Below are 56,492 nucleotides of genomic sequence, written 5' to 3'. Positions count from 1 at the left end.
GCAAGCCCCAAGAGCATGATATAGTCGAATTGATGCATATTTTTTTAAGGTGTGTTTTTTAAAAATGTCCATTTTTTTTTACAAAATTTGAAGATGAAGGAAAAATGCTCATTGTTTGCTTATATGTCGATGATCTTATATTCATTAGTAATGATAATGCCATGTTTGAAAATTTTAAGGAGTCCATAACGGTTGAGTTTGATATGTATGCATTATTTTCTTGGTATTGAAGTATTTCAATCTACTGATAGGATTTTTATTTCCCAAAAAATATGTTCGAGAAGTTTTGTGAAGATTTAAGATGGAAAAATGCAATTATACAAGTACTCCCATAGAGTTTGTTTTGAAGCTAACCAAATATTTTGAAGAAAAAAAGATTGACAACATACTTTACAACCAAATTGTTGGAAGCTTAATGTATTTGATAGTAACAAGGCAAGATATTATGTATTATGTTAGTCTCATAAGCAGATACATAGAGAATCCTACATAATTCCAAGAGGATTTTACGATACTTGCAAGGAACACGAGAACTTGGTCTCCATTATAAGAAAGGAGAACAATCAGATTTGATGGCTTTTTATGATAAAGATTATGCAAGAGATCAAGACGGTAGAAAAAACACTTCAAGATATGTTTTTCTCCTAGGTTCGACAGCTGTTACATGGTCTTCGTAGAAGCAATCAATCGCTACTTTATCAATAATTGAATCTGAATTTGTTGCAGCAACTTTATGCGCATGTCAAGCTATTTGGTCGAAAAAAATTCTTGAAGAGCTTAAATTCAAGAATCACGAGCCTATTGCAATTTGCTGTGATAATAATTTAGCAAAAACTGTCAAATAATATTGTTCCTGCATGGAAGAAGCATGCACATTGATGTAAAATATCATTCTTTAAGAGACATCACAAAGAATGAAACAATTGATCTAATTTATTGCAGAAGCGAATACCAAGTAGCTAACATGTTTACCAAGTCCCTCAAACTGCCTGCATTTTAGAAACTAAGAGAGCTGCTTGGTATTAACACACTACAGAAGAGGTTTGAGGGAGGGTGCTCTTGTTAAACCGATGTTCACCTTATCAATTTAAGGGAGAAATTGTTGAAATTGTAAAAAACTTGTTTAAAGTCATCTGCCTAGTCAAATAAAGTCTGTTAGTCAGAGTTGATTAGTAATAAAGTATTACGAGAAATATTTATCTTTGCATATTTGTTATTTAGTGATCAAGTATTGTTTCTGTTTTTATGGTTATTTTCGTTGGTGTATCTGTCTATAAAAAGCTCGTTGATCAATAAATACGATATATAGCAGAAAATAGAACTCTTCTCTTTGTTTGAATTATATTTTACTCCATCAATTTCTTAATTTTTCTGTTGGTGGATTGTAACAACCATGGTCCATAGACTGATTCAACATGAGGTTCAACTTGTACACATGCACCACTACTGACCATGAGCCCTAGCTCATATACATGCATCGTCACTCATAAATTATCTTATAACTGGAAAGTGGTTTTTTTCGCTTTTGCAACACTTTAACTCATGACTTCCAAACTTAAGTACCTAGATTCCTAGCTGGAGATCCTGAGTTCGAGTGTTGGAAGAGACGAAAGAAGTCACTTCTAAATGGTACCAACACATCAGGAATATAGGTATGTCCTGCATTCGAGTGTTGAAAGAGACGGAAAAAACCACCTTCCAAGGATATGATATTATATGAGTGACGATGCATGAGTATGAGTTATGAGCTGGACTAACTTATGACTCATGATCAGTAGTCGTGCATGGATATAGGTTGAGATTCATGTTGAGTCATTGTTAATAGTTTTTTTTTATAATGTTGTATGACACATAGTTACTCCAATAAATTATACGACACAACCAATTGTGATTATCAAAATAACGATTTAGAGTTACGCCACCAGCTTTACAAACCACAAGATATACATGTTTGCCATTAAAATTTTCATTTACACCTTTAAAATTCATACAAGGGAGTATGGCTTATAAATCCTACATTTCATATAAAAAGGGGTGGAAAACAACATTACAATTTACTACATTCCTCGACAAAATCTCATTCTCCATAAGAATTCAAAGTGAGAACGGATTCTGAGGTGTATAAACTATAGGAATCTTAGACATGGAGGTGTTACCGTTTAGGATGTTGGGTGCCACAGAATCTTCTGCTATCACAGGATTCACCTGTACGACCTTCTCTGGAACAACCTTATTCCCATCAACCTTAGCCAACACCTCAAAATGCATCATTACAGACTTAGGCTTAGTTCTCCATTCTGGGAATCCATCAAACGAGAATTCATTCCCGTCTTTTATCTTCTTCTCAACTCCAAAACTTATCTTTACAAAAGTTTGGGCAGATACATCAGCCTTCAAAAGCTTAAAGGCACCCTCCTTGTTAGCTTTGGGGCCCAAAACAGAAGAGAGCAGCGCTTCGAAACCAAGCAAGTTCGAGTTCGAGCCACTAATGGATGTGACAGGCCACAATGTGCTAAACTGGTCAGGTGTGAGAAGAGCGGTTGCTTCTCCTTTGAGATCAATGCCTGATACAGAGTGCATTTTGTAAGCATATTTATTTCGAGAGCGCACTTTCAGATGTTGCAACTTGTAAAATTGGTTAAAATATTGGATATCTAGCAGCCAAAAAATATTTCCCATCTTGTGCCTCATTTTCCCTTTCTAAAATGTTTGCTAACTATTATATCTAAATATAGGCGCGGTTGGTTCCACTTTAGTTAAGAAAATCACCTTCAATAATAACTACTTCATAAAGTTGAGTCTTCTACATCCAAACTCACCCATATTGTTTGATTCCATGAAGTTTCTCTTTGATGCTGAGGAAAGCTCAACTAGACCAGGGGCAAGGCGCTTAAGCTTGAGTTTGTTGGTGGAAGACGACGATGAAGAAGGGGACGTGAGCGATGTCGGGCCAACAATTCGAAGGGAAACGAGAGGACCATTGGGGGAAGAAGCAGCATGTCGCAGATGCTTTGCCAGAGTCAAAAGGCCCCAAGCAAAAGCATTATTTGTTCGATTCAATGGAAGTGGAAGCTCGAGAGGATTCCGCAGGCTTACTGATCTAGCACCCGTTACAGTGACCACCGCACCATCTGCCAGGATGACTTTCTTTAGCACACCAGCATCCACATCATGCTGCATAAAATTTTAACCAAAAAGATCACAGTGAAGTCGGTATAATGAAGAGGAAAAGAAACGTTGAATTGCCAGAGATATCCATAAATGTGACAGATATAAACAATATTCAATCAACAACTTAATGACTAAAGCTCATATTTGAAAAAAAGTTAAATCTAGAATAGGAAAAACGGAAATTCGAGTGTTCATGATGTCATCGAGTTGAAAAATCGATTCCTCTAGCCACAAATGCTTCAGTATTATAGGCTCATACACCATAGTCCTACATGATAAAACACAATGCACGTTTGCTCAAAGCTGAGTGATCAAATTTCATAGAAGCAACGTTTGTCAATCCCCAAAAACATGAACTTACAGGCAAAGAAATTCTCATGTCCTTGGCATCCTGAATCCAGAGCTCCATTGGACCCGCCAATTGAAAAGGAGCAAGAACTGGCATCTGATCATCCAATCGCCGCCTGTCCACGAGCCTATTTTCGTACCCGGGCTTTCTCGGATCTTCCATTTGAAAAATGGGCAGATCCACGTATTCCCAACGCTTCACATCCTCCAACAGTTGAAAGGGTAAAACTTGATTATCTATCTCGACGTCGAATTCATATGCTACTGACTTCCCCACCAAAGCGTCCCTCAAATCGAAACGTGATATCTTAATTTCGTCGGATTGGAACCCTAATCCCTTCACGACGGTTTCCTTCAAATCCTATACCAAACAACAAAATTAAATAAATAACAACTCAATGGGATTCCGATGAGAGGAGGAAATTTCGATCAAATTAACGAAAATTCAGAAGTTTCCTACCTTAATAGCCTTAGGATACACAGCATCGAAATCTTGGGTGGTAACCGAGGCAGCAGATGACGAGACTCGAATTAAAATCAAAACCAAACAAAACGATGCAGCAAGATACGGCGATCGAAACCGCGATTCCATGGAAAACTTAGAATGTAATAATATCAAAAAATTGTCTTCCTCTCCTTTGCACAAATTCTACCGTGGATCAAATAAGAGCAGAGGAATTGTGGGATTTGCTCTTCTTCAACCGACCCACGTTTAGCATTAAGCCAATGGCTATAAGTTTTATAGTGAGAAATTTTGTTATTACTAATTACTCTGAAATGCGATGCGTGTGTATCGTCTTTTTTTATCATTATAGATAGTTTATCATTATCGATAGATTAAATTGAAATTTGACAAATTATCGAGAGATTAAATTGATATTTAAATTGTTGAAAATAAAAATAAAAATAAAAGTGTGTGTTGAAATTTTAAAAAAAAACAAACAAAAGTGTAAGGGTAAAATTGGAAAAAAAGTTGGTGTCTTTCATAGGTGGTTACTATGATGTCCTCAATTTTAATAAAATAGAATAGATTTAACGAGATATGTCACATTTTTATAAATGGAAATTTGTATTGAATTTTCTATGATTTAAAAATTATTATATAAATTTAGTAGTATATATAGTATTACTCTTATACATTATGTATATTTTATACAACATTTATGTTAATATCGATGAAGTGACACTTATATATTAGATGTAAAATAAAAAAAAATTACACATCTAATAAGTAATTAACATGTCATCGGTGTTTCAAATAAGGGTATCAACACTGGAGGGTTTATATTTTTGTAAGACAAAAACTTGTGTGAGACGGTCTCACGGGTCATATTCTGTGAGACGGATCTCTTATTTGGGTTATCCATGAAAAAATATTACTTTTTATTGTGAATATCGGTAAGGTTAACACGTCTCACAGATAAAAATTCGTGAGACCGTCTCACAAGAGACCTACTCTTTTTATAAACAGCCTGCTGTAAACCCCATTCTTACAACCGGTTGCAGGGGTGGGGCTTTTAACATTTTTAATAAACCAATCCCAACATCTTGGGGTTTTTAACATTCGTCCTACCCAATACTCTCAAAATTTCTCAAATATTCAATATGTACCACAACGTACCCATAATTTTCACATTCCTCCAAAATTTTCAATTATTCTGAAAAATGTTCATCGAGCTCCATATATTATCCTCATGAATATTTTTCGATGACAGACAATCAATTTTTCATGGGGCCTCCTCCTCCTCCTCATGAATTTCATAATCCAGAAGCATCCACATTCCATTCACACGAATCAAGAAGGGCCAGTTTAGAGGCTGTTGGCACCGAGAAGGAGTCTGCAACGCCATCTTCGGTACTGGAGTCTCAATTATTTCAGTCAAATTCGTCTCCATTTGATCTCGATAACATTACTCTCGATAGGAATACAGAGACGTGCTAAGAAGAAGATGATCAAAAGAAGAAGAAGACTACTCGGTCACTAGAAGAAGACCAGGTGCTTGATCACTGTAAGCACCAATCCAGTGATTGGAAATGCACAAAAAGAGGAAGCTTTCTGGAAACGTATTACAGAAGAGTACAATGAACATCGGTCTGGAGTTCAGCAGATAGACAATTGAAGCAGGTAAAATCACATTTCTTTAACTTGCAAAGGTTGGTGAGTGAGTTTAGTGGAATCTAAAATAAGTGGCACAACAACCATGCAAACGGTTGGAGTGATGATGATGTACTAACCGAGGCACATGAAGAGTGGCTGGGTAATAAAAAGAACAAGCATTTCAATTACGAACACGTTTGGAGATTTCTCAGAGAATGTGAGAAATACTCTCTACAATCAAGAGACCCATCACTTCAGAAAAAAGATGAGGACATCTGAATCATGAGCACCCACACCATCTTCTAATCCGGACACTGAGTGTTGATGTGGATGCATGACTACGAAGTCCGCACTCGTATGTGTTGAGATACTTGATTCTTTCACAAGCTTAAGTCTTCACGTAAGCTATCAAGAAACACCAACAAACACTCACTCACCGAAATATGAACTGCACAATTATATATTTCAGTAAAGAAAGAGACGCAAGAATTATAGTGGTTCGGCTTGAAATGCCTACATCCACTTTAGAACTCGGAGCAAAGTTTTATTGATGAACAGAAAAGATCAATACAAGATTTTTCAGAACTAACTGATGAACTCAGACGAAGAAGAAGAAGAATAGTTCCAACTGAATTCTCAGCTGTTATTAATAGCCCAAACTAATAACCGGCCCACTAATCAAATTAGCCCAGCCCATTAGATTTATATCCTACTAAGCCTATCTCTTCTACTCCTTAACCCACAAACTCAGCTTGTTCTTCCTTCATCATTCGACTATGGAATATACTGATCAAAACTCAACAGTACGATTGGCCAAATGACAGCTAAGAAGAAGGGTAAAACCAAATTTACAATATTGAAAGAGATGAAAGAAAATATTGAGAAAATTTAGAGAGTATACTCACTTTAATTTGGATAAACTATAGGGTTTCAATGCTGCTAATGAAAACAAGAAATCTGAAGCCTTCCAACATGAGTGTGTTATACTTATATGATAGATACCACATAAATGAACGAGGAACAACTTCATGCGCATCTCAATGCTTGTGAAATGATTAAAAAAATGGAGTATGTTGTATATCTAGATTTGTATTTGTAGCTGTATTTGAATTTGTGCATGTGTTTGTAGTAGTATTTGTACTTGTATTTTCTAATTTTTGTATTTTGTTTTTAATTTAACTATTTTATGTATTGTTATTTTCTCAATTTATGTAATTTAATTTTCATAAAATTCGCTTTCAAATTATCGAACTAGCCGGTACATAATAATTTTTACAATTTTTTACTTCATTTTTTGTCAAATTATTAATTTCATAAAAATTAATGTAATAAAATATTATTGAAATTTTATTTGTGAGTTTGAGATTTTTATTTTTTGTCGTAAATTTTTACTTTTAACACGTACAAAAGTTGTTGAAGAGGTTTATGATAATAGGGAGATTTTTTTTTCAGAAAATGAGTTTTTAACTTTTGATGTCACATACATGACATAGCACACCATAAGCCTCTTGTAGAAATTTACTGGAAACTTTAAATATATATATATATATAGATGAATAATAAATTTTGAGAAATGAAATGAGAGAAGTATCTGGAACATTGGCGGTGATGACGTGGAGGTGACGGACCAATAGGAATTCAGGAAATGATGCGTCAGTTGCATTTTGATTGGAGGGGAAGAACCAAATAAAGGTCGCCTGGACGCGTACAATTCGGTCTAGCTTTACACCTCGAAACGGCGTCGTATGAAAGTAGATTTCGAAAAATCGAAATCGGATTGTTTGGCGTCGCCCGGACTCGAACCGGAGACCTTCAGTGTGTTAGACTGACGTGATAACCAACTACACCACGACACCCTGTGGTGGTTATTTTCATATATAATTATAAATAAAATAACATTTATTGAGTGAAACTAACTATATTTCGATTATTGATTTTATTTATTCTCATAAAAAATTTGTAGTTAAATAATCGATATCGTTTGTTTAATGCATGTGCATGTTACGAGATATATTTTTAACCTCACAGTTAAAATTTAATATGATTTAGATGAGAAAAACTAAAATTGGTATCAACACATAGTTCACTACTACAATTTGTTTAACGAAAGATAAAAGAAAATGTCACAATTTGACTCGTGAGACTCTTTCACAGAAGTTTTTATGATAATAAAATAACAACACATATATTTTTACGATTTTCTTCTTCAATCAACGTGGAATCATCCTAAATTACGAGCAAACGAAGTCAAATTCATAATCTACAGACTACAATGGATCTCAACCTAGGCTGCAGGTTTTTGCCTCCCAAGTTTTGATAGTTTTTTTTTATGTTCTTTCAAATCTAGGTTACGAAAATTAATGATAAATATAATTTAAATGAATTAGAACTTGTAGATGACGAGTTTAACATAGTTTTTGGGACTTTTTCAGCTGAGGGAAAGTCCATCCATCCCTAAACGATTTGAAATTGTTGGTAAGTTGGTTTCATTTCTTGTTGTTTCACATGCTTTTATATGTTTTGAACTGAAATTGAAAGGTAACTCGAAAGAATTATAAGTTATATGTAAATATAGTATGCATGGGTTTTTTAACCGTTTACTGCAAATTTTCTAATAGTTTAATAAAATAAAATAAGAAAAAATGAGTTTGTCAAAGTAATGTGTCATACAATTTTTTTTTAAATGCAAGTCACGCCATCTCATATGGCGTGACTTGCTTAATATTTTTTTTTAAAAGTAAGTCACGCCAATTGAATAGGCGTGACTTGCATTTATCTTTTTTTAAAAAAAATAATAATAATACAAGTGACTTGTTTTAATTATTTCAATGTTGCACGCCTCAGCACATGCATAAAAAATTGCAACAACATAGCTTTAATAATTTCGAATTCATTATAATATCATATATTTTTCTCTATAAATTGAATACTTCATTTTCTCACTTCATTCATCCCTTTCATATTTTTCATCGATAAGTTCTCGTAAATGTTTGAATTTATTTTTTCACTTCCTGCAAATTTTATTAATTTTTTTTTTCACAGGTACATTTTTGTCCAACTCATATTAAGATATGTATACTAACATAAATTATTTATTTTAAATATTAAATATATAAATGAAATTATTATTTATGTTAGACTAATTTTGTCGTGTTTTTTAATTTTTTTTTTACAATTTTAATTATTACGTGATTTTTTAGTTATTACTAATTTTGTAAAGAAATTTCAAAATCATTTATTATGATAAATTTTCATTATCATTATTTTTTTTAAATGTTAAAAAAATTATGTTATATGCTATTTTTTCAGTTATTATTATTGTTTTATTGTTTTATAATAATTATATAATTGTATAGTACGATAATAATAATTTTAAATTTATTTGTTTATGTATATATTTGTTTCACATTTAATGTAAAGTATTATTTTCAAAATAAAAAATAAAAACCACATAATTTTTTGTTTAAAAATAAAATATCACGTTTTATAATTTATTCGAAAAAATACACTATCCCATATAATTATGAGAAACAATAAAAAATTTTAACGGTTTATTGTATTAATTGTAATAATTTGGTGATGAAATGAAAAATGTATCACGTCAAATGAGTTGGCTTCACTTTTTTTTTAAAAAAAAAAAAAAGGAAGTCACACCTACTTGTTAGGCGTGACTTCCATTATTATTTTTTCCAAAAAATAATAATAATTTGTATTATTTTTTTTATAAAAATAATGTATGTGTTAAATAAATTGCATTATTCAAAACTTGTTATTTGATTTTTAATCGAGATATGTATATAAATTTTTATTATTAAAAGAATTTTGTATTTCTAAAACTCATAGATTATGAATATATTATTTTTAATTTACTTATTATTTTAAATTTTTTGAAAATTGGTTTACTTATAGTTAATGTTTATATATTATAATTATTTTGTTAATTGATTTTGTAGTTATTATTTTTAGAGAATATTGTGCTAGATAATGATATATTATTCTTGTTATTAATTATAGGATGTTATTACATGTCAGACCTGTTGATGATATTGTTCTTTATCAGCAACAAACACATATATCTAGTTTTATTACACCTAACAACTTGGATAATACTCTAAAAGTACGTAAATCAAATAATTTAATTTGGAAATTGTGGAAAAGTGATTTAATACACCATCATGTTCGGTTATGTCTGCATGAAATGGATTTTTACGGCATCCTCTGCTGCGGTGATTTTGTTTACGATAATCATTTGATAACTGCTATTGTCGAAAGATGACGCCGAGAAACTCATACTTTCCACCTTCGAGTTGGCGAGTCAACAATCACACTACAAGATGTTGCGATAATTTGGGGGCTTAATGTTGACGGTGGCCCTGTAATGCCCGAGATTTGAATTATCGTAATCCAGAATGATTTGTTGATAATCGAGGTAATTATAGACGGACCACTTCGAGACCAGAATTGGAAAGGCAAGAGTTGGACATAGGTGAGCTACAGTAGGTATCGCGCACAGGCGCGGCAGAAATGCGCGCAAGGCCATGGCCGAGGCAGAGAACCTCGCGCATATGCGCGAGAAGAGGGCGCGCATATGCGCGGGCTGGTGGACTGGAATTATCCGGAGGCCGTAGGTCTCGCGCATATTCGTGAGACGAAGACGCGCATATGCGCGAGCAGACGAGAAGCTATTGCGCAGAGACAGTAGGTCTCGCGCATATGCGCCGATGAGGGTCGCGCATATGCGCGAGACGTGTTTTACAAAGGGCGAGCCACCTAACCTTTACATGCAACGTGTGAATATATATATACATACCAGCCTTCATTCCACCGAGAAGAAATCGAGAAAGGTCAGGGGAAAACGAGAAAAATCCTTACGCCCATTTAGATTTGTGATTGTGAAAGATCCGTCCGTCAGAATTTCAATCCGACTTCGGTACTGTGTTCTTATCGGCGTAGGCTACAACTGGACGTAAATTTTGCTACGTTCTGATATGTTTTGAAATTATGATATTGTCAGAATCGGATATGATTCCTATATGATGTTCTTGACATGTTAGACATCGTATAATCAAAACTGGATTGAGGAACAGATACCATATGAAATTGTTATGAATTTTGGAGTCGATTTGATATCAGAATTGAATTGTTATCGATTATGAGGTGTTGGGATTGAGATCTGATTGATATGGTATTGCTGGGTATATTGAGATTTTGACGTTGTGCTGTTGAAACAGAATTTGATTGAATTCTGATTATATCCAGTATTGATTGAGTGGTGTATTGATACCGTACCCTCGATATTGTTATTGCCAGATTGATATTGACAGGCTTTGAATCAGAGACTTCGACATAGTCAGAGTAACAGAGTGAAAGGTATAAATTAATGTTGAGTTGGGATTGCACAACTCGAGTGAGGTTTGACTCGAGTTTCCCTAAATCACATACTTTAGTTTATTGCATTGATATTTGCAATTTATGAGAATTGATGTGTGTGATCTATTGATTCATAGACAATGTATGTATTGAGTTATAGGCTGATTCGCCTAGTCTTTGGCTGATTCGCCTATTCTTCGGCTGATTCGCTGAGTCCTTGGGCTGATTCGCTTATTCTATTGGCTGATTCGCTTATTCTGTTGGCTGATTCGCCCAGATACTGGATATATGCATTATATCGATGCCGTTTAGGGTTGATTCATTCCTATCGACTGAGATTCGATATATTTGTCAATATCCAGACCCCGGGATCCCTAGATTAGGAATGAGTCGAGTCTGAGATGACGCGTCGATTGAGTTGAGTCTGAGATGACTAGTTGATTTACAGTTTTATATCATTCATGTTTGGTGATTTGCTACATGTTAATGATAGTTGTTATATGCTTTGATATATGTTTTTATATGATTGCATGTATACATTGTTTATACTGGGATGTATTTCTCACCGGAGTTATCCGGCTGTTGTCTTGTTTTGTATGTGTTCATGACAACAGGTGAGGCAGGACCTGGAGCAGGAAGAGGATGAGAGATTCAGGATTAGCGTGGAGATCCGGACTTAGAGTAGAGTGGTTTAGTACTGGATATAGTAACTAAACTTTAGTTGAAATAAATAAATGGTGTACAGGATTTGTACCATTAGATGTATATGCGTATTAGAATTGTTTACCTTACGTTTCCGCACTTGTATATCTTGTATATTAAAAAAAAAAAATTTATGTCCCACATTACTTAGTTGTTATATTTGATCCTAATAACAATTAAGTGTTGAATTAGGTTCGGGTCCCCACAGGCCCTATCATCGGGACTGATAAATCCCGCAAGTTTACTGTATGGCAGGGTTGCTGTTATGATCGGTTAGGTTTTGTACTACTACAGACAGGCTTCAGATCAAATAGTTTAAAGTTGACTACTTTATACTTACATTGTACACAAACGGTAATTGATGAAAATAGTACAGACATAGAAGTCGCACAATACTCCCGATGTGTTGCGCTGATGGTTATTGGTGGTTGTATGCTACCTGATTCTGAAGGTTGTGCGGCCAAATTGTTGTATTTACATTTTTTGCAAGATTTGCATAAGGTTCGTAGTTATAGTTGGACAAGCGTTGTACTTGCAAATGATATATAAGCAAATTTTCAAACAAAAAACACGCCATGTTAGTACTGATCGGTGATACATCACATCACTTTAACACGCAAATTTTAATTAAATTTTTTGTAAGGTCTTCTTTGTAAAAGAAAAGAAATATGCATGCATTATTGACTGTAGTGGGTAGTCAGTTTTTCACATGCACTACAAGAAAAACGCCCAACAACAACGCATATACAACAACGGTTTTTGTGAAAAACCGTTGTCGTATAGTCTTTAACAACGATTTTAGTGAAAACCGTTGTCGTAGGTAAGTTTTGACAACGGTTTTACAGAACCGTTGTCTTTTAGGGGGTAAAAGACAACGGTTTTCATAAAACCGTTGTCTTTTAGCGTTTTTTTAAGGCAAAAGACAACGGTTTTATTAACCGTTGTCTTTTGCCGTGTTTTTTTTATCAATCGACAACGGTTTTCATAAACCGTTGTTGATTGGCGTATTTTTCGGACAAACGACAACAGATTTAAAAAACTGTTGTTGAATTTAGCGACGGTAATTTAGCGACAGTTATAATAAGACCGTCGCATGTTTAAGTTTAGCGACGGTTTCTTTTACACCGTCGCTAAATTAACGACGGTTTTATTAACCCCGTCGCTAAATGTAGCGACTGATTTATACAAACCCGTCGCTAATTTTAAATTAGCGACCGTTTAGAGAAAACTGTCGCTAAAATTACCGACAGTTTTCAAATTTGCGACAGTTAAATGAAATAACCGTGGCGAATGGCGACGGTTTAGACAAACACCGTCGCCAATTCTCTATAAATTCTCGGTCCATTTTCCCAACATCACTTTACAACACTTAAAATTTTTCTCTTACACGATTTTAGTTTCGATTTTGGGTAAATTTTTTCGCTTTAAATTTTAAATTTTTCTGTGTTAGTTAAAATCATGAATATTGTTAGCATATTCAGATGAATATTGTTAGTATAGTCAAATTATAAGCATTTTTTTTAGATTTATTAAAAGTAATTTTTTTTATTTTAATGAAAATAATAGCGACGGACGTCATTAAGAAACTGTCGCTAAAATTAGCGACGGACTTCATGGTAATCCGTCGCTAATTTTAGCGACCGTTTATAAAACTATCACTAATTGGCGACGGTGTGTTTAAAGTCCGTTCATGAAATCCGTCGCTAATTTTAGCGATCGTTTATAAAACTATTACTAATTGGCGACGGTGTGTTTAAAGTCCGCTGCTAATATTAGCGACGGATAACAAAAAACCGTCGCTAATGCATTAGCGACGGTGTATTAAAACCGTCGCTAATTGAGCTACAACAACGGATAAAAACCGTTTTCGTTGAACGGACTTTCAACAACACCCTCAGTTACAACAGTTTTTAAAGGCCTACGACAACGGATAATCCGTTGTCGTTTAGCGTTTTTCTTGTAGTGATGACAGAGTTTCTCCACCACGAGCGTCCAACAATTATTTTTAAAAAAAAATTAAGCAAGTCATGCCTATTCAATTGGTGTGACTTACTTTAAAAAAAATTAGTAAGTAAGTCACGTCATATGAGATAGCGTTACTTGCTTTTTTTAAAAAAAATATTAAGCAAGTCATGCCATATGAGATGGCATGACTTGCATTTAAAAAAAAATTGTAAGTCGCGTCTCTTCAAGAGGCTTGACACTCACAAACCCATTTTTTCTTACTTTATTTTATTAAGCTATTATAAAATTTGCTGTAAACGGTTAAAAGGCCCTAATATGCATATTCTTACAAAAATGGACTTATATGATATATGGAGTTTATTTTCTTTAGAATATAATCTGAAATGTTTGAACACTGGGAATCTAAATTGATTTACTGATTTCTCAAATAACCATTGCTGCATGCCTGACTGATTAAGAAATAAAGTGAGTATCGAAGATCTATGTTATAGTCTGCTACATTGAACTTTATGCAAACTAGTGGAAAAATTTACTAAAAACTTGTATCTAGCTTTATCAGAGATTAATTCTCGCGAATCAAAAAGCCAAGGTTCCAGTGGATGGCTCGAACATATAATTCTAATTCAATGGAGCGCGAACTCAATATAAATATCTGCATGTTTCAGAAGCTTCTTGCATGAGAAATCATTTAATCCTGACATCTCAGAGGCATGTAGAAATATTGATTTTGAACCGGGTATAGTTAATAAGATCATCATCAACCACTTCTACCGCGAAGGTCAATTTGATATCGTAGACTGCTTACTAAAAGAAGCCCGTGGGCGGTGAAGACGAACCAATTTCCCTGAGGTTGCAATTTCAAGATGTTAGGACCAATAGAATCCGGATATCTCCACACTGGTATGATATTGTCCACTTTGGGTTTTAACCCTCATGGTTTTGCTTTTGGAACCACCCAAATGGCCTCATACCAATGGAGATATCATTCCATCTTTATTAACCCATGATCTTTCTCCAGACCTTCCAATGTGGGACTTTGGTTGCATCCCAACACTCCTCCCCTCAAACGAAGTTCCACTATTATTCTCATGGTTCGAGCCTCCTTTTTTGAGATTACCTCTCTTACGAAATACAGCTTTACATCAATGTGTTTAGTCCTTTCATGATGTCACAATACACCTTAGCTACTAAAGTCTCTTGTGGCCTTAATTCTGCAACCATCCCGCTTATCCACTTGTTAAAACCAATGGAATCCGGATATCTCCACACCGGTATGATATTGTCCACTTTGAGTTTTAACCCTCATGGTTTTGCTTTTGGAACCACCCAAAAGGCCTCATACCAATGGAGATATCATTCCAACTTTATTAACCCATGATCTTTCTCTAGATCTTCTAATGTGGGACTTTGGTTGCATCCCGACACAAGAAATGCAAGAAATTCTGGAGGCAGTGAAGTTTTGAAATTTTGAGCCTGCTCTCAATTGGGTCGCTGCAAACAGTTAGAAACGTTGTGAATATGGTTTTGATCTTGAGATAAACTTCACAAGCTGCAGTTTGTTGACATTTTACAAAATCAAGGCCGGGCCGAGGCTCTCAAATACGCCAGAATGCACCTTGCTCCTCTAGCTTCTCTCGTCACATGACAGATACAAAAGCTATTGTGTAGCCTGCTGTGGGGAGCTAAGCTTGAAAATTCTCCATATGCTGATTTGGTTGCCCCAATCCGTTGGAAAAAGCTGACTACGAGATTATATAGACTTTCTGCAATTTAGCTGGACAATCCTTTCAGAACCCTTGGAAAGTTTCTTTGGAAGCTGGGTTAGAATGGCTGCCTACACTCTTAAAATTGGCAACCTTAATGTCCTCAAAGAAACAGGAGTGGCAAAGATATGAAACAGTTACCCGTAGCAGTCGAGTTGGGGAATAATTTCGACTTCACTCTGTTTTTGTGTTCGCCGTTAGTCGAGACCAGGGTAGTGCTACACAAGCAGTCCATCCACAAACTCTCGAAAGAAAATTCTCGGGGTTTCAAGTGTCCATATTGTCCTGAAAATGCTTCAGTACCACAACGCAGGCAACTGAATTTCTGATATGGTAGGTGTAAGAAAAACGTGACACATATTAAAAAAAGTAGCGTGTACAAATTGATATTGACGACGGCCAAGAAAATTTAGATGCGTACACGATTTTTCTTCTGAATTTCGGCTCCCGATACACTCATCGATGGTATGAGAAGCACCTATAAATAGAGCGATTGAGGTCCCTAAGCACACACCTCATAAGAAAAACTTACACCATCTATTGAGAGGGTGGAGTGCTTAGAAGGCATCAACCGAGAAGAAAATCAGATAAATCAAAATTTTCAATGGCTGGAGGTAAGACTCGATTTAAGCTTCCGCATATTGTTTTTCATGTTCATGTATACGTAAAAAACATGATTTTGAGAAAAATTCTAGCATTTGGTATCAGAGCAGTGATACCTCTGTCTTGAAAATATTTGTTTTCAGATCAAGAACTCTAAGAATTTTTTTTGAAGTTTTAAGTAAGAAATTTGAAACTTGAAGTTCGAACATAAATAATAAATTTACCTGAAAATTTTTTCGGAGAATTTTCTTCTTGATCGGAGTTTTAAGTTTTGAAATAAAAATTTTTGGGAGCAAAATATTTTCGGAGAAGATGCTACTGGGTTTTTCTGAAAATGGAGGATGAAGAAGACGAAAGTTTGCAAAATGAAAGATTGCAAATTGATGATTGAGGCAATTGAATTCGGTGTGAAATACGAATTATTCAGACAAAGTATTAAATTGAATGGAACCCACACCAATTTATATAATGCAAAGTTATGTCGGTAATGCATATTATTTTTATTTTTATTTTTTTTAAAAATATTTAAATATGGGACCCATATGTTTGTAATAATTTAGTTTTATTATTATTATTGTTTTTTAAAATAATAATAATAATAATAAATAAATAAATAAACAATGATTAATGTGTTATTAAGTTATATGTATAATTAGGTATACGTATAGCATTTGGTCAAATAATTTGTACACATTAAAATAATTCTAAAATTCGACGTAATTTCTAATACATGTTTATAAATTATTTTTGCATGTTAGATAATGTCAAATATTATGGATAAGTGTTTGATGTGTATTCTTGAAATTTAAAATGCAAATAATATTGAAAAATAATTGGTACATCAATATTCACATTGTGTTCATATTAAATTATATTAAGTTGTTTATAATTTGAAATGAACATATCAAGTAAGATGTGAATATAATATTATAAAATAAAATATTTAAGATGTTCACAAATGAATAAATAATCATCACTTTATCACTACTCTGATAAAAGAGAATAACTGATGAGTAGCCCACATTTTCACGTAAATGTGATCCTCACTTTATTACTACTCTGATTGAAGAGAAAAAGTGATGGGGAACGTATTTGTTCATATTAAGTAAAAATGTGAATATAAAGTTATTTTGGCTTATAAAGATTCACATAAATATGTGGATAATTAAAGTGAATAATAATTATAAGGTGACATGAGAAAACATGATCCGGGGAGTTCTTCATAGATCGATTTAAACTGCCTTGACTAGCCACTGGTCTCCCTGAGGAATGTTGCTCTGACTAGGAGTTAGGTATTTAAAGGGCCTTAGCACTACCTATCTTTCCTGAGAGCACTCTTGGAAAATGTTGATTATGTTACTAAATAATTATTATATAAAGTATTAAAGTACAGTCAAAATTTTGTCCAGTGAACCGTATAATTTTAAATAATTGAGGAATAGCCACAACATCCTTAATTATGAAAAATTATGCATTAAGTGGATTTGGATCACATAATGGACATCAATTGTGATTAATTATATAAACATAATAAATTTTACCCCACATGGATTTTTATTATATTTATATAACTAATTAGGTTAAAATATCAAATTATATTTTTCTTAATTTACCCACAGGAGTTAAGAAAAATATATTTTGATAGTTTTATCATAAAATTACAAGAAAAATCTTATTGAATTAAAATTTTAGCCCACAGACAAATTTTATGTCACTAGATTTTTATAAATTACATTGGTAAAACTTTATATTGTCTCAAAATTTTAAGCATATGATATTTTGTGCAGTTATGCAACCTGCGAGTTTTTCTGATATAAAATGTGACATTCCCGAATTAAAGGGCGATAACTATAAAATATGGAAAGAAAGAATTCTTCTTCAATTAGGGTGGATGGATATTGATTATGCTATACGGAAAGACGAACCATGTGCTATTACTGAAAACAGCATTCCGGATGATGTTGATCTTTATGAAAAATGGGAGCGATCTAATCGACTCAGTGTAATGTTCATAAAGACCAAAATCTCTGCTGGTATGCGTGGTTCTGTTGACCAGCATAATAATGTTAAAGAATTACTGAAGGATATTGATGAACAATTTCAGTCTTCAGATAAGGCAATTGCGAGCACCTTAATTATGGAATTCTTTTCATTAAGGCTCACCAGTGTGAAAGGTGTGCGAGAGCACATAATGAAAATGCGGGACATAGCGGCTCGGCTCAAAACACTTGAAGTAGAAATAGGACTTGGTTCTTTTATGTAATTTTGTTGTAAGAACAAATTTAATGAAACTATGATGTGATATTTTCTCATATTTATTGTGCACACATTTATTAATTCGAGAAATATAAATAAAGTTGGACCTCGAATAAACATAGGGTTTATTCATTAAGTTATTTGAGAGATATAATACATTGTAATACATGGAAGATAATAATCGTTTTAGATGACCTATCGCCATGATTCATGTATTCTGTTTTCTCTTATGATAAATGAGATATATGTGTCAAGTGGGAGAATGTAAGAAAAACGTGACGCATATTAAAAGAAGTAGCGTGTACAAATTGATATTGGCGACGACCAAGAAAATTTAGATGCGTACACGATTCTTCTTCTGAATCTCGGCTCTCGATACACTCATCGATGGTATGAGAAACGCCTATAAATAGAGCGATTGAGATCACTAAGCACACACCTCATAAGAAAATTTTACACCATCTATTGAGAGGGTGGAGTGCTTAGAAGGCATCAACCAAGAAAAAAATCAGAGAAATCAAAATTTTCAATGGCTGAAGGTAACACTCGATTTAAGCTTCCGCATATTGTTTTTTATGTTCATGTATACGTAAAAAAACATGATTTTGAGAAAAATTCTAACAGTAGGATCTTGATTTTGTTCTGGTAGAATCATATACATTTAACGTTATGTAGATACTGTTTTACCCTTTGTTTTTTTTAATCTTTTTGAGAGGCTACTGGTTTCCAAACACTACAAGAAAAATGATTTTCCGCAGCACTTCATCAACAGCGTGCATTAAAAGCACGCTGCGAATACTACTTTCCACGGCGTGCACCCATACGTGCGCTGTTAATAGTGTTGCACTTGAAAGAAATAACGGCGTGCAGTAAAAGCACGCTGCAGATAGTATTATTAACGGCGTGCAATAAAAGCACGCTGCGGATAATCTATGCAATTTTTGCAGCGCACAATAAAAGCACGCCGTAAATAGTATTATTAACAGCGTGCATGTTTATGCGCGCTGTTAAAAGTAAATCATTTTTTTTAAAAAAAATTGTGTTTAGACATTGACGGCGTACATTAATTGCACGCCGTCAATAGTATTATTCACGGCATGCATATTATTAACACGCTGCGGAAAATGGGTTCGAATTTTTAAATTAGCCACGGTTTTACTAAAACCGTCGCTAATTTAATATTTGCGACGGTTTATGCACACCGTCGCAGATCTACGATCGACGACGGTTTATTTTTTACTGTCGCTTATAGCGACGGATTTTTTAAACCGTCGCTAATGGCGTAAATCAGCGACAGTTTAATAAACAACCGTCGCTATGTGCGACAGTTCTATTTACACTGTCGCTAATAGCGACGGTTTAAAGGACAACTGTCGCTAATAGTCGCAAATTATCTATAAATATCCGATTTCCATTTCATTTTCCTCCACACTACTTTACAACACTTTAAATTTTCTCTCTTATATGATTTTGGTTTCGATTTAAGTACGTTTTTTTGTTTCAATTTTGATTAATTTTGCAAGTGTTAGTTATCAAAGTTGTATTATAGTTTTTTTTTTAAATTTATTAAACTATAGTAAATTTTTTTTTATTTTTACTAAAACTTTAGCGACGGGTTTTGAACCGTCGCTAATTGTAGCGACGGTGTTGTGACCGTCGCTAAATTTAAATACCGTCGCTAAATGTGCGACGGTTAAAATACTGTCGCGAATGTAGCGACGGCTTCTTCGGTTATATACCGTCGCTAAGTAGCGACGGTTTTACTTAGAAAACCGTCGCTAAGTTTTATATGTTCAAAGAATATTAACGGCGTACATTGCACGCCGCGGATAGTTTTATTAACGGCGTACATATGCACGCCGTGAATAATAGTATTAACAGCGTGCACATGTACGCCGCAGATAATCTTGAACTTTCAACAGCTTGCAACTTTGCAGCATAAAATGTGCGTTGCGGAAAGCCCATATGCGCGCTGCGGAAAGCCATTTTTGTTGTAGTGAAATGTATGTGATATTTTTTAGCTCGATAAGATTTCTACTCAGATATTTGGTCTCCATGGTAGAACTATTTTGTGAGTTCACATAATTTAACTAATTATATATGGACAAATTATCTAATAAAATACCCAATAAGATAATCTAATTGATTATGAGTTTCTAAAGTATTAAATAAATTGGTATGATCCACCTTATGTGTAGAAACATATCATAATTAACTCTTCTATTATGAGTCGAAGACTGCTAAGATCATATAAGATTATGGGCCTCGAGGCAATCACATGATTTATATATTTATTTTTACAAAATCTCCAAACAAATGGTATGAGAATCAATTTCATGTTGAATTATGAGACTTTTTTTTATATATTGTTTGATCTGAAATTCAATTTGATTTTCGTGAATAATTCAAATCTAAATTGAGAAATAAAAATCTGAAATTATTTTTGAATTTAAAAAAATCGAAATTCCCAATTCATTCAAAATCATTTTTTGGTCAAACCCTAGTTTTTAAATCTACACGCATAAGGAACCAAATACTGAAATTGTAGGCATGAGATGGACCATGACATCTGCGCGACTCTACGACGCAGGTGGACACCCGAACCGTCGGAGAAATGTCCTGATCGTGACTCTCTTTGCTCGATTTCTGTCCATTTTATGAAGAATTCGATCGAATTCTGGTTGGATTGGTTGTCGGAGATGTTAAGGTACTGGTCTGCTAAGACACGTGATGGTGGAGAATTCTTCATAGCGTTAGAATTAGGTTTTGGTTTTTGAGTTTGGGATTTTGTTTGGATTTAAAAGCATGTTTGGTTTGTGTAATTTTTTAAACTAGATTTTGAAATTCAGAATTTTGAAGTTTTATTAAATTTTGACTACCTCTATTTGAATTGTGAAATTAAATTTGACTAATTCAAAATTTCATTGTATGAAATAATATTAATATGAAATTATTCATTTTTTTATCGCTTTTGTTTATTTCGATAAAATATTTATGGATAAATAATTATAATGTAGAAATATTTTATTTCTTGCATATTCAGTCTATATATTGTATTTGTCCAATTAAAATAAATTAAATTTTTTGGTGAAATTTTTTGAGGTAAATTAAATTTTCTTGTACATCAAATTTTGTTAATTTTAAATTACATGTTATTAAAGTGATTTTGACATATGTGGGTATTGTTAAAGTTCAAAATAAATTATATTTCAATTTATGCAAAAAATAGTCGGCCTAAAGGAAGGCTATTTTTGACCAAATTGCAAACACAATAGATGTTTTAAAAATGCATCTAGATCTATGCGGAAAATAATCTGTCCATAAGAAGATTATTTTCTGGCTAGATTTTAAATATAATATATCTTCTTCAAGTGCATTTATATTTATGCGAAAAATAGTCGACCAAAAAAAAGACTATTTTTTGGTCAGATGGCAGACACAATAAGTGATTAAAAGTGTATTTATGTCTATGTATAAAATAATCGGCACAAATGAAGATTATTTTTGGCCAAATTATAAGTACATAATTATATGATCTTACAGAATTTTAAAACTATACGGAAAATAATATTGTCATATTATAGAAACATTATATGATATTAAATTGTTTTACATTTATGCGAAAAATTATCATCCCAAATGAAGATCATTTGCTGACCAAATTTATTTGGCATTAAATATGTCATAATTTTTTTATCTATCCATATATGCAATTGTCGGTCCAAAGAAAGACATATTGTTAGTCGGATTTATTATCAATATTCAATAACCATGATATTTAAGTACACCACTTACAAATTGTTATTATGTTCAAAGACTAAATATCAATGTATTGTTGTGTTAGATATTTATTTTATGGGCTCACCATTTGCATGCATATATTTTTTAATGATTTATTTAATTTAAATATATGCATGAACTATAATTTGTTGTGAGTTTTTGTTCTATTTTGTTAAGCATCTTCTATATCATCTAATTTGAATAACATTTCAGTACTTAATGGTTCAAACTTCAAGAAATGGAAAGAACATGTTATGATAGTGCTCGACTGCATGGATTTGGACTATGCGCTAAGAGAAGATCGCTCCACACCTTTGACCAGTACAAGCACTCCTGATCAAAATGGTTCTTTGGAAAAATAGGAGCGATCAAATCATATGAATCTGATGATTATAAACCATTTCATTCCAAATACTATAAAAGGTGCAATTCCTAAAGAAAAAGATGTCAAAAAATTTCTTTACTCAAATATACATAGTCTAGATCTCTTTTATTCTCTCATCTGAGGTAAGAATGCGATGGTCAATTCTCCGTTGCGTTGAAAAATTCATAACTATAACGTTATATCAATCAAAAGATTATGAAATACGTTTACTGTTATTTATATTTTATAATAATTTGACATGAATTTTTGATATATTATTTTGAATTCTATATTATTGTACATATTAAGTTAATAAAAAAATATTTCTTTTCATATATGAAAGTACACGCATAACACGTCTTTAAAATATTATATATTATTTATTTCAGTTACCGAGTTGAGGGGGAAACATCTCGGATATGACATAAATTAAGCTCCCATTGGCGATGGTCTCTCACTTGATAAAAAAAAGTAAATGCAAATTGACACCTTAGGTGCAAAGTAAGACCGACCCATTTCCAATCGTTCTTACTTGCCACACGCACACATTTCCACTTGGCTCGGCGACTTATTATTGTTATTATATAGATACATATATATACACACATTACGACTTCTTTCTAGAGCTTTCTTGTCACATCTATGCCTATATATATATGCACATTAGAATCCTTTCCTAATTAACATTGATACGATAATTTTGATAATCTTTTTATTTCTTCCATTGTAAGAAAACAAGAAAAGATTTGATTTTGATCGGGATTACCATTATCAAACTGCAATCTATCTATCCATGGGAAAGAAGATGAAGGGCCAACCGATGTATGGTTATCCATACCCTGCTCAAGGTATATTTTCAATCCACCCTTTCGATTGTTGCTTCTTGATTGATTTCTTGGTGTTTTGGGCTCTGTTTTATGCAAGACAAGATTACATTTTTATACCTTTAGGTTGTAGTGATAATTGATCAAATACTAATGTGGTGTTGGCAGCTAAATTTGGCTCCTTTTAATTGTAGCACGATTGGCTATATACGACAAAAAAATACTAAATTTGCTGATTAGAAATATAATAAAACACTTTTTGTGAAGATCTCGTGCATTATTTTGTGTGTTTATACATAGAAATGCAAATATTCATCTTTGTGATGTTTCTTGGGATAGAAATCATACAAGTGGTGTGTTAAAACAGGTCGTTATCATGGACAACCGATGATGGCACCGCAGTACGCAGCTGCGCCGCCGAGGCGGAAGATGGGATTTTTGCAAGGCTGGTAAGTTGATTGAAATTTTTTGGGTTGATTTTTTGTATTTTTTTTATAAAATATAGTTATTACTATTTTAAAATAAATTTTTGGTGAAATAATATAATCTCTTATTTTATTTTTAAAAATATGTTCATCACATTTATTTATTCATATTGCAGCCTCGCGGCGTTATGTTGCTGTTGCTGCGTGGAGGAGTGCTGTGACATCTTAAGCTCTTGTTGAGGATCCAAAGACCAGAATTTTTCTTATATTATTATTATTTTATTATTATAAGATAGATAAATAAATAAATTTTAGAATTCTTATGTATTTCTTCTTTCTTTTTTCTAGAATTGATGATGGGTTTCTCACTTTTGTTTGTATGATCGGTAGTTCAATAAAAAAAAAAAAATTTATAGACCAAGTTAAAATAATTACAAAAATATTTGCTTATTAAGAGATAATTTTTTAAAGCACTTAATTTTAGTTTGGTAGATATGTAGATTAATACTTATATCATAAAGCCAATAATTACATTATATGATTATTACATGATATTTTCAACAATATTATCAAATTTACTTGTGACCTTACATAATTAAAACAATATATGAGACTAGATATGTAATAAAACAAATATAATGGGAATCAACATAAATATATTAATTTCTATTGTTGTTCTATTTTATCATCGTTATTTTAACATTATTATTTATATCGAAAGAAAGATAATTGATTATGCATGTATGAACTCAATCTTTATAATATTGTGTCTAATATTAATTTCCAGACGCGAGTCATAAATCTGTCTTAATTTTCAGCCCAAGCCCAAGCCCAAGCCCAAGCCCAAGACACTTGAATGATAAATAAAACTAAATATAAGAAAACACAAATATCCAAAAGTGTTGTGTATCAGCAGCCAGATACACACAAATCCAAGCCAAAAAGGTTCACCAGGAGAAAACAAATAATCAAAATTTATGGCCCTTAACAGAACAAAGATGCCAAAGTAGGCACCATCACATCCCTACGACAGGTACCTAAACAAGGGACGATCAATCCACGGCCGTCTCTTAAATATCTTTTTCAGAAAGTTGGGATTCATTTGTGTGATCTTTTGCTCTCAAGAGCTATCCCAATAAGCATACGTTTATCGAATTATTGGAGCCCGAAAAATGAATCCGAGAAATAGCAAGAATACAGTTTTCTCCACCGCCAAGATACCATTTTTATTGCTGTTCTCGTTTTTTTAGAGCAAGAAACACGTCGCCAAGTTGGGATTCGCAGGAAACATGACCGTCTGGTTCCAAAGCTTTGAGGAAACTAGAGGACAGATTACAAGTAGTTAAAATCTGGAAGACCTTGCCACAGAATCTTCGCACATCAGCTCGTCTTGACTGCTTTTCGGGCATGTTGGTTACCATATGGTTGATCAAACTGCACAGTTTTGGAAGATGGCTTTTCAACATCTTTTTTGTGGATTCTGCTCCATCTTCATCAGCATTGGAAGAATGGAGTGACTTTAATATCTCGGACACCAAATCCAGGGCTTCAACTTGACGAAATTGTGATTTGGCACTACCACATCTCTCCAAAAGGAACCCAAACAGGTGTCGACCAATCCATGGCCGTCTTTTAAATATTTCTTTCAGAAACTCCGGCTTCATTTGTGATTTTTTGCTATCAAAGTAGGCCACTAAAGCATTCTTGAATATATCACCAACTTTTTGCAATTCAGACTCTGAGAAGTTTCTGGCATCGATTATTTTTAGCATCCAAAATGTCGAACTTTGAGCAAGTGAGTTGATCATTTTATACCGATTCCAGGAAGCAGATTGCTTCTTCTTTGATGGGTTCGAAGCAGATTTTTTCCTCTTGAATGGCTTTGCCGCCAATTTCAAGTACTTCTCCAAAAGTGATTCAAGCACCGCAAGCTGCACTGTCTCACCTCTGGGATAGTCCTTGGCTTTAAAAATTTTCTTCTGTATAATTCCCCAGATGCGCTGACCAAGCTGCTCGCTACCTTCTGTTGTTTGTGGATTAATGAATGCTTGAGCCAGGTTTGAGAAAATTTTCAATACCTCTGTTTTACCTGTGGCATAAAAGGTGAAGTATGTCAATATCTTTACGCCACAACCATTCATGTAAATACAAGTTACGGGATAAAAAATATAACGGATGTAGATCAAAGGATACGTTGGATCAGCCCAATGATATCTATTATCCATATCTTATACGACAGCTCTTCAGGATAAATCAAAGTTAAAACAAAGAGATCGATCAAATCCAGATAACTATTTCTGTATAATCGAATAACCAACCAATGAATTATAAAATAAATAGAAAAAAGTCTTAGTAAGAAGAATGGTAAGTCCAAACCAAGCAAACGCAAAGTTTTAATAATGATGTATAATTAAGCTTGCCTGGATTTTCGTGTAGATAAATCTCCAGCAAAGACAGAACTCTAAGCTTAAAAAGCACCAGCTGAGAATGGGCTGTTTCACCTCCAGCTTGGTTTTTCCGTTCCTTAAATATTCTTGCAAGATAAATATCCATCCCGAACATTGCATCATCGTCCATCCCATCATCTGAATCATCATCAGAAGCCTCGGGAAGTTCAATGGGAATGGTCTCCATCCCTACCACTGCCTCAGAATCGTCAGTCTGTTCATCAGTGTCTACAGTTTCGGCTGTCTCAGCTTCATCAGATTCCATCGCATCTTCAACACCAAGAAGTTCTTCATCTGAGTCATCATCATCATCATGATCATCCGTATTCTGATGTCTAGCAGGTTTTAAATCTTTTTTGATGACCCTCAACATCCTCAGTAACCCATCATCCGTGACCTCACTAGAAAAGTATTTGAAAACCTGTGAAGTGATAACAAATTATTATTCCATAAATAACAAAAGCAACAAGGCTAGGCTGAATATCCTTGTGCCAATTTATTCAAGGCCGAGCAACAGAAAAAATAAAACATCATATAATGAAGATAGAAGGTCCGCAAAAAGTTCATTTCTCAGAAAAGCTCAGGTCAATGCGTTCCTTATATACTGAATTCAAAGATTATTCAAGGAATATGATAGCATAATTATCAGGCAATGCTGTACCTCTTCACCATGTCTATCGGTTCACTTCAACCAACTTCACATGTAGACTACGAAGTATCATTAAAAGAAACATGTGATGGTTTGGACAAGTAATTCATTGTCATGTCAATCATTTTATCGTTTACCGCAAATGCTACAACTATATGATAACTCTACATACATTGAACATATTTATCGACAGTAAAACAAGTGGAGCATCATATAAGCACACATGAAGCGCATTCCACAAAAATTATTATTAATCAGCATTTATGCTTGAATAATTAAATAAATGAGCTAAAAAAGGTTTGGAAAAGAAAAATGGCTGCAGGTAGGCAGGGGCTGAAACGTGACAGACAATATAACAGTATTAATAAAAAAATAGATAAATTCACTGAATAATACTGCTCCACCTAAACAATATTGACACATTATCTCACGTGTGATAAGAATTTAGACCGATAGTTTCCAAGAAAATTAAAGGGAAACAAGGAGAATAACTTGAAACTTTCACCAACTAAGCAGTAAGAAGGTGTCAAATGACATGGTTTCTGCTGCTGCTACTCACCTGTTCAATAGCAGATCGCAAAGGAGCTGATGACTGTGGCAATAGAGAAAGCATTGTATCAACAACAACATTCATTAACTCGGGAGCATTATCCCCATCTGACTCGTCCTCACTGGAGGACCCTAAAAGATCCGAAGAGCCAAAAGCTTTCTTACAACACATGACAAGTTCAAAGGCCGCTTCGAAGAATTCCCCAGGATGGAGTAGGATTTGAAGCAGCAGTTGTATAAGCAAATATCTCAGAGCATGCAATTTATTTGCATCCATGCCAAGACCACAATTTCGCTCCTACAACAGTGGAATATGTGAACAACCATAAATGTGATGAATAGTGTCACCAATCCATTCAAACATCATGCGAGCAATCAAAATGAGGATTCAACAGAATCAAAACCCACTTCAGTGGAGTGCTGGGAAAGTATTCAAAATTCCATTTCTGATCATAAATAATAAATAAAATAGATAAAGAAAAGGGTTTGATAAGTTGGAAGAACTCAAATCACACATCCCAAAAAGAAGGAAAAGGAAAAAATAAAGTTAATGGAAAGAGAAATTACAGATCCCAACACAATATTACAAAATCTACAAGTTCAAGTAAAAACAAAATGTTGAAGTGAAGTCATCCTCTTGAATATCATGCTATCATGTGAAACAATATGAATTATTAAGGGGACAGAGTACCTGTCTTGATAGTTGGCTCTCCATGGCCTGCAGTTTTTTGAAAGCTTTTTCATCATCAATATTCATGATCCTTGACAGAGAAACTGAAGGGATGTTGCATAGTATACTAAGAAACCGCATAAAGTAAGATCCAAGATCATTTGTATCAACACTATTTGCCACAGAATGAGGTCCCTCCCCTTTCTGAGCATTAGCGAGCAACAATTGTACCTGCTCAACACATATCTGGCACAAAGTATTAGGAATCGCAGATTTGGGCCACCTAAACTTTTCTTGTAGCTCAAACGATGTTACTTCAGTGCCAAGTGATGATGAAAATAGACCCTGAACAGCCAAAAACTTCAGTACTTCTTTTTGTACACGGAACTTTGCATCTTGATCTAGCTTCAAATGCTTTGAAACAGTAGGAAGGGACTCCACAATCCAACTTTTCAGAAATTCAGAAGTTCCTAGTGACCCTACAGCATCCTTGTCTTCAATGGAACCTATCTCTGAATTGTCATCAGTTGTCTGACTCTGATCTGAAGGTTCATCTGAAGAGTTGCCTTCGTCCAGAAACATGTTTATCAGATTCTGAATAAACAGAACACAGCCAGACTCAGTTTTGAAATCTGCCATCAAATCTTTTACTGTCTTTGACTTGGTAACAAAATCAAACTTCCCGTTGCTGTGCTTTTGCAGAGCCAAAATAACCTCAGCTCTCTTGACATCATCATGAATGACAAATTCTGACAGTTCTTTGAGAAAATGATGAGCAACTTTATAAAGCCACGAATCTTTTGCCATAAGTATATCCATTAGACATTGAACAACATTGTAGGACAACACCACATGGACACAATAAGCAGGAATTTTTGGGATTAGAAGCAGTATTACATCTAAGGCTAATTTCTTGCGATCATGGGATGAGGGTAAAAGTGAACCTTCAATAATCACTTCACAGAAACACCTAAGATTCCTTTTTACATCTTCTTCCACAGAGCTACCCTTGCGACTTCTTTTGTGCTTCTTGACAGTATTCAGACCTGATGCCGAATCTATTTCAGAAGAGTCAGGTACCAGAATATTTATCAAAACAGGCCAGACACTATGCACCCGTGGCTGAGAGAAGGAAGATTCCTACAATGTATTATGGATAACATATTAATATATACTCAATTTAGCCTCAGAGTCATAAAAATTATAAATAAATGAAAATGAACACCACCTTTAAGCAGATAGAAATATTGGACAGATGATCGGCAGCAAAGAATGCACTTTTACAGTAGGGGGAAGGCAGGAGCTTTCCAAATTTACCCTCAACATTAACTTTTTCTTGAATTTTAAGAGCTAGATTCAGGGCATCTGGATTTCCGGTTTCAGTTGCTCTGTCAAACCACTCCTGAATTCCTGCTGCTTCAACAACATGATTCAACAGTGCCTCAACAGGTAACTAAACAACATATAAAAAAATGATTAGATGGAGGAAATTTAACCAAACATATCATTGATTAAATTTGAGGGAAAAAAAAGGTAACGGTTTGAAATTCGTAAGTAGCATGGCTAAAAAGAAAGAATACATTTTAAGGTTTAATTTCATGAGACATACCATGAGCCACCATATTACAGGAACCAATAGAATTGAATATCACAGAAACAACGTGCACGGGAAACAGTTTACTCTTGTATCGAGAAAAACATTGCTCCTCAAAGTTATAAAATGATGACGTACCTTCCCAACCATTTCCGATATAACTGCAACGGCAGACTCTTGTAGATACTGTTTCTTAGAAGCAAGTGCAATAAGGCAACTAGTAAATTCTTTGATGTGTGGAGTATTAGCATTCAAAATCCATTCTTCAGTAAGTTTTCCTGATCTTGCAAGAGCCCCATATGCAAATAAACGACCCAACAGACAGTCTCTAGCTTCCTACAAAACCAAGAGAATTTTACATGGAGAAATCAAATCTCAATTACCAAATCAAGGGCATTAACCTACCTGCCCTTTCATAGACGAGGAGACCTCCAACAAGTTAATTATTAGCTTTAACAATGACTCCAATTTAATGCAAGTAACTGTGCCAACTAAAACTGTGAGGCCTAACGCAAATCCTTGTCTTGCACACTGCAAAAGGAAAAAATAAAAACAAGTAATTAAACAAAGGGCATAAATTATGCAGAAATTTCATCCGGAGATAGGTTATATGGTTCTTTACTCGCTTTCAAACATCATCCATACGGCAGAAATACCACAGCCCGTGTCTAAAAGACAGAGGCAGAGCCATAGTAGGCAAGAAGCGCGCACTTCACTCCTAAATTTTCTACAACTTTATATTTTTTTATGCAAATCCAGGATTTCCTCCATTTTTAAGAATTTCAATTTTGTCCATCCTACACAAAGATTGTGGCTTTGCTATTGTTAAAAAAGGACTGCAATCAATAAGACAAGAAACACAATGAGAAACATAATAAAAGACAACAAACCTCTCTTGATGAGGATACTCCGCGAATGAGCCTCCGGACAGCATACCTCAAGGAAGGGGCGCAGTTATTCAAGCCATCATCCTTCTCTGCTTCCAGTTTCGACTTGTCCTCCACCTCATCCTTATTCTCTAACTTATCGTACGCATTCTGAATTTCACTCAACTCTGTAGCCAATACCTTAGCAGCTGCTTCCCGGATGCTTGCATCCGCAGCTGCCAAATCAGTAAATACCCCAATTTGGAACTCGGGCAATATCCCGCCACTACTATTACTTATACTATTATTCTCAAAACTTTCATTTTTTGATTCTAAGTTCATCGTTTCAGATACAAACTCGCCATTCTTCTCGGCCAAGTGCCTTTCCTTGTCCAAAGATTTCCTCTTCTTTTTGGTTTCCATTGAATTCGTAGAAGGTTTGTGAATTTTCAGGGAGGTTAACGCAGCATTAGCTTCACCCTGACCATGGTTTTCAACACCTTCACTTCCCTTCTTTCCTATCTTGACTCTCTTCTTTAATGGCTCCGCAATGGGATTCTCAGTTCCTGAGTTTACTTTCCGCTCAGGAGCTAATTTCATTCCAGATTCTTCCATGGAACTCGATTCTCTCTTTTTGCTACCCATTCTCGTTAATCACAACTACAATTATCTGTAGATACTAGGGTTTCTGATAAGTGGAAATAAGTGAAATGTGGCAAAAAGATATTACGCGGAAGCAGAGGCGGCGGGGGAAGATTAGTGGAGGAGAGATGTGTTGGAGAGGGTGGCGGTCGCGAGGGTCTTCCGAGAAAATTGAGGGTTTCGGCCAAAGGGATGAACTTATATGCTCTTCAGAACAAATATTATAATATATTTTTAATGATAATAACAATAATAATTAATCCTTAATAGTAAAATATTATTATTATTATCAATAATTATTAATCATTAAACATATATTTAATTTGATAATCACATAAAATTATTCGAATTCAATTTAAAATTTAAACTCTTTCATTAAAAAATAGTATATGTCCATAACTATTTTTTTCTCATTAAACAATTTTATGATATTTATTTAGCAAAACACTCTCTAAATCGTTTTATTTAATCATCATAACCAAGATTTAATATTTTTTTGAACCTTTGAATAAAAAAAATTAAAAAATAATTGACCCTTGGTAAATTGAACCATGATTAATAATCAAACTTTTCAAACTAAGACATATAATAGAGTTAATTAATTATATGAGTAGGTCTCTTGTGAGACGGTCTAACGAATCTTTATCTATGAGACGGATCAACGTTACCGATATTCACAATAAAAAGTAATAATGTACACATGATAGGATAAACATGTGATATATAATATAAAGATAAGTTAAGGATAAATAAGACGTAGGATATTATATTTAATGTTTGGTATGATTTTAATAAGAGTGATTAAATTTATATATTAGATTATAATGACAAAATTAACCTTATCATAATAAATTTTATAATTTCAAAATTGTTGCTTGAGTTCATATTTATTTATTTTTTACCTAACTTTATATAATATAATAATTGAGCCCTTGATTTTGTGAGTCAAGTCAAATATCAATTTTTAAGGTTAATTGAGTGAAACTAATAATTTTATTGAAATTTATAAAAATCATTTATATAATTATCATCTAGTGTTATTAATTTAGAAAATGCTCACATATAAGATGTGATCATATTTTTAAGGTTTATGATTTTTATATATTGAAGATAATGAAGCCATTTGTGGTATTTTTATCATTAAATTAAAATTATCACATATCATGAAAGGAATATTTTATCCGTGTATGAAATTATTTATCACGGGCCCATGATATTATCATGTGCTTTCTAAAAAAATACAAAACGTGAGATAAAGAGGATTATTTATCAATCTCTCTCTTATCCAGTGTACCAAAATATACCTTAATATAAAAAATAATAATTTTTTATGGACGACCCAAATAAGAGATCCGTTTCACAAAATACGACCCGTGAGACCGTCTTACACAAGTTTTTGCCTAATTATATTTATTGGGTTTGTCATATTAAAAAATACTCAATTATATTTAAATATTATTATATATATATTTCTCGAGATTTATAATAAAATAATAAATAAATAAGAAAACTTTTATCCTTACATATACTTCTTAAATTTGTACTTTTCTTATATTTAAACAAATTTGACGAGAGTGTTAATAAAATTATTTATTATTTTTCATAAAAATTGTTAAATACCAGCATAAAAATGATAGAATCTGACAGGTAACTGGAATACTGGGAGGACGAGTCTATGAACTAGCCGCTCTCTTCCATTTTTCCAAGTAAATTTCTAACAAGTTTTCATCAACCAGAAGAAAAATAAATATATTCATGCATTAAAATAACTTACAGTCTCCTCCAACTTCTGGAAAATTCTGAAAAAAATGGAAAGAAATTCAAGAACAAATAATGGAACGGAAGCTATCTGCACACAAATTTACTAGAAAACGAAGGCTGATGAATTTAAGGCCTAAAGCCGCAAGTATCCTTCCTTTTCAGATCTTTCTACCCCAGTTGTCCTGATGTAGGATTTCTTAGTTAAAGAATAACTTTTTTTCAAGACCTCCTTTCTACGCCACTCGGTTATACGATTATAGAGAGCTGGGAAAATGAAGCACAAGAGAACAATCACTAGCATTGTCAAACAGAGAAACATCACGTTGCGAAAGCCGTCCTTCAAAGCTGGATCTCGTTGCACAGTCCACGGAACTCCTCCCACGTTCATCCCGAAGACTGAAAAAAAAAGAAACTAATTACTGGGTGTGGAAAAGATACAAAGGAGAGTTAGGTGAAGAACTGACCTCCAGTGATTATTGATAATGGAAGAAATATGATGGAAAGGAAAGAAAGATAGTATAGTTTTCTGTTTATTTGCTCGGATTGCCAGCTGTCGAGGCCAGCTTGAATTGCTGTTATACGGTTTGCGATAAACCCAACATTCTCCTTCAGTCTCCTTATACGTCCAATCAACTCCTCTAAGGCGTTTACATCTTCGTGGGCAAACCACTCTTTTGATGAACATTTCTCCTTAACTCGAGGGAATACTTGTTCCCCGTGTGCAATCACCTGTAGTTTGGTAAAACATGGATAAGATCAATGAAATTAGAATATGAATCAGAATTTGGATCTTTACTAACTTCATTTGACCATGTATCAAAATGTTGAGAACCTGTAACAGTCGTTGCAAGTCGAGATGCAATTTTGGAAATTTTCTGTCATCTAACATTTGTTTCTTCAAAGCAAAACCACCTGTAACCAGATAAAAAAATTATTTATTAAGAAGGCAATGATACTCCAAAAATCGAAAGGAAAATCGAATTTACAACTTATTTTTTGTGAAAGTTCTGATATAATTACAAGAGAGGGGTGTGTGTGTGTAATTGTGTTAAGTGCACGTAGATGCAGAAAAAAGCAACATTGAAAACTTTATGCAGCATTATTAATCGAATTCCAAATGCAGTCACGAGAACTAGTTTCATCTACATACTCCAGTGGCAGAAGATCGACAAAATATGCATAATTTAATGATTCCACAGACAGACAAAGATTAGCATTTTCATGAGATCAGTTCACATATTGCATTCGAAAAAAATGTACCTCTGTCCAGTTCGAACTCGATCGAGTTCATCTCAATCTCAAGCTTGGAAACAACATCTTGTAGTTGATCCACATGAGTATCGATTATATGAACGACAAGATTTGAAACATTTCTAGGAACAGGATTATCAGCTTCCTCAGAATGATTCATTGTCAGAAGAAAATCAAGAACATGTTCTTGAATCACCATCCCACCACCCCTATCCTTCTGCTCTGTATTCCCATAACCAGGACTCTCCACAACCGGAATCTCCGACAACAAAGACTCATACACTGGCGAGAATCCCAGTCTCGGAACACGACCCAAAGACACTGTAATAATCGAACGCTCAGTAACTCTTGCAGCAATTCTAAACGTAAATTTACTAGAAGCAGGACCAGGTGAATTAACTCGGAATACTAGAGCACCATCAACGTACCCACAAAAGGGTCCATTGCTAACGAGTGAGAGGATGTCTTGAAGCTTCAGGGGCGGGCAAAGAACGTCAATAAGATATTGTGCTGATTGTGAAAGTTTCTGGTTTCCTTTCGGAAGCTCGACATGATACCAACAGAATTCTTTGCCTCTACCCTCCATAAGATCCCATTCCTTGTTATAATAACTCCCTTCACCATCGAATATATAAGCTTTCTGTCTCACGGCACCGGGGTAACGGGAGAGGTTAAAATGGCTTTCTTGAGCATGTCTGCCCGCTAGTGGTTCTCTATCTGGATCTTCCCCCTCTCCATTCACAAGGTTTAGATCCATTATCTTCCAAAATTATCACTAATTGATAAGTACAGGAAATTAGCAAAGAATTCCAATAATGTACTCTTCTTATTCAACCTCAGCACCCGATTTCAAAGTTCAATTAAAATGCATTTAACAAGTAAGATAACATACCAACTTCAGTATAAAATGTCGGAACAAAAACTTTAGATCATCAAAGAAACAACCGTAAATCCCCAAAATATACCAATTTCAAGTCCAAAAACCACATCTGCAAATAAATAATTCAAAACTCAAGCCTGAACTTCCATCATCATTTTAACAGAAAAAAGAAACCACCGCCATCCAAATGACTTGCAACCTCAGCAACAATCAAAGATAAATTTAACGAAGCCAAATCCTTCAGCTTTTGTCGACGCAATTCAATGCAGAAAATCAAAGGATTTACCTTTTTAGTTGCCACCACGACTTCAAACTTAAAAGTCAAAACTCCTGAAAAACGAGAACCCTGTTGAGAACGATCGAAACCCACCAAAAAAACCGATCCGAAACAATAAAAAGGTCAATCTTGAAAGAGACTATTTCCAATCAATAGACAGACAGACCCCGAATATCCGAAACCCAGTTGTATTCCTTTTACTTTCTTGCCGGGGGACAAATAGTACCCCTATCCACACGGGACTAGGACAGAACCAATTATATTTTAGACTCAAGAAACAGTGTTTCCTCGAAGTTTCTTCACGCCCCATCAATCACGCACCCACCATCATCAAATCTATATTTAATGCTCACGTTATATATACGCAGCTAAAAACTTTTTAAAAAAATTATTATAACTGTTGTGAAAAAGTAAAAATTTACGGTAAAAAAGTAAAAATCTCAAACTCTCAAAATTATCACACTACACACTTTATAATATTTTTCTCTCAACTCAATTGTGATTTTCTTCACAAATGAGAGATCTATTTATAGAAAATTTTTACAAATAATCCAAAAATAAAATACATCATTACCTACATCATCACACACTAATTTTCAATATTCAACACCTAATTTTACCTAATTTTCAACATTCAACATTCACATTTTCAACACAAATATTTAACACATTTTTAAATAATTTTTCAACACTCCCCCTTGTGATGATGATCATAATGATTGTATACATTACGTGTTTTTATACTGCCTCGTTAAAAACCTTACTAGGAAAAACCCATTGGGATAAAAACCATAGTAAGGGAAAAAGAGTGCAGTCACGTAAACTCCCCCTCATGTTGACACGAACAATTCTTCACAAATTTCGTAGATTGCGCATCCCAATATTATATATGTGCTTTCTGAATATTGTCGTAGGAAGTGCCTTTGTGAAGAGATCTGATGAGTTTTCACTTGATTGAATGTGACGAACATCAATACATTTATTCTTCTCAAGCTCCTTGGTGAATGCGAAGAACTTAGGAGGAATATGTTTAGTTCTGTCGCTTTTTATGTATCCTTCTTTCATTTGAGCAACACATGCAGCATTATCTTCATATAGTATCACAGGCTTCTCGTCGAATGATAATCCGCATGAGATTTGGATATGTTGAGTCATTGATTTTAACCACACACATTCACGGCTTGCTTCATGTAGTGCAATAATCTCGGCATGATTTGATGAAGTTGTTACAAGTGTTTGTTTCTGTGAACGCCAAGAAATTGCAGTGCCTCCACGAGTAAATACATATCCAGTTTGAGAACGTGCTTTGTGTGGATCAGATAAGTATCCAGCATCGGCATAACCAATTATACTTGGATTAGCATCTTTTGAATACAAAAGTCCCAAGTCTGTCGTTCCTCGTAGATAACGGAATATATGTTTAATTCCGTTCCAATGTCTCTTTGTTGGATATGTGCTAAATCTTGCCAATAAATTTACGGCAAAAGATATATCAGGCCTTGTACAATTTGTAAGATACATAAGGGCACCGATAGCACTTAGATATGGTACTTCTGGACCAAGAATATCTTCATCATCTTCACATGGACGGAATGGATCCTTTTCTATGTTTAATGATCTAACAACCATTGGAGTACTTAAAGGATTTGATTTGTCCATATTAAAACGTTTAAGGATCTTTTCTGTATAATTTGTCTGGTGAACAAATATTCCACATTCTTTTTGTTCAATTTGTAAACCCAGACAATACTTGGTTTTTCCAAGATCCTTCATTTCAAATTCTTCTTTCAAGTATGACACAACTTCTTGAATTTCCTTATTTGTTCCAATGATGTTTAAATCATCAACATATACAGCAATAATTACGCATCCGGATGTTGTTTTCTTAATGAAAACACAAGGGCATATTGAATTATTTACATATCCCTTTTTCATCAAGTGATCACTTAGCCTATTATACCACATTCTGCCGGATTGCTTCAACCCATATAATGATCTTAGTAATTTCACAGAATAACATTCTCTGGGTTTTGAACTTTGTGCTTCAGGCATCTTAAATCCTTCAGGGATTTTCATATATATATTACTATCAAGTGATCCATATAAGTAGGCTGTAACAACATCCATAAGACGCATTTCTAAATTTTCAGATACTGCCAAGCTAATCAAATACCGAAACGTAATTGCATCCATCACAGGAGAATACGTTTCTTCATAATCAATTCCAGGCCTTTGAGAAAAACCTTGTGCAACAAGTCGAGCTTTATATCTTACTATTTCATTTTTCTCATTTCGCTTTCGAATAAAAACCCATTTGTATCCAACAGGTTTTACACCTTCAGGTGTAAGGACTATAGGTCCAAAAACATTACGTTTATTTAGCGAATCCAATTCAACCTGGATGGCATCTTTCCATTTTATCCAATCCTGCCGATTTTTACATTCACCAAAAGATTTTGGTTCATGATCTTCATTATCATTTATGATGTCGATTGCCACATTATAAGAAAATATATCATCAATTTCTTCTATATCTTTTCGGTTCCATATTTTTCCAGTATTAATATAATTGATAGAGATTTCATGATTCTCGTCAGTTTGTGGTTCTGACAAAACATTTTCATCATCATGTGTTTCTTCAGGAACATCATTCTCTATTTTGTGATCATTATGTGTTTCTTCAGGAACATCATTCTCTATTTTGTGATCATTGTGTTTCTCTATGAATTTTCTTTTTCGAGGATTTTTATCCTTGGAACCAACTGGCCTTCCACGCTTCAGGCGTTTAATGACATCATGACTATCTTCAATTTGTTTCTTCGGAATTTCAATTCGAGCAGGGGCATTTGCAGCATGTATATATGATTTAGTTACCCCTTTTGTGTCTGCAAATGCATCTGGTATTTGATTTGCTATTCTTTGCAAGTGCACAATTTGCTGTACATCTTTTTCACATTGTTTTGTTCTTGGATCCAGATGTAACAATGATGATACATACCATGTAATTTCTTTTTCGGTATGTTTCTGTTCTCCCCCTAACATTGGGAAGATTTCCTCATTAAAATGACAATCAGCAAAACGTGCTGTGAACACGTCGCCTGTCTGTGGTTCAAGATATCGAATGATCGATGGACTATCATAACCAATATAAATTCCAATCTTTCTTTGAGGTCCCATTTTCTTTCGTTGAGGTGGTGCAATAGGCACATACACCATACATCCAAAAATTCTCAGATGAGAAATGTCTGGTTCTTTACCAAATGCAAGCTGCAATGGGGAGTATTTATGATATGCACTTGGTCTGATGCGAATTAATGAAGCAGCATGTAAAATTGCATGTCCCCATATAGAAATAGGGAGCTTTGTTTTCATAATCATTGGTCTAGCAATCATTTGCAGACGTTTAATCAATGATTCAGCCAATCCATTTTGAGTATGTACATGAGCAACAGGATGCTCAACAATGATTCCCATAGACATACAATAATCATTGAAAGTCTGGGAAGTAAATTCACCAGCATTATCAAGTCTAATTTTCTTGATTGTATAATCGGGAAATTGATTCCTCAATTTTATTATTTGAGCAAGTAATCTTGCAAATGCAACATTTCGAGTTGACAATAAACATACATGTGACCATCTGCTGGAGGCATCAATCAATACCATAAAGTATCTGAATGGTCCACATGGTGGATGGATTGGTCCACAAATATCACCCTGAATACGTTCAAGAAACATTGGTGATTCAGTTTGGATTTTGGCTGGTGATGGTCTTATAATAAGTTTTCCAAGAGAACATGCTTTACATTGAAACTTATTATTCTGAAAGATCTTCTGGTCTTTCAATGGATGACCATGTGTATTTTCTATAATTCTTCGCATCATTGTTGAACCAGGATGTCCTAATCGATCATGCCAATTGGTTAATATTGAAGAATTATCAATTACCATGTTTGATTCAATGGGACGTATATGTGTATAATGCAATCCAGTAGGGAGCATTGGTAGTTTTTCAATCACATATTTCTTTCCTGATTTATATGTGGTAAGACACATATATTTCTCATTCCCTTCATTCATTGTTTGAGTATCATACCCATGGGAATATATATCATTAAAACTCAACAAATTTCTTTTCGATTGTGGTGAATATAAAGCATCATTGATCAAAAATTTTGTACCATTAGGTAACAAAAATTGTGCTTTACCACATCCTTTAATCAAGTCTACAGGACCTGATATTGTATTCACCGTTGTTTTTGTTGGTTTTAGTTCCAAGAAATATCTTTTATCTCGGAGGATAGTGTGCGTTGTACCACTATCGGGTATGCAAACTTCAGCTTTGCTCATAGCATTTTCCATATTTGAACTTCAAAAAATATGCAATGAAAAAAAATTAATGACAATACATATTTAAATATAACACATATCATAATTGTACAATAAAACATTATCATATAAATACATGAAAAATAAATTATTGTACATTTATATTCTACCACTATATTGTTCATTTTCAGAGAAATCATTGAGAAAATCTGCAGCATCAATATTGTTCATTTCTATCCCACCAACATATTGATCATTTCCAGAGAAATCATTCATAAAATCAGCAGCATCAAAATGAGTTGAATCACTCAAACGGTCACTTCGCTCAGTGAAGTTGGTCTCCTTTTCTTTCCCCTTTATCGATTCTTTATAAAGTTTGCAAAGATGCTCAGGGGCTCGACAAATACGAGACCAATGTCCTGGAGTACCGCATCTGAAACAAGAACTTTCAAATCTTTTCGAGTGATTTTCATTAACACTCATGTTTTCTTGATGCCTTTTCTGTGGATGGTTTGGGACGTTATTTTGAGATGAGTTATAGAAATAACTATCTCGATTATTTTCAAAACCACGGCCGCGTCCACGACCACGACCACTTCCTCGTCCACGTCCACGTCCACGACCTCGACCTCGACCTCGACCTCGACCAAAACCTTGTCTTTGAATTTGATTTTGGTTTCCAGGTTTAAATTCATTTTTACTTACAGCATTTACTTCTGGAAATGCTGTTGATCCAGTGGGTCGGGACTGATGATTTCTCATTAATAGCTCGTTGTTCTTTTCCGCCACAAGAAGACAGGCGATGAGTTCAGAATATCTCGCAAATCCACGCACTCTATATTGTTGCTGTAGTGTTATATTTGATGCGTGAAACGTGGAAAATGTTTTTTCAAGCATTTCCGATTCTGTAACCTCATGTCCACAAAATTTTAACTGCGAGATTATTCTATACATCGCTGAATTGTAATCACTGACTTTTTTAAAGTCTTGGAATCTTAACATATTCCATTCATCACGGGCGGTCGGAAGTATAACTTCCCTTATATGTTCAAATCTCTCTTTTAATCCTTTCCACAGAGCCATGGGATCTTTTTCGATGAGATATTCACATTTTAAACCTTCATCAAGGTGTCGTCGTAAAAATATTATAGCTTTTGCTTTTTCTTGTGATGAAGATATACCATTTTCTTTAATGGTCTCGCTTAGACCCAATGACTCAAGATGCATTTCTACATCAAGAGTCCATGGCATATAGTTTTTCCCAGTAATATCAAGAGCGATGAATTCGAGCTTTGCCAAGTTTGCCATGGTGGTACTAAAAATTACGATGCATTTTATTAGTTAATGAATATTGCAATACAAAGTAATGGATAAACAACAAGTACAAGTATTCGTAAAAATAAAGAAAACACACGAGGAGGATATTCTCCGATAAATACAAGACTGGTGAGTATGATAACCAAAATAATTAAAAATAACCTCGTGAAAGCCATCTTCTTTTTTTCTTCGAAAATTTGATGAAGAATAATTTTTAGAGAAGAAGAGAAAGTTGGAGTGATTGAATGTATTTGTGAGATTGTATTTATAGAGCAAAAACTAGCCGTTTTGTTACCGTTTATTACCGTTGGTGTATAAGAAAATAAATGTATGTATTTGTATAATTTTATGGTAATAATATGGTGTATATAATATTAGTCATATTTAAATAATTATGTATATCATATCACATTATTATAATTAGGTGTCATAAGTTATTTTGTTTAAAAAACCTTATAGGCTTTTATACTTGTCGTATCCCTTACCGGGAGTGTGGGATGTCGTCTTAACATCCTCCCAGGATTTATAACAAGTTTTTGAAAAAATTATTTTTATTATTTCTAACAATAACATTATATTATATATTACATATATAAACAATAAATAAATAACAGTAAAATAAATATTATTACTTTTGTTACCTTTTTCTTCTGTTCGGAGCTTGGAAAAATATGGAGGACTTTTAGAGCTTCGTGCTGATAACGTGTTGTGAAAAAGTAAAAATTTACGGTAAAAAAGTAAAAATCTCAAACTCTCAAAATTATCACACTACACACTTTATAATATTTTTCTCTCAACTCAATTGTGATTTTCTTCACAAATGAGATATCTATTTATAGAAAATTTTTACAAATAATCCAAAAATAAAATACATCATTACCTACATCATCACACACTAATTTTCAATATTCAACACCTAATTTTACCTAATTTTCAACATTCAACATTCACATTTTCAACACAAATATTTAACACATTTTTAAATAATTTTTCAACAATAACAAGTATTTTAATAGTTTTACTATATTATTATTTTCAGGATAAGATTTACATATAAATTTGTGATCAAAAAAGTTAAATTTTTTCTACTTTTTTTTAATAATCGGGATTGATGTTATTCTATGAAGTATATATTTAGGATGTCCAAATTAATTTTTATGAGAGCATCTTCCTTAATAAATTAAAACAGCTTGTAAGACTTAAAAATAATTTATTTCACACTTTATAAAATAATTTAAAGAAAAAGTTAGATCATTCTAATTTGCTTTTAAACATCTTATATAGTTTAGTATAGTGATGTATATTACATGAAATGGATAAAATTATGTTAATACAAAAAATATATTAATATACTATACAAAAATTACTCTTGACTATATATTTTTTTTGAGTCCCTCAAATCTTTTAATAAACAAGAAAGATAAGTTGGTAAATTATGTTTTATAACCATGCTTCAACTCTTTTCAATTAGTATTTTTTTTTATCTAAAGTATCAGTAAATGTATAAATTTAATTTGTTATGGCGCCATGTAGAGGTGTATTTCGACAAACAACTAAAAAAAGTGTAATTTTGTTAAATAATAAAATTTTCACCTCTAAAGAATTAAAAAAATTAACTATATAATATTTTAAATCATAAATAAAATGTTGGGAATTTATAAGTTTTGTTTTTTTTTTTTACATTAAAAAATAAAATAAAATCAATCCGGGAGATCCCGAAGAACAACACAAGAAAGACAAGATGGAATATTTCCATCTAGCCATTGGAAATCTAGAAAAACATCTAAAGCTCTGCGAGCTAAAAAATGAGCTACGCAGTTGGCCGAGCGATACATATGCTTAATGGAAATAAAGCTAGTGTCCAGAAGCAAAAAATTGACATCCAAGGCTAGAACCCCTACTGGACCAAACTCCTCATCTGGATTAAGAGCTAAGCGAACCGTCTCGAAAAAATCTGAGAAAATACAAATATTAGAGATGCCTATGGCCAAACAGAATTCCATCCCACAATGTAACGCCAAGAGCTCAGTAGCAAGAACACAACCCGGGTCACGAATAAAGAGAGCTTTCGCGCCGCAAACCTAGATTCTCTGAATCATAGCCTGCATCAACATCTAATCTGAATTGAAAAGGATGAGGAGGTTTCCATGCATTATCCCCAAGCTTAAGTGAGTTAAAATCTGGTAAAACAGATTTCAAACGAAGTATACAAACAGAATCCAACATAGCATAAACCCAATCCACTCTAACAGTTTTTCTCTGTCCGAAAGGTCCATGTTTGATCTTAAAAATTTCATACCATATGGCCCAACAAACAGTAACAACGAGCTCAAAATCTTCCTTATTAAAGCACTTCGACACATATAATGCGCAGTCAATAAAAGATGCATCATGATGCGACTTAAGACAATGCCAGAATGGAGTATTATTCCAAGCTTCCCTAGTAACCGGACAAAACAAGAGGCAATGACAAGTTGACGCATAATGAAATTTGCATAACGAGCAAGCCCCATCAGTTGGGACATGATGAGATAGCAAATTAACCTCTGTAGGAATGAAATCTCTTGATGCCTTTCACAAAAATATTTTTACCTTCGGCGGTAGATGAAGCTGCCATATTTTTCTCCACCACAACCGATTTGTATTCACCGAATTATACGGTGGTAAGGCCCTGCTGTTATTTGCCAAGCAATAACCATCTTTGACAGAGTACTTGCCATTCTTACTCCCCACCCAAAATCTAGAATCAGCATTGTCCGCTCGATGTAATGGGATGTCAAGAATAGATTCTGCTTCATGTAATGGAAAACACTGCCTCACCAAATGCTCGTTCCAACCCCTACCTGAATTGAGAAAGTTAGCCACTTTGAGATTATTATTGTTCTGATTGTGCGTGCATGCTGCTCCGAAAAGAACAAATTCCTGGAATCCAAGGATCTAATAGTGCCATTATTTGCTGTCCATTACCCACACAACAGCATAATATTCTGCTAATAAGATCTCTACTCCACAATATAGAGCGCCATACATAAGATGGGTTCGAACCCAATCCCGCCTTCATAATGTCTGAATTTTTAAAATATCTGGCCTTCAGAACACGAGCCATCAAAGATTCCGGTGTTTGGATAATTCTCCAAATTTGTTTGGCTAACAAATATTTGTTCAAAGCACCCAGTCTTCTGAAACCCAAGCCTCCCACATCTTTGGGTTTACACAAATTTTCCCAATTCAACCAATGCAACTCGCATTTTTCCACAAAAATTTCGCACAACTCTATTCCACTATTCTACAAATAGAAGCCGGAATCTTAAAACATGACATAGCGTATGAGGGAATTGCTTGCAATACCGATTATTTTTGGTAAAAATACGAGAATGACACGCAACCTCTAATACTACTTCTGTTGGAAGCTTCAATAAAAGTTGTGTTAAATGGATTTTTTTGTTGAATCAATTATAATATAATAAGACGGTAACTATGTATTTATTATGTTTTCATGATATTTATTTTAAAAACTTACATAAAATGTATTGATTCACTCTGTGATAATCCATTTTTTATAACTATTTTTTATTTGAGTTTTTTTTTTTGGGGTAGTTTTTTTGTTAGAGTTTTAAACCTACTTTAACTTCAAAATTTTGAGAAAATATTTAGTTGATGTGATTTTAAATATAATAGAATTTCAATTCAGATAGATATCTTAATTTTATATATCTACATATTTTTATCTCGTAATTATATCTTATAAATAAAAGTTCTTGGTTATGAATGAAATAGTTCGAGTTCATTATCTGAACTCACTATTCTCTGTAATCTATTTTTTTAATATTAAATATTAATTTGAAAAGACGTTATCAACACAAATACTTTTCATTTTGATCTCAAAATAACACAAATTTTAATTTTATGTACTTATGAAGTAGCACAACATGATTATAGTTTGATAATCTATCAATATTCTTGAAAATTATTGATCTAAAATATAAAAACTATCAATAAATGATAATATATATATATATATGTTCTTGCAGAATATTTATCTAAAATTTAAGATCCATCAATATTCTATATAAATTGAAAATGTGTCAAGATTTTTAAAAAATATTGATTTATGATATTCCTAGACAATGATGTAAGATCTAATATATGTCCAAAAGTCGCGAACCCATTTTCAAGGGCAAAAATTTGTGTGAGACCGTCTCACGGATCGTATTTGTGAGACGAATCTCTTATTTGGGTCATCCATGAAAAAATATTACTTTTTATTGTGAATATGGGTAGGGTTGACCTGTCTCACAGTCTCACAGATTAAGATCCATGAGACGGTCTCACATGAGACCCACTCTTTTCAAGTTGTGGAATTCCCACTTGCACGAATAATTTCTCCATTTCCGTGGTTTCTTACGTCAACTTAGTCCTAGGATTGGTTTCCATTTTTCTTTTTCTTTTTTAAATATTTTTTTTATTTGAATTGATTTTATATTTTTTATTTCAAGTTGTTCTCCGAGCACAACTTATTATTAAAAATTATATTTTTCAAAACAAATCATTTGATGTCCTGAAGTAGAAAATCATATAATTTTATATTAATCTTGAAGTGGCACAATACGATTTAATATTGATATTTAGCAAAATCTAATATATATATCAATATTTAGGTAGAATATTGACTTTAGAATTGATAATCTAGACAGATCTATGATTTAAAAATCCAACGATATGTCTCCAGTCATGCCCTATTCTCTTGCCCGGCTGTGAAATCTTGTTGGAAAAGAAGCTGGTTTTGGTCTTCTCTTAAGCAGTTTCGCCACTTAGATGTGTTTGATATATTTCTAGGGTTGAAGGAGAAGCTGAGCAAACCTGATTTCGAACTGTTTATCATGCGTACTTGGGCCACTTGGAATGAGAGGCTTCGCTATCTTCATGAATGTAATGGCAAGGCTCGAGAATTGGATGCTGATTGGTGTGAAAATCTGCTCGGGGAATTCCGTGCTGCACATAATTTTGTTATGAGCGGCACAGAGTCAACTTTGATCAGCTCTCCAAGCACTTCGTCTGCCCCCGTTAGTTCACCAATTCCGGTTGGATGTGGATGCAGCTTATAAAGAGGGATATCCTAGTTGTGTAGTCGGTGGTGTGATTCGTGATCATGAGGGACAACCGATTTTGGCTTTCGGAGAATTGATTGACAAGGCCCAATCTATTACAATGGCTGAGCTTCTTGCCATCCAGGTTGGCTTGAAAGTCGCTAGGCAGCACAACATTCAGATTCATCAAATCACCTCGGACTCTCTTCTTACAGTGCAAGCAGTCACAAGGCCAGAAGAGGATCTTAGTTATGTGGGTTCAATTGCTACGGATATTAGCATACTTATGGAGGTACTCGAGAGCCCTCATCTTATTCATGTTAGGAGATCGGCTAACCGGGTGGCTCACTCGGTTGCTGCTTTTGCTTTTTCATCCTCCTCTCATTTTGTTTGGGAGCATGGATCTTTTCTTTCGTGGTTGATTAAACTTGTAATTGCGAACCTATCTTCTTCTTAATAAATTACAAGAGTTCAGCTGTCAAAAAAAAATCTAAGCTTGGTTGATATTCATTATGATTAATGATCAAAATTAATATTTGTCAATATTTTTAAAGATTATAGAGCTATAACAACTCATTATTGAAATATTCAAAAATGAAATGAGCAAGAGAAATTAAATCAAGTTTGATTTTATAACAAAGTTTAAACTCAAAATAATCCCTCTAAAAACCGATTAAATATTTTATAAATCATTTAAAAGATATGGAAGTTAAAATAATAAATACGATTTGATTGAAGCATTTATCAAACACTTTGTATACAACATTTTGGTATTTGAAAGAGACATAAAATATTTCAATAATATGTCTAAAAACAGTAACAATAATAAGTAAATGTGATAAATAAATATGTATGAATTTTTTGTTTATGGATATTCAGATATTAACAACTCATATTTAACCCCTGATTCCATTAAGAAGATATCATTAGAATACTTTGATTTAGACAACTTATTGTACAAACTTATTTCGACTTAGAACTTATCTATTGTCTAATCGAAACTTCCAACACACTCTCGACTGTAGGCCGCAATCTCACAATCTGCATAAGTTTTAACGTCTCTTGTGCTAAGACTACAAACACAATCTTTAACGTTGAAACGTCTGCCTTTCTTTTTCTTAAAATGTGCTAGAGTTTTTTTTTTTTTAAAACCTCCCTAGCATCGGCCGAACCACAAAAATTACATAAAATATTTTGGACATCATTTTAAAATAAACACAACCAACTATATATTTGAGAAATACATCACATACTATAATCTCTCAAAAATCACTCAAAAGCATAAATAAAAAGTCGTAAAAAAAATCTTTAACATAAATCATAATCGTAAATGCGGAAAGCTAGAAGCGTTGGTCCTCGGGTCGTGTGCACCTTCAGTCCAGTCAGGTCGACCATCAAGACCTCCCATAACATTTTTATCATAAACACCTGCATCAATCACACCTAGTGCGTCTAAAGACTCAACATGTTATATTCTTGATAACAAGTAATATGTATAAAACCACACGCAACAGTGAAAAATACTTGTACTTAAATTATCGTTTTCATGAAGATGCATAAACTTCAAACATGAACATTTTCGTAAACCTTTTTATGATGCATAAAAACATTTTCATAATGATGTATCAACTTTAAACATAAACATTTTCATGACATGCATAACATAAACATTAACCTTTTCCTATTCCTCAAAACATGACATAAAATCTTTTATCATGATCATAAACATTTTCCTTTTCCTTTGTTGAATTCAGATCGTTAATTGTGACTTTCCTCACATGACATGATCGATGGATCCATCTACATATAACCACAGTACTGGGCGGCGGGGACATCAGCGACGCTCTCACCGGTCAACTGAGCCTTGGCCTAACATGATCGAATAGAAATACGATCGTCGGGGCTCCCTCTGGGGCCTTCTCCCATAAATGGGCTCCCTCTGGGGCCTTCTCCCCTCACGATATTCTCATTCTTCCTCAAACCTCATAACATCATATTCGCAATAATGGAAACACGATCGTCGGGCTCCCACTGGGACCATCACCCTCACGACATCGCCATTATTAACGAATTAGTCACAATCACTTCACCTCCTTCAACATTTTTCATTCACATCACTTTATAAAAATCATGAGTAACATAACATTTTTCATTTTTGAAACCAAGCATGCAACATGTATTTTAAATGTCTTCCTTAAATCATAAAAATCAAACAGACATTTAAAAATCATAATTTCATCGTGAATATTTCATAAACATTTAAAAATAATCATTTTAACCTCAAAACATTTAAGATAACATTTTGACATATTAAATCATAAACATATAAAATTCCCTAAACATTTAAAATATCATTTTAACTTATAAAATCCCATAAACGTTTAAAATATCATTTTAACATTTAAAACTCTATAAGAATCCATAACTATAGAGAATAATCATATTAGCACATAAAACAGCATTCAGGGCACTGCCATGACGTTTACTACTTTTTAGGTGTGAAAAGACCGTTTTACCCCTGAACGTATAATTTTACGTTTTTGAATATTTTTTAATTTTATTGACTCTAACATGTCCCAAATAGTTATTTAAGCCTACATGAATTTTCTCATATTTTTATTTAGTCTAAATCGAGGTCTTTTAAATTAATCTTTAAATGTGGCGTATTAATGCGTTTTAATCCCGAATTAAACCAAACCTTAATATAAAATTCCCAAATTCAAAACTTAAACTTATAATAATTATTTAAGCTGAAACCTAATTTTTCATAATTTTATAAAGCTTAAAACTAGACTTTTCGATTAACTCGTTAATTAGCGTTTCGTACGGCGATTAAATCCCGAATAAATCCAAAACTCGTTATTTTGATCCCAAATTTTTAACATAACATTTTAAAGATTTATTCTACCCTTAAAAGTCATGAGCCACCCCAGTGGACCCATGGATTCAATTTTTGTCTAATTAAATTCGAAATTGACACCTTATCGAACACACCGAGCCATCTCCTAATTTACTCGAGCCACGCCCGAGCCACCTTGAGCCAAAACCTAGCCAACCCATCTAGGCACCCTCCTGAGCAACCCTGACCCATAAACCCTAACCCTAGCTCACGCCCAAGCCCTGCAACCGAGCCACAAAAAGCTGCACGTTAGCCCTTCTTTGCCCAAGACTCCTAGTGACCCTAGGACTCCTCTAGCCATCTAACCACTGATCATCCACGACCCTTACTGACCCTATACCAGTCCCAAGCCCGAGCCACCCCCAGCCCAAGCCCCTGAGCCGCGCAACAAGACCCTGCGCAGGCCATCTCCTAGCCGCAGCCCCTCCCTCACGTGAATTAGGAGTTTTTCAATGCTAGGACTCCTCCATCCTCTAGACCCAGACTCCCTCCACCTAGCCGTCCCTGTACCACCCTCTAGACCTTCCTGCACCATGCCTGGACACGCGCACCAGCCTAGGCGCTTGCACCAGCAGCACGCCACTTTCTTCTTCAAGTGGGTCTCGCGCGTCTCCCCTTCTCCTCTACGTACAGCAGTGCCCAGCCGCCCTAGGGCTCCTCCTAGCCTCTCTACACGACCCTAGCCAAGCCCCTACCAGCCCTGGCCGAGCCCCCTAGCCCCATGCAAACCATCGAGTTCCTTGGACCCCCGCATGCACACACAAATTCTTCATATACCTCACGACTCTCTTCCCTTAACCCACGTTTTTCCAGCTTTATTTTAAGAAGTTGAGCAGCATAATCATGTGTTTTAGGACCCTTAGAAACGTGTTTGATCAAAGCCTAATTCATGGCAGCCCTTTAAACATCATACAAGCATGGTTTTGAATCAATAAACACAAGTTAGACACATGCCTATGTATAGTTGCGAAAATTGTGAGTGGTGTGACTTGTTTTTATGCAAATTCATAAACAATTACATAATATGGTGTGATGATGAGTAAAGGAAGAATATGGCGTGCCTTTGCGTTTTAAACGCACGATAAAAACGTTGACGATCGAAGAACGACGACGAGGGACGACGCTTGAAAAACTCTAGCAACTTTGATGTTTTCTTCTTCAAACTTGTGTGTGCCGTGAGTGGGGTGGGAGAAAAGAGTTTTGGAGAGAATTTGTAATTGTAGGGGAAAGTGAGGCGTGTGTTTTAGGGATTATGGGGTGGGTTATGGGGTTTAATTGTATATTATATAGTTTAATTAAAACTAATCAAGTATTGGGCCTATTAAGGATTTAATTAGGTCCAATAGTCTTGAATTAAATACTAAAAATTATTTTGTTTAAATAAGTTTGTGAATTTAATAGCCGGGTTGCCAAGACTTTTGCATTTTTGTTAAAAATCCAACACCGATAAAATTTACGTCTCGACGTATAAAATCCCCTCAAAACCCTTATTTTCAAGAATACTAAAAAGCATCGACCACATTTTAAATAATTAAAAATAAATATTTAATAAAAACATTTTACATTTTTCAGCCATCGGTCCCCGTTCCTCGATCGTCACTCGAATAACCTTTAAAAATATATTTTAATACAACCATGTAGAAAAATATATTTGAAACATATAAATATGCACAACATAATTAATTAATACAATTAAAACATTTAGTTAAAATACAAAGAATTTAATAACTCAAATGCATGTGGTTCACGTGGACCTTTAAATTTTCGGGGCGTTACAAACGTCTTGTGTAAAAATTGTCACTCAACCAAATTTTGAAGCTCAACTATCATGTGTACGTGTGAGTGATTCGTGTGTGTGTGAGAATTTAATCATTTACAAAATATTTATCTATCAAATATATCATCACACACTTCGGATAACTCTTACTAGGCTAATATATCTATTAATACTCATCTTCTTTGATTTGCTCTCATTCTAACTTATTTTTCTCGTATAAGTTGTTTATGATCTGAATCTCCTTCAAAAGCTTTTTGTTTGATCTTCAAAGTGTTGTATTTATGACATCCAAAAATGATATAGACATTAGACACAAGAATATGATCGTTTGAAAATGTTATGTACTGTTTCTGATATTGAAACGATCATTTTTGTCTTACTGGCCACTTTTTAATATCCGGCTGGCAGCTGGACTTCAATAGTGGTCCGGTCGGATTTTGGCGGCTAAACTTCCATAGTGGTCCGGTCGGATTTTGAGCGGCTGAAGTTTGATCAAAGTCTAGCTGGTTTCTTCTCTTGGTTATAACTCTTGATTCGTCGATTTTTTTTAGAAAAGTGATTAACATGAAAATTGTAATAATTTCTATTCTATTTCCATATAATTAACAATATTTAATTTCGAGTTTGTATGAGAAAGATATGTTCGAAATATAAGCTCGCTAGATTTTCAATTTTACTAAATTTGAGTTTCATCTTCTCAAATCTTCTAAATTGACATCTAACAGTTGCAAAATTGAGTAAATATATTAGAAACACAATGACAAGTTAAATTAACATAAAAATCCATATTGATATTGTTTCCGTAACCCAACAATCTACTCCTTTCTGATGATCATAAAAATTGGATAAAATCAATCTTTATGCTTAATTTATGCAACCCAACAATATGCATTGTGTCGATAAATATATTTATAAGATTTTAAAATTTTAAACACAAAGATCGATTTTAAAACAAATCAAGCACAAAGATTGATTGATCCTTACTTTTAAGAGGCATCCTTGTCAACGGGAGTTGTTGCAAAATTTATCTGATAGAATTGATAGAACTGATTGCAAAAAATTATCGGCTAGAAATCAATATGCAACTTGAGCTTATGATGTTGCCTGGCACGAACTCAAAACGAGAGCACGAAGGCATGGCTCCAATCAACCGTCAATTTTGACGATATATTGAAGATAATGTAGAGGATGATACTGTTACCGAGGCTTCTCGATAATCGAATTATATAGAGAATTTTTTTATAAAAGTATATTGTTATGTAAAAAGATATTAGTTAGTAACACATACTATATATATTTTCTCCGTACAATCGAATTATAAAAAAAATATTTTTGTATTGTGAATTTTTTACTTTTCACTTAAAATGTGTGTTGTTTAGATTAATTGCACGAGCATTTGATGGAAAATTTGTGCTAAAAATTAGGTATGTCTTATAAGCCTATGAAATGGGTCAATTAAGTAAAAAATAAATTTTCTGTGAAACAGATCTAGTATTTGAATTATCCATAAAAAAAAATTATATTTTTTTACTTTTTACTTAATTATAATAAAAAGATTCATNAATTCAAATATATGTTTTTTATTTTTTTTATTCAAATTGAAACTAAACTCTATTGAAAACATAAATTAAATTAAAATTTTTGCATTGATTATATAAATCAATTTAATTTGTGATATGATTTTGTGTTATTATGATATATTTAAGTTTTATTACAAATTGTATAAATAAATTTTAAATATAAATGATTGCAATGTTCAGCATCACTTATATATAATCATTTGAAAGAATTAATGCATTGTAGTTTTCTTCCAAAACCGTATGTATATTATATATCTTGAATTGTCTTATTAAAAATTCAAATAAGAGAGTACAAGAAAATTAAAAGAGATAGATTCAAAAGAATTTCAAATGGACATTTAATTACCCTCAATAATCATAAATGTTTGATACCAAATGCATTCAATTTGAGATTTCTATAATTTGAAAGAGTTAATATATGGTATAATTTTGTCAAAAACATCCAATGTATAATTTTTATCCATTGGGATGTCTTATTTGAATTTTAAATTATAAATAATACAATATTGCATCTTATATTAGAAATTAATTTTATTCTATTTATCTTACTAAATTTATCTACTCCAAAATTGAATTCTGAAATGATTACTCTTTTCAGCATCATATCTGAGTTGAATCCTTCCAAGATGTAATGTTCGTTTAAATTTAAATTTGTTCGTTGTTATGAACTACCTACATATGGAAACAACGAGACATTAAGTTTGAAATATGACTTTCATGATCGAAAAGTAAAAAATATTATTCATCTATTTATACAAAATTTTAATTATTACGTATTTACTAATGTGATAATTTTCTTCTATATTACAAAGTTCATGGATACATGATAATATAAAATGTCCCGTAATGGAAATGATTAAACCAATTTTAAATAAAGTACGCATCTTATTAGAAGACATCTTATAAAATTTATTGGCATTGTTTTGGAATACACATAGTAAATGTTAATAAAATAACTTTTCTGGTTTATACATAATTGATTTTAATCACATATTTCATTTTTCTTTAGGAAAAATAGGCTGTTGTGTATATTATGAAGAGATTTTGTAGATAAAATCACAATCCATTTGGATAAAAATATCGATGAAACAATTATTGTTACCATTCAAATGTGTCAGACACGTGCCATGTCACAAAATTGTTTGTGAATGTGGATTTAGACGAAATTACTGAATTTTTTAAAAAATATTTTTCATTTATTTTATTGAATTTGATTTAAAAATATTTTTTTATAACATGTTAAAAAATAATAATATATATTTTCTCGAAAATTAAAGAATTAAATATGTATTAAGGTTGGTGGTCGACATCAATACATTAAACACGATTAGCATCGTGTCATTGTCTTAGACTAACACAATCTAGAATTTTAATATATGATAGTGATTATTAGCAAAAAAATTAATCGACATGCGTTGTATTTAAGAAATTTTTTTAAAATTAGCGAAAAAATATTTTTATTTTATTTTTTATAATTATATTATTTTTTCAATTTAAATGTCTATTCATTTTTCACTAATTTTTAATAATATCATCTCGTACATCACACGTGTTAAATACTAGTATTTTATCAAAATAAAATGATATCTCTAATAATTAAATAATAGTAAGTTGTTTTAAATAAGTTTAAAGATTAAAGAAAAAACACTGCCTTTCGTTGAAGCTTTGAAGCGTTCAAAGAATGGAGCCTTTCAACGAATTACAGCTTGAATTCATCAACATATATACATATAAACCAAAAACAAAGTATATATCAGCAACAATGCCCATTTCCGCCATTGGTGAAGCTTAGATTCCCACAAAAGAGAATGAAACCAGCAACCATTGAAATCTTGTTCATCCTCTTCCTCTTCTTCTCCAATATCCCTGCAACTCTTTCGGTTTCGTTATCATTCAACTTCTCCAGCTTCGGATCTAACGAGAACAATCGCTTCATCAACGCCACAGGAGATGCTTACATCTCACCCCAAGGGATTCAGCTCACCCCGAATGAACTCAGTGTTTCACAGGTTGAGACAGTGGGCCGTGCCACCTATATTGAGCCGCTGCATCTGTGGGACAAGAATTCCGGGAATTTGTGTGATTTCTCGACCCATTTTTCGTTCGTGATAGATTCCAGTGGGAGAAGCAATTTTGCGGATGGAATCACCTTCTTCTTTGCTCCCGTCTATTCATCCATAAATTCTAACGCTCGCGGTGGAAGCATTGGCCTTAATACAGATAATATTTATGCAAATTCATCTTCCGAGACATTTTTTGCTGTCGAGTTTGATACTTTTCGGAATTATTTAGATCCATCTATCCCACATGTCGGGATTAATATAAATTCCATGGTTTCTATTGCAACCGTTGATTGGCAGAATAATATTACTCAGGGGAGGGAAAATGAAGCTTGGATTAGCTACAATGGCAGTTCGAAGACTCTCAGTGTTAATTTTACAAATTTTTTTAGCAACACAGTCACACACGGTAACCTCAGCCGCGTGATTGATCTTAGAGATTACATGCCTGAAAAAGTTCTGTTTGGCTTTTCTGGTGCAACAGGATCATGGTTTGAGAGAAATACTGTTAAGTCTTGGGATTTTTATTCAAGTTTAACACTTGATATTCCTTCTAGTGTGCCAGCCCCGAGCCCAATACCCGATCCCACGATCAACAATATTGGAGACGGAAATCAAAAGAGGAAGCGGGGAGTCCTGGGATTAGCTATCGGATTAGGCGTTGGATTGCCGATTCTAATTCTTGCTTTAGGATTTGTTGGCTGTTTCTTGAAGAAGAAAAAGTACAAGAAGGAATCAAGAGATACACATGCATATTCTATAGATCCATCGATGGATAACGAATTTCAAAGAGGCACCGGGGCAAAGAAGTTTTTGTGTGCTGAATTGACCCGTGGAACTCATAATTTTGCAGAGGAATTGAAGCTCGGAGAAGGAGGATTTGGTGGAGTTTACAGAGGTTTCTTGAAAGAAACCAATTCATATGTTGCTGTAAAAAGGGTATCAAGGGGATCCCAACAAGGGCTAAAAGAGTATGCATCAGAAGTGAAGATCATTAGTCAATTAAGACACAGAAACCTCGTCCAACTCATCGGTTGGTGCCACGAAAAAGGTGAACTCCTCCTTGTTTACGAGTTCTTGCCAAATGGGAGCTTAGATTCACATCTCTTTAAACATAATTCGGTGTTGACATGGGAAGTTAGATACAAAATTGCGCAGGGATTAGCCTCAGCTTTGTTGTATCTACACGAGGAATGGGATCAATGTGTAGTCCATAGAGATATCAAGTCAAGCAACATCATGTTGGATTCAAACTTCAATGCCAAACTCGGTGATTTCGGTCTAGCTCGACTCGTAGATCACGAAAAAGGGTCACAAACAACGATGGTGGCAGGGACCAGAGGGTACATGGCACCTGAATATGTGATCTCCGGCAGGGCCAGCAAAGAATCCGACGTATATAGTTTCGGGGTCGTTTTGTTAGAGATCACTTGTGGTAGAAAAGCCATTGATGTTGGATTTCAAGAAAATAATATAGTTGTACTAGTGGAATGGGTGTGGAAACTTTACGGTGCCGGAAAAATACTCGACGCGGTGGATCAAGATCTAGGAATCGAGCAAAATGGTGAAGAAATGGAGAGATTGCTGGTTGTGGGGCTATGGTGTGTTCATCCAGATAATCGGCATCGGCCCACAATACGACAGGCGATGAATGTGATGAATTTTGAGGCTCAATTGCCCGTTCTTCCAGCAATGATGCCGGTGCCGATATATTACAGTCCTTCCATGAACATGGTTACGAATTCTGGTGTGAATTACAGTATTAGCGGGAGCGATTCTGTGGACTACAGTCAATACAGTAATTCTTCAAATTTGACCACTTCTTCTTCGGCAGGTTCTGTTAATCAATCTACTGCGTTGCTTAAAACTGCTTGAGAAGTAATTTTCTTTAAAAAATTGTTAATTCTTTGGAGTACGTTGTCAAACCAGTGCTTGATTATAATATATGTAAATATATATATTTTGTCAATGGTGATTGAATTAGTCGTAATAGACATTTCCACACATTTGAGAAACCCATTCCATGAATGTTCAAATTATCAAAATCTGTTAAGGTTGCGTTGGGATATATATGGATCTCAAATGTCTCTATTATTGGTTGAACTCGAAATTCCTCAATATATAGAAGAACTGAATTTGAAGATTATGATCTTACTCGTCGACAATTAAAAAATATATTTCAATATAT

At 33.7% G+C, this 56,492-nt stretch overlaps 5 protein-coding genes, 1 long non-coding RNA gene, 1 other non-coding gene and 1 pseudogene across 7 annotated transcripts; 4 read left to right on the top strand and 4 right to left on the bottom strand.

Moving 5' to 3' along the window:
• Window positions 1–1,928: 1,928 nt before the first annotated feature.
• Window positions 1,929–4,258, bottom strand: LOC140988950 (protein TUNICAMYCIN INDUCED 1). Its single transcript, XM_073458067.1, has 4 exons — window positions 3,980–4,258; window positions 3,533–3,880; window positions 2,820–3,174; window positions 1,929–2,564 (listed from the first exon to the last, which is right to left on the bottom strand). Exons 1-4 carry the CDS (start codon window positions 4,109–4,111, stop codon window positions 2,095–2,097), a joined length of 1,305 nt encoding a protein of 434 aa, XP_073314168.1. The 5' UTR covers window positions 4,112–4,258; the 3' UTR covers window positions 1,929–2,094.
• A 3,141-nt stretch (window positions 4,259–7,399) lies between these two features.
• Window positions 7,400–7,473, bottom strand: TRNAV-AAC (transfer RNA valine (anticodon AAC)). Its single transcript has one exon. It is a non-coding gene; the product is annotated as a tRNA-Val (tRNA).
• A 7,485-nt stretch (window positions 7,474–14,958) lies between these two features.
• Window positions 14,959–15,746, top strand: LOC140987712 (protein RMD5 homolog; annotated as a pseudogene).
• Window positions 15,747–23,089: 7,343 nt separating this feature from the next.
• LOC140987128 (uncharacterized) lies at window positions 23,090–24,051 on the top strand. The gene is made up of 3 exons (XR_012177075.1): window positions 23,090–23,268; window positions 23,612–23,693; window positions 23,846–24,051. It is a non-coding gene; the product is annotated as an uncharacterized lncRNA (long non-coding RNA).
• A 475-nt stretch (window positions 24,052–24,526) lies between these two features.
• On the bottom strand, window positions 24,527–31,276 carry LOC140987220 (uncharacterized). Its single transcript, XM_073455647.1, has 8 exons — window positions 30,469–31,276; window positions 29,984–30,109; window positions 29,717–29,914; window positions 29,213–29,437; window positions 28,006–29,124; window positions 27,325–27,612; window positions 26,090–26,537; window positions 24,527–25,758 (listed from the first exon to the last, which is right to left on the bottom strand). The coding sequence occupies exons 1-8, from the start codon at window positions 31,087–31,089 to the stop codon at window positions 24,896–24,898; spliced, it is 3,888 nt and encodes a 1,295-aa protein (XP_073311748.1). The 5' UTR covers window positions 31,090–31,276; the 3' UTR covers window positions 24,527–24,895.
• Window positions 31,277–32,795: 1,519 nt separating this feature from the next.
• Window positions 32,796–35,557, bottom strand: LOC140988194 (uncharacterized). The gene is made up of 5 exons (XM_073457173.1): window positions 35,418–35,557; window positions 34,108–35,305; window positions 33,680–33,759; window positions 33,312–33,576; window positions 32,796–33,243 (listed from the first exon to the last, which is right to left on the bottom strand). The coding sequence occupies exons 2-5, from the start codon at window positions 34,853–34,855 to the stop codon at window positions 32,981–32,983; spliced, it is 1,356 nt and encodes a 451-aa protein (XP_073313274.1). The 5' UTR covers window positions 34,856–35,305; window positions 35,418–35,557; the 3' UTR covers window positions 32,796–32,980.
• A 10,224-nt stretch (window positions 35,558–45,781) lies between these two features.
• Window positions 45,782–46,445, top strand: LOC140987711 (uncharacterized). Its single transcript, XM_073456347.1, has 2 exons — window positions 45,782–45,890; window positions 46,000–46,445. The coding sequence occupies exons 1-2, from the start codon at window positions 45,782–45,784 to the stop codon at window positions 46,443–46,445; spliced, it is 555 nt and encodes a 184-aa protein (XP_073312448.1).
• A 7,530-nt stretch (window positions 46,446–53,975) lies between these two features.
• On the top strand, window positions 53,976–56,275 carry LOC140988616 (L-type lectin-domain containing receptor kinase IX.1-like). The gene has a single exon (XM_073457638.1). The coding sequence runs from the start codon at window positions 54,053–54,055 to the stop codon at window positions 56,177–56,179; it is 2,127 nt and encodes a 708-aa protein (XP_073313739.1). The 5' UTR covers window positions 53,976–54,052; the 3' UTR covers window positions 56,180–56,275.
• Window positions 56,276–56,492: the final 217 nt, after the last annotated feature.

Source organism: Primulina huaijiensis, chromosome 11, assembly GCF_012295235.1.
Source record: "Primulina huaijiensis isolate GDHJ02 chromosome 11, ASM1229523v2, whole genome shotgun sequence".
Lineage (NCBI taxonomy): Eukaryota > Viridiplantae > Streptophyta > Magnoliopsida > Lamiales > Gesneriaceae > Primulina > Primulina huaijiensis.
The sequence above is the reverse complement of the archived record's forward strand: the minus strand, read 5'-3'. Positions and strand labels throughout refer to the sequence as shown.

What these genes read in the sequence shown, in the direction of transcription:
- LOC140988950 (XM_073458067.1), bottom strand. Translation starts at nt 4,111, where the DNA reads ATGGAATCGCGGTTTCGATCGCCGTATCTTGCTGCATCGTTTTGTTTG. An exon ending in ACATGAGAATTTCTTTGCCT is followed by an intron (nt 3,175 to 3,532) that starts GTAAGTTCATGT and finishes AATTTTATGCAG; the next exon opens with CATGATGTGGATGCTGGTGT. An exon ending in CATGGAATCAAACAATATGG is followed by an intron (nt 2,565 to 2,819) that starts GTGAGTTTGGAT and finishes ACTCTGTATCAG; the next exon opens with GCATTGATCTCAAAGGAGAA.
- LOC140987711 (XM_073456347.1), top strand. Translation starts at nt 45,782, where the DNA reads ATGCGTACTTGGGCCACTTGGAATGAGAGGCTTCGCTATCTTCATGAA. An exon ending in AAATCTGCTCGGGGAATTCC is followed by an intron (nt 45,891 to 45,999) that starts GTGCTGCACATA and finishes ATGTGGATGCAG; the next exon opens with CTTATAAAGAGGGATATCCT.
- LOC140988616 (XM_073457638.1), top strand. Translation starts at nt 54,053, where the DNA reads ATGAAACCAGCAACCATTGAAATCTTGTTCATCCTCTTCCTCTTCTTC.
- LOC140987220 (XM_073455647.1), bottom strand. Translation starts at nt 31,089, where the DNA reads ATGGGTAGCAAAAAGAGAGAATCGAGTTCCATGGAAGAATCTGGAATG. An exon ending in GAGTATCCTCATCAAGAGAG is followed by an intron (nt 30,110 to 30,468) that starts GTTTGTTGTCTT and finishes TTCCTTTTGCAG; the next exon opens with TGTGCAAGACAAGGATTTGC. An exon ending in ATATTTCTATCTGCTTAAAG is followed by an intron (nt 29,125 to 29,212) that starts GTGGTGTTCATT and finishes AATACATTGTAG; the next exon opens with GAATCTTCCTTCTCTCAGCC.
- LOC140988194 (XM_073457173.1), bottom strand. Translation starts at nt 34,855, where the DNA reads ATGGATCTAAACCTTGTGAATGGAGAGGGGGAAGATCCAGATAGAGAA. An exon ending in CGAGTTCGAACTGGACAGAG is followed by an intron (nt 33,760 to 34,107) that starts GTACATTTTTTT and finishes ATCTGGTTACAG; the next exon opens with GTGGTTTTGCTTTGAAGAAA. An exon ending in ATTATCAATAATCACTGGAG is followed by an intron (nt 33,244 to 33,311) that starts GTCAGTTCTTCA and finishes TTTTTTTTTCAG; the next exon opens with TCTTCGGGATGAACGTGGGA.